The sequence below is a fragment of the Phyllobates terribilis genome, unplaced genomic scaffold, assembly GCF_046119375.1.
Source record: "Phyllobates terribilis strain yellow unplaced genomic scaffold, ASM4611937v1 Scaffold_392__1_contigs__length_1777392, whole genome shotgun sequence".
Taxonomy (NCBI): Eukaryota; Metazoa; Chordata; class Amphibia; order Anura; family Dendrobatidae; genus Phyllobates; species Phyllobates terribilis.
The window spans coordinates 753,600-825,688 of NW_027363152.1; positions in this window are offsets into that span (position 1 = coordinate 753,600).

Sequence of the window (72,089 nt, forward strand, 5' to 3'; positions counted from 1 at the left end):
AAAATAATAGTGTTTTCATGCACTGTCTCTTTAAGAAAGCCGGCCGGCAATTCAGCATCTGTACCCGACAATTTAGAATAGAAGGAATAGAGAATCACACATAGATTAGATAGATAGAAACATGTCAGTCACATATATATGAAGTACAGTGACAGTGTTGATTACTGTACTTGTCATTTAGTGTTAAAATAAAGGATTTATTTAAAAAAAAATTGGCGTGGGGTTCCCCTTAATTTTAGGCTCTAGCGGAGGTTAAGCAGACAGCTGGGGCAAATGTTTGAAGCCTGGGAAGGGGGTAATACCCACGGAGCTTCCCAGGCTACTAATATCAGCCCCCAGCTGAATACCTAGCCTTTACTAGCTATTAAAATGGGGGACCCCCCCAAAAAAATGACGTGGGGTCCCCCCTAATTTAATAGCTAGCACAGGCTAGGCAGACAGCTGGGGGCTGATATTAATAGCCCAGGAAGGGTGCCATGAATATTGGCCCCCTCCCAGGCTAGAAACACCAGCCGTCAGCCGCCCCAGAAATGGCGCATCCATAGGATGCGCCAATTCTGGCACTTAGCCTCGCTCTTCCACGCTGCCCTGGTGCGGTGGCAGGGGGTAATAGGGTTGGGATTGATGTCAGCTTATAATGCCAGCTGACATCAAGCCCAGGTTAGTAATGGAGAGGCGTCTATAAGACACCCCCATTACTAACCCCATAGTCAAAGTTAAAAGAAAACACAAACACCCAGAGTAAAGTCCTTTAATTGAAATAAAGACACAATTCTTTATTGTTCTAAATTAAACCATACTTACCATCACGCCCATTCCAGCTGAAGCCAACGATCTCCTGCAATAAAAGAAAAATAATAAAGCAACCTCATCCTTACCTTTCGATGGTTCCCAGGACAGCTCCAGCTCTGCTACATCGAGATGACAGGCTGGACCGCAGCAGAAAGCTGCCATCCAGCCTGTCATCCCGCAGACACTGAGAAGCGCAGGCATGCTTGCGCTCCTCAGTGTCTCTCTGTGACGTCATCCAGATGAGCCGAGTTCATGTCCAATGAACTCAGCTCACCTCATGCACGTCACTGACAGCGTGGGAAAATTCTCCTGCACTCAGCGCTTCAGCGTGAGAATTCTCCCACGCTGTCAGTGACATACATGAGGTGAGGTCATGTCCAATGAACTCAGCTCACCTCATGCACGTCACTGACAGCGTGGGAAAATTCTCACGCTGAAGTGCTGAGTGCAGGAGAATTTTCCCACGCTGTCAGTGACGTACATGAAGTGAGCGGAGTTCATTGGACATGACCTCGGCTCATCTGGATGCCGTCACAGCCAGACACTGAGGAGTGGAAGTATGCCTGCGCTTCTCAGTGTCTGCGGGATGACAGGATGGATGGCAGCGTTCTGCTGCGGTCCAGCCTGTCATCTCGATGTAGCAGAGCTGAAGCTGTCGTGGGAGCCATGGAAAGGTAAGGATGAGGTTGCTTTATTATTTTACTTTTATTGCAGGAGATCGTTGGCTTCAGCTGGAATGGGCGTGATGGTAAGTATGGTTTAATTTAGAACAATAAAGAATTGTGTGTTTATTTCAATTAAAGGACTTTTTTCTGGGTGTTGTGTTTTTTTAAATACTTTACTAGAAATTCATGGTGGTCATGTCTAATATTGGCGTGACCCCATGAATTTTGGGCTTAGGGCCAGCTGATAATGCCAAGCTGGCCTTAACCCCTTTATTACCCAGTGAGCCACCGCACCAGGGCCCTGGATGAGTTGGGTACAGCGCCAGAAGATGGCGCTTCTATGAACGCGCCATTTTCTGGGGCGGCTGCGGACTGCAATTTGCAGCGGGGGTGGCCCAGAAAGCTTGGGTCTCCCTGCGCTGCGGATTCCAGCCCCCAGCTGCCTAGTTGTATCTGGCTGGGCACAAAAATAGGGCGAAGCCCCACGCATTTTTTTTTTAAATTATTTCATGAAATTCATGGAATAATTAAGAAAAAAAGGGCTTCCCTATATTGTTGTGTCCAACCAGGTACAAATAGGCAGCTGGTGGTTGGGGGCAGCCCATTCCTGCCTGCTGTACCTGGCTGGACACAAATATAGTGCGAAGCCCCACGTCAATTTTTTTTTAATTATTTCATGAAATAATTTTTTTAAAAAAGGGCTTCCCTATATTGTTGTGTCCGGCCAGGTACAAATAGGCAGCTGGTGGTTGGGGGCAGCCTGTTCCTGCCTGCTGTACCTGGCTGGACACAAATATAGGGCGAAGCCCCACGTCAATTTTTTTTAAAATAAGTCCTTTATTTTAACACTAAATGACATTTGAGGAGTTAATAAAGATGCAGTCCCTAAATTATTATTTATTTTTTAATTAATTTTTCCCAAAACTTTTGACGTGGGCTTCGCCATATTTTTGTATGCCAGCCAGGTACAGCATCCAGCTTCTATGAACGCGCCATTTTCCGGGGTGGCTGCGCACTGCAATTTTCAGCGGGGGGAGGGGGGGGGGGCAGAAAGCTTGGGCCTCCCTGCGCTGCAGATTCCATCCCCCAGCTGCCTAGTTGTACCTGGCTGGACACAAAAATAGGGAGAAGCTTCACGTATTTTTTTTTTTTAATTATTTCATGAAATTCATGAAATAATTAAGAAAAAAAGGGCTTCCCTATATTGTTGTGTCCAACCAGGTACAAATAGGCAGCTGGTGGTTGGGGGCAGCCCGTTCCTGCCTGCTGTACCTGGCTGGACACAAATATAGTGCGAAGCCCCACGTCAATTTTTTTTAAATCATTTCAGGAAATTCATGAAATAATTTAAAAAAATTGATGTGGGGCTTCGCCCTATATTTGTGTCCAGTCAGGTACAGCAGGCAGGAACGGGCTGCCCCCAACCACCAGCAGCCTATTTGTACCTAGCCGGACACAACAATATAGGGAAGCCCTTTTTTTCTGAATTATTCCATGAATTTCATGAATTTAAAAAAAAAAAAACGTGGAGCTTCGCCCTATTTTTGTGTCCAGCCAGGTACAACTAGGCAGCTGGGGGCTGGAATCTGCAGCGCAGGGAGGCCCAAGCTTTCTGGGCCCCACCCGCTGCAAATTGCAGTCCGCAGCCGCCCCGGAAAATGGCGCGTTCATAGAAGCGCCATCTTCTGGCGCTGTACCCAACTCATCCAGGGCCCTGATGCGGTGGCTCACTGGGTAATAAAGGGGTTAAGGCCAGCTTGGCATTATCAGCTGGCCCTAAGCCCGAAATTCATGGGGTCACGCCAATATTAGACATGACCACCATGAATTTCTAGTAAAGTATTTAAAAAAAACACAAACACCCAGAAAAAAGTCCTTTAATTGAAATAAACACACAATTCTTTATTGTTCTAAATTAAACCATACTTACCATCACGCCCATTCCAGCTGAAGCCAACGATCTCCTGCAATAAAAGAAAAATAATAAAGCAACCTCATCCTTACCTTTCCATGGCTCCCACGACGGCTCCAGCTCTGCTACATCGAGATGACAGGCTGGACCGCAGCAGAACGCTGCCATCCAGCCTGTCATCCCGCAGACACTGAGAAGCGCAGGCATACTTCCACTCCTCAGTGTCTGGCTGTGACGGCATCCAGATGAGCCGACAATGAACTCGGCTCACCTCATGTACGTCACTGACAGCGTGGGAGAATTCTCCTGCACTCAGCGCTTCAGCGTGAGAATTTTCCCACGCTGTCAGTGACGTGCATGAGGTGAGGTCATGTCCCATGAACTCGGCGCACCTCATGCACGTCACTGACAGCGTGGGAGAATTCTCACGCTGAAGCGCTGAGTGCAGGAGAATTTTCCCACGCTGTCAGTGACGTGCATGAGGTGAGCTGAGTTCATTGGACATGACCTCGGCTCATCTGGATGACGTCACAGAAAGACACTGAGGAGCGCAAGCATGCCTGCGCTTCTCAGTGTCCGCGGGATGACAGGCTGGATGGCAGCGTTCTGCTGCGGTCCAGCCTGTCATCTCGATGTAGCAGAGCTGAAGCTGTCCTGGGAACCATGGAAAGGTAAGGATGAGGTTGCTTTATTATTTTACTTTTATTGCAGGAGATCGTTGGCTTCAGCTGGAATGGGTGTGGCGGTAAGTATGGTTTAATTTAGAACAATAAAGAATTGTGTCTTTATTTCAATTAAAGGACTTTTTTCTGGGTGTTTGTGTTTTTTTAAAATACTTTACTAGAAATTCATGGCGGTCATGTCTAATATTGGCGTGACCCCATGAATTTCGGGCTTAGGGCCAGCTGATAATGCCAAGCTGGCCTTAACCCCTTTATTACCCAGTGAGCCACTGCACCAGGGCCCTGGATGAGTTGGGTACAGCGCCAGAAGATGGCGCTTCTATGAACGCGCCATTTTCCGGGGCGGCTGCGGACTGCAATTTGCAGCGGGTGGGACCCAGAAAGCTTGGGTCTCCCTGCGCTGCAGATTCCAGCCCCCAGCTGCCTAGTTGTACCTGGCTGGACACAAAAATAGGGCGAAGCGCCACACATTTTTTTTTTTAATTATTTCATGAAATTCATGGAATAATTAAGAAAAAAAGGGCTTCCCTATATTGTTGTGTCCGGCTAGGTACAAATAGGCAGCTGGTGGTTGGGGGCAGCCCGTTCCTGCCTGCTGTACCTGGCTGGACACAATTATAGGGCGAAGCCCCACATAATTTTTTTTTAATTATTTCATGAATTTCCTGAAATAATTAAAAAAAAATTGACGTGGGGCTTCACACTATATTTGTGTCCAGCCAGGTACAGCAGGCAGGAACGGGCTGCCCCCAACCACCAGCTGCCTATTTGTACCTAGCCGGACACAACAATATAGGGAAGCCCTTTTTTTCTTAATTATTCCATGAATTTCATGAAATAATTAAAAAAAAAAAAACGTGGAGCTTCTCCCTATTTTTGTGTCCAGCCAGGTACAACTAGGCAGCTGGGGGATGGAATCTGCAGCGCAGGGAGGCCCAAGCTTTTTGCCCTCCCCCCCCCCCGCTGAAAATTGCAGTCCGCGGCCGCCCCGGAAAATGGCGCGTTCATAGAAGCTGGATGCTGTACCTGGCTGGCATACAAAAATATGGCGAAGCCCACGTCAAAAGTTTTGGGAAAAATTTATTAAAAAATAAATAATAATTTAGGGACTGCATCTTTATTAAGTCCTCAAATGTCATTTAGTGTTAAAATAAAGGATTTATTTAAAAAAAAAATGGCGTGGGATCCCCCATAATTTTAGTCTCTAGCGGAGGTTAAGCAGACGGCTGGGGCAGATGTTTGAAGCCTGGGAAGGGGGTAAAACCCACGGAGCTTCCCAGGCTACTAATATCAGCCCCCAGCTGAATACCTAGCCTTTACTAGCTATTAAAATGGGGGACCCCCCAAAAAAAAATGACGTGGGGTCCCCTCTATTTTAATAGTTAGCAAAGGCTAGGCAGACAGCTGGGGGCTGATATTAATAGCTCAGGAAGGGTGCCATGAATATTGGCCCCCTCCCAGGCTAGAAACACCAGCCGTCAGCCGCCCCAGAAATGGCGCATCCATAGGATGCGCCAATTCTGGCACTTAGCCTCGCTCTTCCACGCTGCCCTGGTGCGGTGGCAGGGGGTAATAGTGGTGGGGTTCATGTCAGCGCCAGCTGCCATGAAGCCCAGGTTAGTAATGATGGCCGTCTATATGACACCCCCATTACTAACCTACAAAGTGTTAAAAAGAAAAAACACACTACACCCAGAAAAAAATAATTTATTTGAAATAAAACACCATTTTATTTAATTCTTAGTTTACTAAAAAAAAAATAGTTACCTGTCCACGTTCCTGCGCTGATCTCCCATGCACAGCTGTCACATCTGGAGATGGTGACAGCTGTGCATGGCTGCTGTAAGCTCACGCTGCCGGGAACACGTCCGCTCCCGGCAGCGGGAGCCACTGACTGAGGTCACCGGAGTGCATTCAGGCAGCGCAGCTCCGGAGACCTCCTTTACGGCAGTGCTGTACCGTGGGAATTTCTCACGATACAGCAGTGCCGTAAAGGAGCTAACCGGAGCAGCGCTGCCTGAACTCCGGTGAACCCTTACGGCCCCGTCATTCTAGCGGCGGCAGCGGTTCATAGCGGTCACATTCTATGTGGCTGCTCTGAACTGGAGATCTTCGTGGGACACTCGTGGACTGCTACGGAGGGGTAAGGATAAGGTTGTGGTTTATTATTTTATATTTTATTACAGGAGATCGATGGCTTCGGGGAATTAGGTGTCTTGGTGAGTATAGGTGTAGTTTTTTATTTTTTACTTTATTTTAGGTGGCGATCGGCGGGGACAGGTAATGTATGAACTAATTTATTGTAGGTAACCACTGGCCACCAATGACATGTATTTAACATTTATTGGGGACACAGTAGGGCAATTTATATAGCAGGATCAGGCTGATGGGAACTACTGCTCCCATCGAGCTGATCCTGCTGGCAGGAGTGGACGGGGGACAGACATAGGCCGATGGGAGTAGTAGTGTCACATCGGCCTATGTCTGCCCGCACACACCCGCACACACACCGCACACACCCGCACACACACACCCCGCACACACACACCCCGCACACACACCCCGCACACACACACACCCCGCACACACACCCCGCACACACACACACCCCGCACACACTAATCATGACGGGTCCGGGAGGTGAGGCTGACCTGTGCGGCCGTGGGAAAGTTGATGTGAGTTCATGCAGTCAAGCATGAACTCACATGAACCCTCTGAGGGCACCGCGGCTACTTCAAATGAACAGCTGATCGGCATCACCTGATACCTCAGCTGTTCATTTGAAATAACCGGCGGGAAAGCGCAGCACAGAACGGGAAAGCCGGCGGTGAAGTCTTTTCACTGCCGGCTTCCCCGCCCGGGTCCTTCGCTCCTTGGTGCTGCGCTCCCCGCCCGGTCCTAATTTACGATCGGGATGGGAGGTGGCGAGGGGAGCGGAGGATCGGGGTGGGAGGCTGCGGGGAAGCAGTATGGGGCTGCGTGATTGTTTAAAAGCCGGCGGCTTTTTACCGCGCGCCGGCTTTTAAACAATCAGGAGAATTCTCCCACGCTGGGATGGCATTCTGATGACAAGCTGGATCGCAGCTGAGCGCTGCCACCCAGCTTGTCATCCTTCAGAGACACTGCAGAGCGCAGGCATTATGGGAACTTCCGATTCCGGTATTCGATATTATAAAAGTATCGGAATTAAGTATCGGAATTCCGATACAGTGAATATCGGCCGATACCCGATATTTCAGTATCGGAATGCTCAACACTACTCATCGCACATGTGTATACTACACCTGTTTGCAAAAGGGACTTCCGGGTGGTACGCAGTGGAACGCATGTGTGGAACGCACGCGGTCCACATGTAGCGCATCCCCGGAAGTCAATAGGTGATGTCACACGCGTGTGCGCACAGCTCCCATGGGCCGCACGCCACTATACAGGAACCGGACCCGTGGAGTAAAGCCTAGCTGTGCAGAGCAGTGGAACGCATGTGTGAAACGCATGCGGACCACATGGAGCGCAACCTCAAAATGGTCCATCCCCACTTCCTAAACCATGAACCTGTAGGACATGGCATACATATCAAGGAATGACAAGGGAAAATGGGAGGGGAATGGGGAAGGAAGGAGGGAAGAAGAAAAGAAAAGAATAAACCAAATGTAAAGACAGAAAATAGATGCTGTAGGAGCATCGATTACCATAAAGTGAAATGTGAAGGGGGATGGGGGGGGGGTTGAAAAAGAAAGTAAAAGTGTAAATTAAAAAAGAAAAATCATGTATGAATGAAAATATGTATTTGTTGAATGTAAAGTGTATAAATAACGAAAATAATGTATGTATAGTGAAAAAGCAAAGAATAAGTGAAAATTAATAAAACAAATATATGTAAATAAGTGTTAATATGTCTATAGTCAAAGAGAGGCTAAGTGTAACAATTAGAAACATTTAATTGTGCTAGGATTTTATGCCACGCAATCACGGAGAATAAGGGGAGAAGCCTACCCTTCTATCAGTGTCAACCGTCATATACAAAAAACATGTTCTTCCCAATTGGGGACCCCCCAACTCACTCCTGAGATCATATATTGACATGTTGGATATATATCACTTGTTAAAAAGACAGCACCGTCCAATTTTATAGTCCATGTTCATCATTGATGGATAATTAAAATCCAAATATTTCTTACTTAATTTGTCCATTGCCATAAATTTCCGTGGACAATGCCACGAATTTCAAAAATATTCAATATGTTTCAGATTCACTTGTTAAAGGGACACAGCGCCATCTATAATTATAGTCCATGCATATCATTGGTAGATGGTTCCAAACTAATGTTTCTTGATTCTAATTGTCCATTATCATGGATCTCCACAGAAGGCTCTAGGAACACGATCCCCTTCGGAAGGAGGAGTCAACCAGGTCATCAGACTCCACCCCAAGTAGCCAAGGCAGCAGGTAAGTAGTGGATATAAGTAAGTCTTTGATCTGGGATAAAAAACACAAATCAATCAATTAGAAGTACATAATGGTTTGTAAAGAGGACTACTCATCCTTCACAGTACCCATGATACACAAAAATGAAAAATGAGAAGGGGGGGGGAGGGAAAAAAGGGAACAAGGGAAGGGAAATTGGACCTAAGATCTATTTAAAAGCTGATTACAGCATAATTCTCGGCTACCCTATAAACGGCCTCGCAGACGCCAGGAAAAATGGTCAGAATGAAAAAAAGGGAAAAGTTAACCCCTTAAGCCCCGCGGGTGGTTTGCACGTTAATGACCGGGCCAATTTTTACAATTCTGACCACTGTCACTTTATGAGGTAATTACTCTGGAACGCTTCAACGGATCCCCCTGATTCTGAGACTGTTTTTTCGTGACATATTGTACTTCATGATTGTGGAAAAATTACTTCGATATCACTTGCGTTTATTTGTGAAAAAAACGGAAATTTGGCGAAAATTTTGAAAATTTTGCAATTTTCAAAATTTGAATTTTTAAGCCCTGAAATCAGAGCGATATGTCACACAAAAGAGTTAATAAATAACATTTCCCACATGTCTACTTTACATCAGCACAATTTTGGAACCAAAATTTTTTTTTGTTAGGGAGCTATAAGGGTAAAAAGTTGACCAGCGATTTCTCATTTTTCCAACAAAATTTACAAAACCATTTTTTTAGGGACCACATCACATTTGAAGTCACTTGGAGAGGTCTTTATGACAGAAAATACCCAAAAGTGACACCATTCTAAAAACTGCACCCCTCAAGGTGCTCAAAGCCACATTCAAGAACTTTATTAACCCTTCAGGTGCTTCACAGGAATTTTTTGAATGTGGAAGAAAAAAATGAACATTTAACTTTTTTCACAAAAATGTTACTTTAGACCCAATTTTTTTTATTTTCACAGGGGTAGCAAGAAAAAATGGACGCCAAAATGTGTTGTGCAATTTCCCCTGGGCACGCAGATACCCAATATTTGGGGAAAAAACACTGTTTGGGCGCACGGCAGGGCTCGGAAGGGAAGGAGCGCCATTTGACTTTTTGATTGTAAAATTTGCTTGAATAATTAGCGGACGCCATGTTGTGTTTGGAGAGCCCCTGTGTGCCCAAACTTTGGAGCTCCCCCACAAGTGACCCCATTTTGGAAACTAGACCCCCCAAGGCACCTTTATAGATGCATAGTGAGCACTTGGAACCCCCAGGTGCTTCACAAATTGATTCGTATAAATGAAAAAGTGAAAAAAAAAACACTTTTTCATTTTTACGAATCAATTTGTGAAGCACCTAGGGGTTCCAAGTGCTCACTATGCATCTAGATAGGTGCCTTGGGGGGTCTAGTTTCCAAAATGGGGTCACTTGTGGGGGAGCTCCAATGTTTGGGCACACAGGGACTCTCTAAATGCAACATGGTATCCGCTAACAAATTGAATGCAAAATCGGCTCAAATTGTTAGCGGACACCACATTGCGTTTGGAGAGCCCCTCTGTGCCCAAACTTTGGTGCTCCCCCACAAGTGACCCCATTTTGGAAACTAGACCCCCCAAGGCACCTTTCTAGATGCATAGTGAGCACTTGGAACCCCCAGGTGCTTCACAAATTGATTCGTAAAAATGAAAAAGTGAAAAAAAAAACACTTTTTCAATTTTATGAATCAATTTGTGAAGCACCTGGGGTTCCAAGTGCTCACTATGCATCTAGATAGGTGCCTTGGGGGGTCTAGTTTCCAAAATGGGGTCACTTGTGGGGGAGCTCCAATGTTTGGGCACACAGGGACTCTCCAAATGCAACATGATATCCGCTAACAAATTGAATGGAAAATCGGCTCAAATTGTTAGCGGACACCACGGTGCGTTTGGAGAGCCCCTCTGTGCCCAAACTTTGGAGCTCCCCCACAAGTGACCCCATTTTGGAAATTATACCCCCCAAGGCACCTTTCTAGATGCATAGTGAGCACTTGGAACCCCCAGGTGCTTCACAAATTGATTTGTAAAAATGAAAAAGTGAAAAAAAAAACCACTTTTTCATTTTTATGAATCAATTTGAGAAGCACCTGGGGTTCCAAGTGCTCACTATGAATCTAGATAGGTGCCTTGGGGGGTGTAGTTTCCAAAATGGGGTCACTTGTGGGGGAGCTCCAATGTTTGGGCACACAGGGACTCTCCAAATGCAACATGATATCCGCTAACAAATTGAGCCGACAATTTGTTAGCGGATATCATGTTGCATTTGGAGAGTCCCTGTGTGCCCAAACATTGGAGCTCCCCCACAAGTGACCCCATTTTGGAAACTAGACCCCCCAAGGCACCTATCTAGATTCATAGTGAGCACTTGGAACCCCAGGTGTTTCCCAAATTGATTCATAAAAATGAAAAAGTGTTTTTTTTTCACTTTTTCATTTTTACGAATCAATTTGTGAAGCACCTGGGGGTTCCAAGTGCTCACTATGCATCTAGATAGGTGCCTTGGGGGGTCTAGTTTCCAAAATGGGGTCAATTGTGGGGGAGCTCCAAAGTTTGGGCACACAGGGGCTTTCCAAACGCAACATGGTGTCCGCTAACAATTTGAGCCCACAATCTGTTAGCGGATATCATGTTGCATTTGGAGAGTCCTTGTGTGCCCAAACATTGGAGCTCCCCCACAAGTGACCCCATTTTGGAAACTAGACCCCCCAAGGCACCTACCTAGATTCATAGTGAGCACTTGGAACCCCAGGTGCTTCACAAATTGATTCATAAAAATGAAAAAGTGTTTTTTTTTTCACTTTTTCATTTTTACGAATCAATTTGTGAAGCACCTGGAGGTTCCAAGTGCTCACTATGCACCTAGATAGGTGCCTTGGGGGGTCTAGTTTCCAAAATGGGGTCACTTGTGGGGGAGCTCCAATGTTTGGGCACACAGGGGCTCTCCAAACGCAACATGGCGTCCGCTAACAATTTGAGCCGATTTTCCATTCAATTTGTTAGCGGACACCATGTCGCGTTTGGAGAGCCCGTGATGTGCCTAAACAGTGGAGCTCCCCCACAAGTGCCCCATTTTGGAAACTATACCCCTCAAGGATTTTATTAAGGTGTATAGTGAACATTTTGAACCTAGAGGTATGGCACAAAATTTGTTTACATTAGGTCATCATATTGAATAAGTTGTCATTATTCTTGAGCGCAAGTGCTCGCTACTTGAGTTTGCATCGGGTACTCAGGTATGCAACATGTGCAGCGTGTGCTCGAGTGACATGCTCGAGTCCCTGCTCCGCATGTTTCACGGTTATTAGACACCCCAAAAAAAACATGCGGGGATCGCTCGTGCATGGCAGGCAATCCCCGTAAAGTTTTTTGGCCGCGAAGCATATGGGGCAGAGACTCGAGCATGTCACTCAAATACCCACGATACTCAATGCATACCAGAGCACCCGATGCAAACTCAAATAGCGAGCACTTGCTCTCAACACTAGTCGCCATATCGTCATCTTTTTTTCTTACTTTTGAAAAAAATCCCAACCCCAGCCCTAACCCTAGCACAACCCTAGCCCTAGCACAACCCTAGCCCCAGCACAACCCTAGCCCCAGCACAACCCTAGCCCCAGCACAACCCTAGCCCCAGCACAACCCTAGCCCCAGCACAACCCTAGCCCCAGCACAGCCCTAGCCCCAAACCTAACCCTAGCCCAATCCTAACCCAAGAGTTTATTTTTGACGCTGTTCCTTGTGCGGTATAAGTGATTAGACGACTTTATTCTTCGGGTCGGTGTGATTACAGCAATGCCAGAATCATATGGGGTTTTTACGACTGACAGCTGTCACACACTAAAAGACGCATTTTTTGTAAAATCTAGTTTTTGCATCGCCATATTTTGAGAGCTATCATTTTTCCAGATTTTGGCAGACAGTCATGTGACGGCTCGTTTTTTGCGGGATGACTTGACGTTGTTATTGGTGCCATTTTCAGGCACGTGACATTTTTTGATCGCTTTCTATTCCGATTTTTGGGAGGCAGAATAAACAAAAACCAACAATTCAGGGATTTTTTTTTTTTTTTTAAATTCTGTTCCGCGTGTGGTAAAATTGATGAGGTAGCTTTATTCTTCGGGTCAGTACGTTTACAGCGGTACCACATTTGTATCATTTTCTATGTTTTGGCGCTTATACACAATAAAAGCTATTTTATAGAAAAAAATATTTTTTAGCATCTCTTTATTCTGAGAGCTATAACTTTTTTATTTTTCGGCTGATGGAGCTGTATGGCGGCTTGTTTTTTGCGGGACGAGATGACGTTTTCAGCGGTATCATTTTTATTTATATGCGTCTTTTTGATCGCGTGTTATTCCACTTTTTGTTTGGCGGTATGGTGATAAAGCATTGTTTTTTGCTTCGTTTTTTTTTTTTTACCGTGTTCACTGAAGGGGTTAACTAGTGTGACAGTTTTATAGGTCAGGTTGTTCCGGACGCGGCGATACCAAATATGTGTACTTTTATTGTTTTTGTTTTTGTTTTTTATAATAATATTTATTGATGGGTACATTATATTTTTATTTTTGGTGGATTATTTTTTTTTATTTTTTTTTTATATTTTTGCAATTTTTTTTTTTTCCACTTTCACACAGTTTATACACTTTATTACTTTGTCCCACTCTGGGACTTTCACTTTTTTTTCTCTGATCGCCTGCATGGCACAGGAATGCAGCACCATCCCTATGCCATGCAAGCTGTCAGAAATGCACAGTGTGAAGATTGCTTGGAGATGCACTGCGCATGTCCAAGCAATCTTCCTGCTGTCTGGTGACCCGGATGTTGTCATGACGACATCGGGTCGTCATGGCAACACCCGGGAAGCCTTTGCAGACTGCGCTGGAAGCCGGAAGAGGAGGTGAGTATCGGCGATCACCTCCCCTTGCCCCCGCAATGCCGCGATCGACTTCGATCGACTTCGATCGCAGCATCGCGGGGGTTAATGTGCTGGGAGCGGTGCAGGACCGCTCCCTGCACATAGTACCGGGTGTCAGCTGTGACAATCAGCTGACACCCGGCGGCGATCGCGCCCGCACAGCCTGTGTGCGTGCGTAATCGCCATGACGTACTAATACGGGTCTGGCTCTTAAGTCCCAGGGCACAGACGCGTATTAGTACGGCAAATGTTGTTAAGGGGTTAAAAAGGTATTAAAATACCATAAGATAAAAACATAAAAAATAGCCACCCAGAAAAAACATGAAACCTACCAACTCGAAAAAATGGGGGAAGAAATAAGAATAAATTACAAGAAAAAACTAAAACCCGTAGCTTCATTTAAACCCTGTGGATTCAAGGTCCCCAATTGAAAAATCCAACGACTTTCTAACTAACCTAAGGCTTTTCCAAGATCTCCACCCCTTAGACCTAGGACTATCTGACCTATGGCAAATGCCTTAAGGCCTTTAGGGGACCAATTGTGGTACAGTTTAAAAGCGTTGAGCGAGATTAGTGGCTTGTTGTTCAACTGACCAATAGGGATTCCCCTAATGGTGGAGGGCAAATGAGACAATTCTGCATGTAGCAGTGAGTTAGTGGCCGTAGACTTGCGATATATATCCGTAATGACACGTCCTTCACTAGAAATGTGGATTTTGAGATCCAAGAAGTCTAGCTCTCTACCATAATGATATGTCAATTTAATGTTAAAATTATTATTATTATTGAGAGCTTTCATCAGAATATCCAAATCCCCCACTGACCCCTCCCACATAAACCATAAGTCATCGATATATCGCATCCACCCTTGCACCAAATCAATGCCAGGAATTGATTCCCCCTGGAATATGTCCCTCTCCCAAGCTCCTAAAAACAAATTGGCTTAGGATGGGGCACAAGAGACCCCCATCGCTGTGCCCTGTAGTTGTAAATAAAAATTTTTTATGAAAAATAAATACATTATGCTTGAGGACATATTCCAGGAGGATCAATATTAAGTCAACTAGCTCTGAATCCAAATTGGTAGATCTCAGATACCAAGATGCCGCTCTCAAGCCATCTTCATGTTTTATACAAGTATACAAGGCTTCCACATCTGCCGTTACCATGATGGCTTGGTCTGGAATATAAAGGTGGTTTAATCTTTGGAGAGCCACATTGGTGTCCTGGATGAATGATGGTAGGGTGGATACGATAGGTTTCAAAAAATAATCAATGACGTCGGAAATTACCTCACATAATCCCCCATTGCCTGAAACAATGGGTCTACCGGGGGGGGGGGGTCAGTGTGCTTTTTGTGGACCTTTGGAATGAGATACAATGTGGGAAGTTTTGGATGAAAGTTATTAATTGTATCTAACATTTTTTTGGTAATAATACCCTTCTCCAAAGCCTTCTCCATGATGAAAATTAATTCATTGTGGAAGGTAGGGGTCGGATTATATACCAGTTTTTTTATAGCAAGATGGTGGGCTTGTTTTTCGTATAAACAGGTGGGCCGCACCACCAGATTTCCCCCCTTATCTGCTGGTTTATATACCACGTAGGGGAGGGATTGTAATTCTTTTACCGCTGCTCTCTCCTGTTTATTAATGTTTGACTTACAGGGGGACAGCTTGGAAGAGATTGAATGTCATTAGTAACTAGTTTGGTGAAAACATCGACCGCTGGGCATGTACTTAGAGGGGGGAACTTTTTGTATTTGTGAAAAAGGTTCGAAGGAATGTTACCAACCTTTGTAAGTTTATTTTCATCATCCAATGATTCCAAAATCTGAAGTGCTTCCCTTTCTTCCACGGTGGAAAACATACTCTGATGGTCGGCCTTGTTATGCAATTTTTTAAAAACTAGCTTTATAGCAAGGAGATGTACATCTCTCACCACCGAGAATGTGTCTAAATACGAAGAGGAGAAAACGTCAAACCTCTTTCAAGAACTCTGAGTTGAATTTCAGATAGAACATGTGAAGACAAGTTAATTACCCGTAAGCGGTTCTCTCCCTTTTTGGTTCCAGCAGCCTTAGCAAACATATCCTGAAATCTTCGTTCCTGTCTTTTGCCCTTGTCCATATGAAAGCCCCTACTACTGGTGCTATCAATATCACTAGAGGATGAAAAATTCATCCGTCTGTGACTGATAAGGACTTTCATAAGACTGACCTTGATTGAAGACTTTAGTGACGTTTTTATGTTTTTTAATCTGCCAGCGAAATACTTTATTGTTCTCAAAATCAGTTAGATCTCGTTGGTATTTCTTACATTTTATCTGACTGATATCTCCTTCCCATTTATTTATATCAGTCATAAGTTTTTCAAAATTTTCCCCTGTAATCTCCTTGTGAATAGTTTTCTCCAATGCCTCCAACTCATCATCCAAGTCACCAAGGGTTTTAGTATTTGTTTCAATGATGATCTGGATGAAATCCAGCGAGCATAAAGTTGCGGCCTTAATCCATTTATTGCTCAAAGTCTCGTCTTTTAGATCAAAAGATGGGTACACTTGTATACGTAAGCCACGTGGGATGATTCTTTTGGTATAATAATTCTCTAAGGATGTTTTATTCCACCATACACTGGATGTTCCCTGTTTGAATAGATCTGAAGCCTTAGTTTGCCAGGCATTCATTCTGGCTTTTAAATCCATTTTAAGTATTTTGAATGGACCAATCTGTTTGAAAACAGCAAACATAATTATTCACATAGTCCAAGAAATTCTAAGCAACACTAGACACTGGGAAAATATTACTATACACTTAATCCTATGTGGTTATTTGTTTCAAACCCACCAGGATAACACAGACTCTAATTTCAATTAAAAATCAATATTTTTTATTCATTATCCATATTAAAAAAACAGAAAAACAAAACACTTTTTTAAAAATGACAGGGGACATCCAGAAAAGAGAGATGCAATATATAGCTTGGTCATGTCACATTCATCATGATTGTATAGCAGAAAACTAAACCACCTTATTCACTTGATGTATATTTGAACCGGTATTATAGACAGATGTAAACAGATTTGACAAAGTGCAAATTATGCAATACCCTAATTAAATTAAATGGTAGGGAGGCAGACATTTACATCTATGATCATAAAGTGCTAAGTGCTTATATTTAGAAAAAATTGTCTGCATTATCTCATTCCATTAGTTGGAGAGTAAACAACTGCTTACAACTATGCAAAGTGCCATGGAGTAGTCAATATACCTATTAAAAATTGCTACAAACTGACCATATTGACAGCATTTACCTCTCAGAACCCCTACGCCGTTTCGCTGTTAAGCTTCTTCCAGGGGTGTGTCTATCCACTGAGCGGCTTGAGTATATATAGAGCCATGTAGCCAATTGCATTGACTGATGTATGAAAAAGAAAGTAAGAAAAGATAAAAGATATCTAATGATAGGCCAGGCGTCCGGGGGGCCGTCCATAGGAAGTTATCCCATCAATCATGTGCAAGTTGTAAGGTGCCTTGATGGCGCATCGTGCACGTGTATACTACACCAGTTTGCAAAAGGGACTTCCGGGTGGTGCGCAGTGGAACGCATGTGTGGAACTCACGCGGTCCACATGTAGCGCATCCCTGGAAGTCAGTAGGTGATGTCACATGCGCGTGTTCACAGCTCCCATGGGCCGCACGCCACTATATAGGAACCGGACCCGTGGAGTAAAGCCTAGCTGTGCAGAGCAGTGGAACGCATGTGGACCACATGGAGCGCAACCTCATAAAGGTCCATCCCCACTTCCTAAACCATGAACCTGTAGGACATGGCATACATATCAAGGAATGACAAGGGAAAATGGGAGGGGAATGGGGAAGGAAGGAGGGAAGAAGAAAAGAATAAACCAAATGTAAAGACAGAAAATAGATGCTGTAGGAGCATCGATTACCATCCATTACCATAGACATCTTAACACTTATTTACATATATTTGTATGCATGGACTATAATTGTAGATGGCGCTGTGTCCCTTTAACAAGTGAACCTGAAACATATTGAATATTTTTGAAATTCGTGGCATTGTCCACGGAAATTTATGGCAATGGACAAATTAAGTAAGAAATATTTGGATTGGAATTATCCATCAATGATGAATATGGACTATAAAATTGGACGGTGCTGTCTTTTTAACAAGTGATATATATCTAACATGTCATTATTTGATCTCAGGAGTGAGTTGCGGGGTCCCCATTTGGGAAGAACATGTTTTTTGTATATGATGGTTGACACTGATAGAAGGGTAGGCTTCTCCCCTTATTCTCCGTGATTGCGTGGCATAAAATACTAGCACAATTAAATGTTTCTAATTGTTACACTTAGCCTCTCTTTGACTATAGACATATTAACACTTATCTATATATATAATCGTCTTATCCCGTCTGTCTGTCTGTCTGTGTGTCTGTCTGTCCAGGAAATCCCGCTTCTCTCATTGGTCCGCCAGCGGCCAATCAGCGCCGCGGGATTTCTGAAAAAAGATGGCGGCCGTTAGCGGCTCATTTGCGGGACGGAGCTCAGCGGCGATGCAGCCGGGAGATGACCGGCGTGAGGCGCTCATCTCCCGGCCGGTACTAGCAGAACGAACCCGACCGCCGGACCCATCTGCGGGACGGAGATGCAGCCGGGAGATGAGCGGCGCGAGGCGCTCATCTCCCGGCCGGTAGCAGCGGAAGGACCGCTGGCGCCTCTGACCTCCATGCGGAAGGGAGGACCGACGAGCGGCGCTGCAGGTCGGGATACTTCTGCTGCCAGCGCCCACTATGTCCCGGGTTCTCGCAGCGTAAGTAGCCGCACAGGCAGCGGCGCTCCCCGGTCCTCACCAAGACGATTCGATGATTGGTCGCAGTCTTCGGACCCGACCAATCACTGATCTTAGCGCAAAACTTAAACACCGCTGTGCTGATTGGTCGCCGGCCCTGCCCGCGACCAATCACCGATTTGGGCGCCAAATTTAAATATCGGCCGCGACCAATCAGCGCAGCGGTGTTTAAATGTGGAGCCACGATCGGTGATTGGTCGGGGCCGATATTTAAATTTGCCGCCCAAATCGGTGATTGGTCGCTGTCAGCGTCCGCGACCAATCAGCACAATAGTGTTTAACTTTGGCGACAAAATCAGTGATTGGTCGCGGGCCAAGACAGCGACCAATCACCGATTTGTGCGGCAGATTTAAATAGCGGCCGCGACCAATTGGATGTCAGCGGCGCTGCCTGTGCGGGTACTTCCGCTCCGAGAACCCGGGACATGAGCGGGCGCTCGCAGCAGAAATATCCGGACCCGCAGCGCCGCTCCCCTGTCCTCCCTTCACACCCTAGCCGCTGATCTCCCCACAGTATCCGAATGGTGTTACAAAGGTCCGGACATTTGTGTTAAAAATCGCTGTTTATATGTGGAGCCAAGATCGGTGATTGGTCGCGGCCGATATTTAAATTTGGCGCCCAAATCGGTGATTGGTCGTGGGCGACCAATCACCGATTTTTAATACAAATGTCCGGACATTTGTAACACCATGCGGATACTGTGGGAACATCAGCGGCTAGGGTGTGAAGGGAGGACCGGGGAGCGGCGCTGCGGGTCGGGATACTTCTGCTCCGAGCGCCCGCTCATGTCCCGGGTTCTCGCAGCGGAAGTATCCGCACAGGCAGCGCCGCTGACATCCATGCGGCTAGGGTGTGAAGGGAGGATCGGGGAGCGGCGCTGACATCCAATTGGTCGCTGCCGCTATTTAAAAGTGCCGCACAAATCGGTGATTGGTCGCGGTCTTGGCCCACGACCAATCACGGATCTTGCCGCAAAAGTTAAACACTACGGTGCTGATTGGTCGCGGACGCTGCCCGCGACCAATCACCGATTTGGGCGCCACATTCAAATATCGGCCGCGACCAATCACCGATCTTGGCTCCACATTTAAACACCGCTGTGCTGATTGGTCGCGGACGCTATTTAAATGTGGCGCCAAAATCGGTGATTGGTCGCGCCCTACGTCGGCGACCAATCAGCACAGCGGTGTTTAAATGTGGAGCCAAGATCGGTGATTGGTCGCGGCCGATGTTTAAATTTGGCGCCCAAATCGGTGATTGGTCGCGGGCAGCGCCAGCGACCAATCAGCGATTTTTTACACAAATGTCCGGACCTTTGTAACACCATGCAGATACTGTGGGGACATCAGCGGCTAGGGTGTGAAGGGAGGACCAGGGAGCGGCGCTGCGGGTCGGGATACTTCTGCTCCGAGCGCCCGTTCATGTCCCGGGTTCTCCTAGCGGATGTACCCGCACAGGCAGCGGCGCTCCCCGGTCCTCACTAATACAATTCCGCTCCCCGCTCCTCACCAATACGATTCGCTGATTGGTCGCGTGCGGAGAGCGCGACCAATCAGTGATCTTGGCGCTAAAGTTAAACACCGCTCTGCTGATTGGTCGCGGCCGTCAGCCGCGACTAATCAGCGATTTTGTCGCCAAATTTAAACATCGCTCTGCTGATTGGTCGCGGATGCCGGACGCGTCCAATCAGCAAGATTGGCGCTAAATTTAAACAACGCTCTGCTGATTGGTCGCGGTCGCTGGCCGAGATCAATCAGCAGTATTGGCGCAAAATTTAAACACCGCTCTGCTGATTGGTCGCGGTTGTCGGCCTTGACCAGTCAGCAGTATTGGCGCCAAATTTAAACCTCACTCTGCTGATTGGTCGCAACCACCGGCCGCGACCAATCAAAGAGATTGGCGACAAATTTAATCAACGCTCTGCTGGTTGATCGCGGTCGCTGGCCGAGATCAATCAGCAGTATTGGCGCAAAATTTAAACACCGCTCTGCTGATTGGTCGCGGTTGTCGGCCTTGACCAGTCAGCAGTATTGGCGCCAAATTTAAACCTCACTCTGCTGATTGGTCGCAACCACCGGCCGCGACCAATCTTCGTTTTTTGTGCAAAATTTAAACAACGCTCTGCTGATTGGTCGCGGCCAATTAGCAGTATTGGGGCCAAATTTAAACCCCGCTCTGCTGATTGGTCGCGGTCGCCGGCCGCGACCAATCAGCAGTATTGTCGCCAAATTTAAACACCTCTTTGCTGATTGGTCGCGGTCGCGACTAATCAGCGATTTTGGTGCCAAATTTAAACACGCTCTCCAGTCCTCACTAACACGGTTCGCCGATTGGTCGCGACCGCCGCCCGCGACCAATCAGCGATTTTGGCCCAAAATTTAAACACCGCTTTGCTGATTGGTTGCGGCCGCCAGCCACGACCAATCAGCGAGATTGGTGCCAAATTTAAACACCGCTCTGCTGATTGGTCGCGGCCGCCATCCACGACCAATCAGCGATTTTGGCGCCAACTTTAAACAACGCTCTGCATCGCTCTGCTGATTGGTCGCAGTCGGCGGCCGCGACCAATCAGCAGTATTGGAGCCAAATTTAAAAACCGCTCTGCTGATTGGTCGCGAGTAATCAGCGATTTTCGTGCCAAATTTAAACACGCTCTCCAGTTCTCACTAACACGGTTCGCCGATTGGTCGCGGCCGCCGCCCGCGACCAATCTCCGATATTGCCGCCAAATTTAAACACCGCTTTGCTGATTGGTCGCGGTTGCCAAACGCGACCAATCAGCGATTTTGGCGCCAAATTTAAACACCGCTCTGCTAATTGCGCCCGGTCGGCCGCATACATATTCTAGAATATCCGATGCGTTAGAATCGGGCCACCATCTAGTTTACATATATTTGTTTTATTAATTTTCACTTATTCTTTGCTTTTTCACTATACATACATTATTTTCGTTATTTATACACTTCACATTCAACAAATACATATTTTCATTCATATATGATTTTTCTTTTTTAGTTTACACTTTTACTTTCGTTTTCACCCCCCCCACCCCCCCCACACACACACACACACACACATACACACACTTTCACATTTCACTTTATGGTAATCGATGCTCCTACAGCATCTATTTTCTGTCTTTACATTTGGTTTATTCTTTTCTTTTCTTCTTCCCTCCTTCCTTCCCCATTCCCCTCCCATTCTCCCTTGTCATTCCTTGATATGTATGCCATGTCCTCCAGGTTCATGGTTTAGGAAGTGGGGATGGACCTTTTTGAGGTTGCGCTCCATATGGTCTGCATGCGTTCCACACATGCGTTCCATTGCGCACCACCCGGAAGTCCCTTTTGCAAACAGGTGTAGTATACACGCGCGAAATGCGCCATCAAAGCACCTTACAGCTGGCACATGATTGATGAGATAACTTCCTATGGATGGCCCCCCGTACGCATGGCCTATCTTTAGATATCTTTCATCTTTTCTTACTTTCTTTTTCATACATCAGCTATAAATTTTCCTTTAGCCTTCTTTTCCTCAATAAAACAGATCCTATCCCAATACATTTGGAAGTATAAAAAACCTAGACTTCCTCATAAAATCCTAACCCTACCTAATCATAAAGGGGGTATTGGCATTCCTAGTGTCCTAAACTATTATTAAGCAATCCACTTAAATAGATGGCTCAAATTAGCCAGTGCATCCAAGAGAGTGGAAGCCTCAGACATTGATCTTCTACTCCTGGGTAATAATCCACACAAATACATATGGGCAAATATTGTCCGCACTTCCGAGGCCATAAGTGATATTACTATTACCACTTCCCTTAAGATTAAACGCGACTTAGATAAAGATCTAAAAAAGAGCATACTTCCCTCAGCTCAGGCCCCTATTTCTACCATTCCGTACTTTCTAGACCCAAATTATTCAGATCCCTATAATCTTTGGTTGGATTTGCCGAACTGTTCAATCAAAGAGTTCCTGACCAATAAAATCCCATTGCTGGATTCATGGCCGGTTAATTCCTCCACGCGCCCCATTAATTTCTTACAGCATAAACATGTCACCCACATTCTTTCGATGTTTAAATCTAAATTCCCTGGTGCGGGAGGAGGTTCATGGGTGGACATGCTATGTAAACTCTCGTTCCCTTTTCCTAAAGGAATATCGAAGATATATAACCATATGATCCTGCCTCAGTCCTTCCAAAAACCTTCCTTTATATACTCTTGGGAAAAGGAACTTAACATCTCTTTGGCGGATGAAGAAGTCGAATCCATTCTTACTAATTCTCACGGATTCTCCAGGTGCATTTCTTTGCAAGAGAATTCATACAAAATATTAATACGGTGGTATAGAACGCCAGAACTATTATGCCATTATGGATCGTCTGACTCTAACCTTTGCTGGAGATGTAAAGCAGGGGTGGGAAACATGTCCCATATATTTTGGTACTGCCCTAATATTAGACCTTTTTGGGTTAAAATAGAGGAGACGTTGAAAGACCTAGGTATGATAAGGGGTCCCTTGTCTCCGAAAGAAGTCTTACTATCCTTCCCGTCTCAAAATTTTAAACCTACAAGACATGATCTGCTCCCTCTACTGTTCGGGGCGGCGAAATACCTGATCCCTCTGCACTGATTGCAGGTTACACCCCCCATTTACGTTGAGTGGTTGAATAAGGTTGACATGATTAGGCGGTTGGAGGAGCTCACTAGTTGGGAGACTTCCCAGCATTCCTATTTTCGTGAGGTTTGCTTTCCCTGGAAACCTACCTGGCCGGTTTAGCGGTTTTGTGGGTTAAAAATAACAACTACTTATTCTGTCATATCTTGAGCACCTCCTTCTCCTTCCCATTACTGTTTATCTCCTACCTCATTCAGGTTGTTTATTAATCTTGCCAACGCGCCGCAACACACATAACTTTGTTTTGGTATGTGATGTCTCTCATACATTATGCTCCCTTGTATTAATTCTTTTCTGATACTTTATTCAGATATTATTCATTTTCCTAGCTTAGGTCTCTTGTTGTCTAGGTATACTAGCTTTAGTTTTGTATTTGTCTTGTTATATATTGTTTCACGTGCCTTGATTTGTTCCATTGAGATACTATTGTCTTTTTATTGATATTGTTATGATATCTCAATTTCCTAGTCTATAATTCCATATGTTGCACTGATGTCATTTGTTTCTGTTCTATTTACTTAAATATAGAATGTTTAAAAAAAATGTTTTAAATGGAACCTTTATGGCGTCACTTAAAATTCTCTCATGGAACATTAGTGGATTAGGGAATGCCAAGAAAGGGAATATTGTATTCTCCCAGATACGTAAATCTCAAGCGCAAATAATATGCCTTCAGGAAACCCATTTAACCCCGGACACTGTGTCCAGAATAAACAAACCCTGGATAAAGTGGGACAAACACGCTACACATACTTCTTATTCTAGAGGTGTAGTTACCATTGTGCATAAGTCAGTGGGATAGTCAGTTCAAACTGTCAAAAGAGACTCAACATATACAACCCACCACCAGCCAAAATGGATGTACTCCAACAGGCAGTGATTTTTGTATCACAGTACCCAGATGCTAAAATGTTATGTATGGGAGACTTCAATATGATTCTTAATACACACTTGGATAAAATGAGCCCTGCCAACACTAGGTCTGATAGTCAAGACACCGCTACTTTACATACTTTCATAACGGAGGTGGGTTGGATTGATTTGTAGAGGCAGCAGCACCCACTCAAGAGAGAATTTTCCTGCTACACACCTGCTGTTCGATGTTTATCTAGAATGGATCATATATTTGGAAACAGTACTGCATTTTCGGATTTAAGTAAAATTGAATATTCCCCTAGAACGGTGTCGGACCATGCTCCACTGATAGCATCTTTTCATTTGGGGGGTCCTAACAGACCCAAGAGGTTTCGCATACATCCGTTTTGGTTGTCTCTTATTTGAGAACATGATAGGATACCAGATCAAGGGGAAGTATTTATAGCAGGTCATGGGGACTTCCCTGACAGATTGATAGTATGGGACACACTTAAAGCATATATTAGGGGATGCGTTAAATCAACGATTTCATACATTAAAGGGGAATCTTCTATTGGGGAGCAGAGGCTTGGCGAAGAGTGCAAATTATTAGAAGCTAAATATATTAACCCCTTAATAACATCTGACGTACTAATACGCGTCTGTGCCCTGGGACTTAAGAGCCAGACCCGTATTAGTACGTCATCGCGATCGCGCGCACACACAGGCTGTGCGGGCGCGATCGCCGCCTGGTGTCAGCTGATTGTCACAGCTGACACCCGGTACTATGTGCAGGGAGCGGTCCTGCACCGCTCCCAGCACATTAACCCCCGCGATGCTGCGATCGAAGTCGATCGCGGCATTGCGGGGGCAAGGGGAGGTGATCGGCGATACTCACCTCCTCTTCCGGCTTCCAGCGCAGTCTGCAGCGGCTTCCCGGGTGTTGCCATGACGACCCGATGTCGTCATGACAACATCCGGGTCACCAGAGAGCAGGAAGATTGCTTGGACATGCGCAGTGCATCTCCAAGCAATCTTCACACTGTGCACTTCTGACAGCCTTCATGGCATAGGGATGGTGCTCCATTCCTGTGCCATGCAGGCGATCAGAAAAAAAAAAGTGAAAGTCCCAGAGTGGGACAAAGTAATAAAGTGTATAAACTGTGTGAAAGTGGAAAAAAAATAAAATAAAAATGTGCAAAAATATTATAAAAAAATAAAAAAAATAATACACCAAAAATAAAAATATAATGTACCCATCAATAAATATTATTATAAAAAAAAACAATAAAAGTACACATATTTGGTATCGCCGCGTCCGGAACAACCTGACCTATAAAACTGTTCCACTAGTTAACCCCTTCAGTGAACACGGTAAAAAAAAAAAAGAAAAAACGAAGCAAAAAACAATGCTTTATCACCATACCGCCAAACAAAAAATGGAATAACACGCGATCAAAAAGACGCATATAAATAAAAATGATACCGCAGAAAACGTCATCTCGTCCCGCAAAAAACAAGCCACCATACATCTCCATCAGCCGAAAAATAAAAAAGTTATAGCTCTCAGAATAAAGCGATACTAAAAAATATTTTTTTCTATAAAATAGCTTTTATTGTGTATAAGCGCCAAAACATAGAAAAATGATACAAATGTGGTACCGCTGTAAACGTACTGACCCGAAGAATAAAGCTACCTCATCAATTTTACCACACGCGGAACAGAATAAAAAAAAAAAAAAAAACAATTCCTGAATTGTTGGTTTTTGTTTATTCTGCCTCCCAAAAATCGGAATAGAAAGCGATCAAAAAATGTCACGTGCCTGAAAATGGCACCAATAACAACGTCAAGTCATCCCGCAAAAAACGAGCCGTCACATGACTGTCTGCCAAAATCTGGAAAAATTATAGCTCTCAAAATATGGCGATGCAAAAACTAGATTTTACAAAAAATGCATCTTTTAGTGTGTGACAGCTGTCAGTCATAAAAACCCCATATGATTCTGGCATTGCTGTAATCACACCGACCCGAAGAATAAAGTCGCCTAATCACTTATACCGCACAAGGAACGGCGTCAAAAATAAACTCTTGGGTTAGGATTGGGCTAGGGTTAGGGCTGGGTTTGGGGCTAGGGTTGTGCTGGGGCTAGGGTTGTGCTGGGGCTAGGGTTGTGCTGGGGCTAGGGTTGTGCTAGGGTTAGGGCTGGGGTTGGGATTTTTTTCAAAAGTAAGAAAAAAAGATGACGATATGGCGACTAGTGTTGAGAGCAAGTGCTCGCTACTTGAGTTTGCATCGGGTGCTCTGGTATGCATTGAGTATCGTGGGTATTTGAGTGACATGCTCGAGTCTCTGCCCCATATGCTTCGCGGCCAAAAAGCTTTACGGGGATTGCCTGCCATGCACGAGCGATCCCCGCATGTTTTTTTTTTGGGTGTCTAATAACCGTGAAACATGCGGAGCAGGGACTCGAGCATGTCACTCGAGCACACGCTGTACATGGTGCATACCTGAGTACCCGATGCAAACTCAAGTAGCGAGCACTTGCGCTCAAGAATAATGACAACTTATTCAATATGATGACCTAATGTAAACAAATTCTGTGCCGTACCTCTGGGTTCAAAATGTTCACTATACACCTTAATAAAATCCTTGAGGGGTATAGTTTCCAAAATGGGGACACTTGTGGGGGAGCTCTACTGTTTAGGCACATCACGGGCTCTCCAAACGCGACATGGTGTCCACTAACAAATTGAATGGAAAATCGGCTCAAATTGTTAGCGGACGCCATGTTGCGTTTGGAGAGCCCCTGTGTGCCCAAACATTGGAGCTCCCCCACAAATGACCCCATTTTGGAAACTAGACCCCCCAAGGCACCTATCTAGATGCATAGTGAGCACTTGAAACCCCCAGGTGCTTCACAAATTGATTCGTAAAAATGAAAAAGTGAAAAAAAAAAACACTTTTTCATTTTTATGAATCAATTTGTGAAGCACCTGGGGTTCCAAGTGCTCACTATGAATCTAGATAGGTGCCTTGAGGGGTCTAGTTTCCAAAATGGGGTCACTTGTGGGGGAGCTCCAATGTTTGGGCACGCAGGGACTCTCTAAATGTAACATGGTATCCGCTAACAAATTGAATGGAAAATCGGCTCAAATTGTTAGCGGACACCACATTGCGTTTGGAGAGCCCCTCTGTGCCCAAACTTTGGAGCTCCCCCACAAGTGACCCCATTTTGGAAACTAGACCCCCCAAGGCACCTTTCTAGATGCATAGTGAGCACTTGGAACCCCCAGGTGCTTCACAAATTGATTCGTAATAATGAAAAAGTGAAAAAAAAAACACTTTTTCATTTTTATGAATCAATTTGTGAAGCACCTGGGGTTCCAAGTGCTCACTATGAATCTAGATAGGTGCCTTGGGGGGTCTAGTTTCCAAAATGGGGTCACTTGTGGGGGAACTCCAAAGTTTGGGCACAGAGGGGCTCTCCAAACGCAATGTGGTGTCCGCTAACAATTTGAGCCGATTTTCCATTCAATTTGTTAGCGGATACCATGTTGCATTTAGAGAGTCCCTGTGTGCCCAAACATTGGAGCTCCCCCACAAGTGACCCCATTTTGGAAACTAGACCCCCCAAGGCACCTATCTAGATGCATAGTGAGCACTTGGAACCCCTAGGTGCTTCACAAATTGATTCATAAAAATGAAAAAGTGGTTTTTTTTTCACTTTTTCATTTTTACGAATCAATTTGTGAAGCACCTGGGGGTTTCAAGTGCTCACTATGCATCTAGATAGGTGCCTTGGGGGGTCTAGTTTCCAAAATGGGGTCATTTGTGGGGGAGCTCCAATGTCTGCAAATATTGAAATACTACTCTGTATACCCCTACAAGGTCATTAATAAATATGTTAAAAAGAAGCGGGCCCAATACTGACCCCTGTTGTACCCCAGTGTTAACTGTGACCCAGTCTGAGTGTGTTCCATCAATAACCACCCTTTGTTTCCTATCACTGAGCCAGTTCTGAACCCACTTACATATATTTTCCGCTATCTCCATTGTTCTCATTTTATGTATCAACCTTTTGTGTGGAACTGTATCAAAAGCTTTTGAAAAGTCCATATACACAACATCCACTGCATTTCCTTGGTCCAGTCCAGAACTTGCCTCCTCATAAAAGCTGATCAAATTAGCTTGACAGGAACGGTCCCTCGTAAACCCATGTTGATATTGGGTCATGAGGTTATTCTTCTTCAGATACTCTAGTATAGCATCTCTTAGAAAACTCTCCAGGATTTTACCCACAGTAGAGGTTAAGCTTACTGAGCTATAATTTCCAAGTTCGGTTTTTGTCCCCTTTTTGAATATTGGCACCACATTTGCTATACGCCAGTCCTGTGCTACAGACCCTGTTATTATGGAATCTTTAAATATTAAAAATAATGTTCATCTATGACTTTACTTAATTCCTGCAGTACTCACGGGTGTATCCCATCCAGGCCCGGGGATTTGTCAACTTTAGTGATTTTTAGATGCCGCCATACTTCCTGCTGGGTTAAACAAGTGACATTTAATGAAGAATTTTTGTTATCACTAATCATGTTTTCTGTCATGTGATTTTCTTGTGTAAATACTGTTGAAAAAAAATCGTTTAGCATATTGGCTTTTTCCTCATCCAACATTTCACCCATAGTATTTTTAAGGGGGCCAACACTATCATGTTTTAGTTTCTTACTATTTATGTAGTTAAAGAATATTTTGGGATTATTTTTACTTTCTCTGGCAATGAGTCTCTTTGTCTCAAACTTTAGTGCCTTGATTTGGTTTTTACAGAATTTATTTTATTTTCTGTATTTATTTAATGCCTCATCACTACCTACTTGCTTTAGTTCTCTAAATGCTTTCTTTTGTCACTTATTGTGCCCCTTACAGCTCTATTTAGCCATAGTGGTTTCCTCCTATTTCTTGCATGTTTATTCCCATAGGGTATATATTGTGCACAGGTCCTATTCAGGATGCTAATAAATGTCTCCTATTTGCTTTGTGTAGTTTTATGTCTCAGGATATCGTCCCAGTTTATTGCACTAAGAACCTCTCTCAACCTTTGGAAATTTGCCTTCCTGAAGTTTACTGTCCTTGTAACCCTTCTACTACACATTTTATTAAAGGATACATGAAAACTTATTATTTTGTTAACACTATTACCCAAGTGACCCCCAGCTCGTATATTTAATATGCGGTCTGGCCTGTTGGTTAATATTAGGTCTAGCAGTGCCCCCCTTCTTGTTGAGTCCTGAACCAGTTATGAAAGGTAATTGTCTCTCATAGTTGTCAGAAACCTATTACCTTTGCTTGAACTACAGGTTTGTGTTTCCCAATGTATTTCCGGGTAGTTAAAGTCCCCCATAATAATGACTTCTCCTTGAGTCGCTGCTTCATCTATTTGCTTTATGAGGATATTCTCTGTTGCTTCCATTATTTTTGGAGACTTATAACAAACCCCTATCAGTAATTTACTATTTTTCCCCCTCCCCTTATCTCCACCCACAGGGACTCTACATTTTCATTAGATTCATATATATTGTCACGCAAGATGGGTTTTAAGGATGATTTTACATATAAACACCCCCCCCCCCCCCTCGCTTGTTTGTACGGTCATTTCTGAACAGACTATAACCCTGTAAATTAACTGCCCAGTCATGGCTCTCATCCAGCCATGTCTCAGATATCCCCACCATGTCATAATTATTTTCCAACAAAATGTATTCTAATTCCTCCATTTTGTTGGTGAGGCTTCTTGCATTAGTGTACATGCATTTTATGTATCTCTCTATACCTCTATTCCTTCTTACTATATTGACTTTTCTAACCCCACCTCCAGTTTCTTTATTTCTGCCCAGGTCACTATCTGCACTATCTTCCCCACCTATAAAATGAATACCCCCCACCACCCCCAATCCCTAGTTTAAACACTCCTCCAACCTTCTAGCCATTTTCTCCCCCAGCACAGCTACACCCTCCCCATTAAGGTGCAGCCCATCCCTAGCGTGGAACCTGTAACCAACTGAGAAGTTGGCCCAGTTCTCTAGGAACCCAAACCCCTCCTTCCTACACCAATTCCTGAGCCACTTATTTATGTCCCTAATTTCCCATAGCCTCTCTGGCGTGGCACATGGTACAGGCAGTATTTCAGAGAATACCAGCTTGGAGATCCTTACTTGAAGCTTGCAGCCTAAATCCCTGAAATCATCTTTAAGGCCCTTCCACCTACCTCTAACTTTGTCATTTGTGCCAATGTGCACCATAACCGCTGGGTCCTCACCAGCCCCTCCCAGCAATCTGTCAACCCGATCAGCGATGTGCCGGACTCGAGCGCTAGGTAGTCAGCGCACTGTTCGACGATCCTTGTCTTTGTGACAGATTGCCATATCTTTTCCCCTAATAATTGAGTCCCCCACTACCAGCACCTGCCTGGCCTGCCATGCTCTCCTATTTCCCCCCTTACAGGAGCTGACACTCCTCCGACTTTCTGAGGACATGCCTTGCTGCTGCAGTGCTACCCCTGTACTGACACTCCCCTCATCTCCCAACTTTGCAAACTTATTGGAGTGTGCCAGATCAGGACTAGCCTCCCTTGCATTCTTCCCTCTACCCCCCCTTCTAACTGCCACCCAGCTAGCTGCCTCACTGTCCTGCAGCTACCTACTACCACCCTCCCCCACATCTACCCCAGTGAGCAGCTGCTCAGTGAGCAGCAGACTCCTTTCCATATTGTCAATGGAGTGTTGCCAGCTGCTCATTTAGATCTAGTACCTGGGCTTCCAAACGCACAGCATGCACACATCTCGCACAGCAGTATGCACCCATGACCGGCTGTTCAAGGATTGCATACATGTGGCAAGATGTACACTGGATACCATTGTCAATAATGGAGCTCATTTCCTAATGGGGATTGCACTAGACAGAAATGTTAAGTAAAAAGAAATGTAAAGAATTAATAAAATACAGACAGCAATTCAGTCTAAATTCCTCCCTTCCAAACTCCGTGAATCCAAAGTCACTGAATCAGAAGTCACACACTTACTTCCTTTCGAACTTGCGCTCCAGTCACACTCAGCTCGTTCACACTTGCTAAGGAAGAAGATTTAAAGAGTTTTTTTCCCCCTTTAGCAGCAATCCAACCTACAGCTCAATGCACTTCCAAAGGACTGGATGCCCCAACCAGCTGCCCTTTATAAACCAATAATTATGACCCCCTCACCCTTAATGAACCCCTTGTGAGTATAGCTACACCTCAGGATTTAAGTGCAATGTAGTTAACCCTTAAACACACATGTAGTAAAATAAGAAACTGTAGAACTGTAGAGAGCAAATAGGTTTTAAAAAGCCCAATAAAATTAAACGGTAGAAAATCACTCAGCAGTTCACAATTCAGCAACTCACAGCAATTCACAGTGATATTTTCTGCAGGATTCCCAAATACCTTTTCACTGAATCACAAGTCACACACTTTCTTCCGTTTGCACTTACGCTCCGGTCACACTCAGCCTGTTCACAGTCGCTAAGTAAGAAGATTTAAAAAGTTTTTTTTTTTTTTCCTCTTTTGTAGCAATCCAACCTTCAGCTCAATGCACTTTCAATATATTGCTCCATACTGAATAATGGACCCCATGTAATGCTCCATACAGGATTCTGGCCTCCATATAATGCTCCATGCAGGATGGGCCCCATATTTTTATTTATTTATTTTACTCACTTATATAGTGCCATTAATTCCACAGCGCTTTACATACATTATCGGCACTGTTACATAGTTACATAGTTTATAAGGCCGAAAAAAGACAAGCGTCCATCCAGTTCAGCCTATTTCTTGTGCACTGCAGCTATTCCGCAGCGTTGATCCAGGGGAACGCAAAAAAAAAAACAAAACAAAACAAAAAAAAAAAAAACATGCGGTATAGGCCAATTGACATCATTGAGGAAAAAATTCACTTCCCGACACCAATCTGGATTAATTAACTATCACTAAGCATAAGATGTAATTTTATTGTTCTCAAGAAAGGCGTCCAGGCCTCTCTTGAACTCATTAAGTGAGTTGGACATCACCACTTCCTCTCCCAGAGAGTTCCAGAGTCTCACGGCTCTGACCGTAAAGAATCCCCTTCTATGCTGGTGCAGGAACCTCCTTTCCTCCAGACGCATAGTGTGCCCCCTCGTCTTTGTCACCATCCTTGGTATAAACAGGTCATGGGAGAGATCTCTGTACTGCCCCCTGATGTATTTATACATGTTTATGAGGTCTCCCCTAAGCCTTCTCTTTTCCAACGTAAATAGGCCTAATTTTGACAACCTCTCTGGGTATTCTAGTCCCTCCATTCCCTTTATTACCTTAGTCGCCCTCCTTTGTACCCTCTCTAGCTCCAATATGTCTTTCCTGAGCACCGGAGCCCAGAACTGTGCACAATATTCTAAGTGCGGCCTTACCAGCGCTTTATACAGAGGAAGAACAATGTTCTCATCATAAGCCCCTATTCCTCTTCTGATGCATGCCATGACTCTATTTGCCTTCGCAGCTGCTGCCTGACACTGGGCACTCCAATTTAATTTGCTATTAACCAAGACGCCCAGGTCCTTCTCCATGTCAGATTTCCCCAACGGTTTCCCATTTAATATGTATGGGTGACTGCTGTTTTTCTTTCCCATGTGCATGACTTTACATTTATCGGCATTGAACCCCATTTGCCATTTTTTGGCCCAACTCCCCAATTTATCTAAATCCTCCTGTAGCTGTGCCCTATCCTCATCTGTGTTAACTACTTTACAAAGTTTAGTATCATCTGCAAATATTGCTATTTTACTATGCAACCCTTCCACTAGATCATTAATAAATATATTAAATAATATAGGGCCCAAGACAGACCCTTGAGGCACCCCACTAGTATCCCTGACACACCCTGAGCTTACTCCATTGATAACCACCCTCTGCTTTCTATCACTCAGCCAGCTATTTACCCACTTACACACATTATCCCCCAGACCAAGCATTCTCATTTTATATACCAACCTTTTGTGTGGCACGGTATCAAACGCTTTGGAGAAGTCAAGGTATACAACATCCACTGACTCTCCCCGGTCCAGCTGTGAGCTCACCTCCTCGTAGAAGGCAATCAGGTTTGTTTGGCAGGAGCAATCTCTCATGAATCCATGTTGATATGGAGTTAGACAGTTATTATCATTAAGATATTCTACAATAGCATCTCTAAGAAATCCTTCAAACAATTTACCCACAACAGACGTTAAGCTGACTGGTCTATAGTTCCCTGGGTCACTTTTAGACCCCTTTTTGAATATTGGTACCACATTTGCTTGGCGCCAGTCTAGTGGGGCAGTCCCTGTCCATAAAGAGTGCTTGAATATAAGATACAGCGGTCTGTCTATCACATTACTTAATTCTTTTAGTACCCGGGGGTGTATGCCATCTGGGCCTGGTGACTTGTCTATTTTGATATTATTTAGGCGTTTCTGAACTTCCTCCTGGGTTAGGTGGGTGATATTTAGCGGAGGGTTTACTTTATTACTTTGCATTTCCTCCGATAAATTGTTTTCTTTTGTGAAAACAGTGGAGAAGAAGCTATTGAGTAGGTTTGCTTTACCCTCATTGCCCTCTATGATTTTACCCAGGTTATTTTTCAATGGGCCAACTCCATCAGTTTTAATCCTTTTACTGTTTATATAGTTAAAGAACAGTTTGGGATTCGTTTTACTTTCTTTGGCAATTAGTCTCTCTGTCTCCTCTTTTGCTATTCTTATTTGTTTCTTACAGATTTTGTTTTTTTCCCTATAAGTTATTAGCGCTTCCTCGCTGCCTTCTTGTTTAAGTTTACCGAAAGCCCTTTTTTTGTTTTTCATTGCCCTCTTGACTTCCTTATTTAGCCACATTGGCTTCCTCCTATTCCTAGCCCTTTTATTCCCATAAGGTATGTACCTTCTACAGTGACTATGTAGGACTGTTTTGAAAATTTCCCATTTTCTATCCGTGCTCCTATTACTGAAGATACTATCCCAGTCTATAAGGTGAAGGGCATCTCTTAGCTGATCAAACTTTGCCCTCCTGAAGTTCAGTGTTTTTGTGACTCCCTTGCTGGGCACCCTACTGAAGCACATGTGGAATTGTATAATGTTGTGGTCACTATTTCCCAGGTGCCCCCCAACCTGCACCTCAGTTATTCTGTCTGGCCTGTTAGTTAATATTAAGTCTAAAAGGGCCGTCCCTCTAGTTGGTTCCTGCACAAGTTGTGACAAATAATTGTCTTTGATAATTGACAGAAACCTGTTTCCTTTCTGAGATCTACAGCTTTCGGTTTCCCAGTCTATCCCCATTGGGGCTCACAATCTATATTCCCTATCAGTATGTTTTTGGAGTGTGGGAAGAAATCAATGCAAACACGGGGAAAACATACAAACTCCTTGCAGATGTTGTCCTTGGTGGGATTTGAACACAGGACCCCAGTGCTGCAAAGCAACAGTGCTAATGCTCCATGCAGGCTTGTCCCCATACAATGCTCCATCCAGAATACTGGCCCCAATATAATGCTCCATCCAGAATACTGGCCCCAATATAATGCTCCATCCAGAATACTGCCCCCAATATAATGCTCCATGCAGAATACTGGCCCCAATATAATGCTCCATCCAGAATGCTGGCCCCATATAATGCTCCGTTCAGAATACTGGCCCCATATGATGCTCCATACAGGATTCTGGCCCCATATAACGCTCCATACAGAATACTGGCCCCCATATAGTGCTCCATGCAGGCTGGGCCCCAAATAATGCACCATGCAGGCTGAGCCCCATATAATGCTCCATGCAGGCTGGGCCCCAAATAATGCTCCATGCAGGCTGGGCCCCATATAATGCTCCATGCACCCTGGGTCCCATAGGATGCTCCTTGCAGGCTGGGTGCCATACAATGCCCCACATAATGCCCCACGCAGTCAGGGCCCCATATAATGCTCCTCGCAGGCTGGGCCCCATATAATGCTTCATCCTGTATGGGCTCCATATAATGTCCCATGTTGTATGGCCCCCATATAATGCCCCATCCTGTATGGGTTCCATATAATGCCCCACCTTGTATGGGCCCCATATAATGCTCCATGCCTCCATACATAAAAAAATAAAATAATCAAATACCTCTCCTCGCTGCGGCTACTCTGCTCTGCTCCGGACTCCTCAGCGTCGCCTTCTTCCTGCTCTCTGCGCTGTGACTGCACGCCGGGATACCCGACGGTGAGTGGGCCCCCCGTCTGCTCAGGGCCCCGGTGCTTGCCTGGGTGCTGACGCTGGGCCTGGTTATAAGGTATAGCAGTACAGGATCACTGCTATTCCTTATGACCTGTCAGTGCTGCAGACTGTACTGTGCATGATCAAGCTATCTTGATAGTGCCTGGTGACCCGAATGTCGACATGACAACACTGGCACTGAGTGCTGGCTGTCATTTGTCAGAATCAGCTGACACCCGGCAGCGATCACGCCCGCATAGCCTCTGTGCCCACGCGATTGCCAAGATGTAATAATGCGTCTCTGGTCCATAAAGCCCAGAGCACACGGACGTATTATTACGTATAATGTCAGAAAGGGGTTAAAATAATTTATGTCTTTTGTATTATCAACCAAACCTGCTCCTTTGGTGCGTTTTTTTTTGATAGAGCAAGGAGGAAACTTCTTTTTCTCTAACCTTTTTTAGGTGGGAACTTAGCGCGAGCAATTAACCTCGAATAACAGCTTTATTTGCTTCCCAAACCACTGGGGGAGGGGTGCCAGATCCTGAGTTTTCAAGGAAGTAGAAATCTAAAACCTTGGATATTTTGGTAAAAATTTCCTCATTACCCAGCATAGATTTGTTTAACCTCCATGTAAAGTGAAGATATGGCCAATTCCAAGAATACAGGTTCATGATGAGATAGCGTTATAAAACCAATTGAGGTAGATTTAATCAGGGACAAACACAAGCTTTGAAGAAAGATGTAGTCGAGTCTATGATATGTGGAGTGTGGATTAGAGAAAAAAGTATAATCTTTCATAGAGGTTGAGGAGGCTCCAGATGTCAATAAGTTGTAAGGAATTTAAAGATAAATGGATTCTTTTGAGGACTCTTTATGACGAAGTGGAGAGACCAGTGGAAAAGTCAAAGAGTGGATTTAAAGTGGTGTTAAGATCTATACCTAGTATGAGAATGCCCTCTTTGAAGGAATTCAGGGTCTCTAATGTTCTGATGAGCCATGCTGATTGGCCCTTGTTTGGTACTTCAAGGTTACAGAGTGTGACAGTGGTATTAGTAACATATCCCTTAACAAAAACTTATCTGCCTTCTGCATCAATTAAGTGATCTTTTGACGTGAAGGGCAAAATTTGGGGTATTGCAATGCTAACTCCCTTAGCTGTAGCTGAGCTACACCTATGGAACCATAGACTAAAATTACCGTATTTTTCGGACTATAAGACGCACCGGATCATAAAATGCACCTAGCTTTTAGAGGAGGAAAAGAGAAAAAAAATATAAGCAAAAAATGTGGTCATGATGCCCTGTTAAGGGGGAGGGGGTCTGCTTCTGACACTGTTATAGGTGTAATGTCCCCTAATTCTGTTAATATCCCCCATCCTGGTATATATGGCCTTCTCTCTCCTATTATACGTGGCCCTCATCCCCATCCTGATATGTATGGCACCCCAATCCCCCATCCTGGTATGCAAGGCTCCCACATCCCTCTTCCTGGTATGTACAGTATGGCACTCTTCATCCTGTTATGTATGGCCCCCCTCACACCCATCCTGGATTGTATGGCACCTTCATCCTCTTCCTGATCTGTATGGCACTCTTCATCCCTATATGTATGTCCCCCCTCATCCTGGTATGTATAGCCCCCCTCATCCTGGTTTGTATGGCTCCCTACATCCATGTATGTATGGCCCCTTCATCCCTGTATGTATGGCTCCCTTCATCCTTGTATGTATGGCCCCCCTCATGCCTCATCCCTGTATGTATGGCCCCTCTCATGCCTCATCCCTGTATGTATGGCTCCCCTCATCCCGCTATGTATGGCCCCCCTCATCCTTGTATGCATGGCCCCCTCATCCTGGTAGCCGCGCAGCAGCTAAAGTGTGTGCGCTATTAGGGAGAATGAATGGTCACTGCTCCCCATACACGCAGTCCCGGCATGGTGAGCAGTGACTATTCCATTACAGAGTGTGACACAGCGCTGGAGGAGAGAGGAAGTGAGTATGAGTGTTTATTTTTTTTTTCTGTGCAGCGTGACGGGTATTAGGGGGTGCCAAGCATACCTGAATGAGGGGGACATAAATACAGGGATGAAAGGGGCCATAGATACAGGGATGAGGGGGGCAATACATACAGGGTGCCATACTTACCAGGAGCCGGGCTGCAGGCACAGTGTGCCAGTTATTAAGGAAAATTAATATTCACTACTCCCCACGCCCATGGACGTGGGGAGCAGTAAATATTCATTTTCTTTAGTAGTGGGCACAGTGTAGGCTGCAGCAGGTGGCTGCTGCCTCCTATGCACCGCTATTCCGCCACTGTCGCTTCCCCCACCACCCACAGCCACAGTATTTATGTATATCGGACTATAAGACATACCCCCACTTGAGGAAAAAATTGCGTCTTATAGTCTGAAAAATACAGTAGATCCAGAAATATTTGGAGTGCGGCCTGATTTGCAGGCTATTGAAGCATACTATGGAACCTTGATTTCCAAATGAAAACCTTCTGAACTGTGTCAATGACTGCCTTCTGGACATCTGTCAAGTCAGCAGTCTTTCCCATGATTGTGGAGCCTACTGAAAAAGATTAATTGATCTTTTTAAACGCTTAGGAAGCCTTTGCAGGTGTTTTTTGTTAATTATTTTACTTTACTGAGAAAATTAGTTTTGTGTTTTCATTGGCTGTAAGCCATAATCATCAACATTAACAGAAATAAACACTTGAAGTAGATCACTCTGTTTTTAATGACTCTATATAATATATCAGTTTCACTTTTTGTATTGAAGAACTGAAATGAATTAACTTTTTGATGATATTCTAATTTAGTGAGATGCACTTGTACTTGTAACTTGAAGACATACTTGTAACTTGAAGGTGAGCATGTGGGTAAACATATTGTAGTACAGAGTCAAAGAAAAATATCTATGGTGTGATGTGTTCACTACGGACCCTCTCTATCATAATTATATTCTCACCACATTTTACTATCACTTTCATTTTACTATTACTTAAACAAAAACCAAGTTTTATGTCCTGCTACAGATAGATTATTGCAATGGTCTTCGGCCTTCCTGCAATTTATTGTAATTTCATCCCTCCAAGGAGCATTTCTTCTGCAGGTTTATTCAAACACGACATAAACCAGTGCAGAGATCAACATAAACGTGGCCTTTCTGGCAATATGAGAAAACAAAACATAACTTATAGCACTGTCCATATACCTGTTGGGATCTGTCCCCTCAGGGTACAATCAACAGTCCTGCACAGTTGCACATAACCTCTTCCCTGGAGGTCTCTGGCCTCTACACACACAGAGAGAGAAAAAAAACATCAGTGGCTGGGCATTAAATTTCCTGAACCAAACCCTTGGGGTGGAGATGTGGTGAGTAGACGCTGCTGCATGTAACAGAGCAGGGCTTGAACAGCACAGATGCCGGGGAAGCGGCCCTGCACAGATGCCGGGGAAGCAGCCCGGGCCCCGATAACGAGTGGGCCCCCCTGATGGCCCAGGGCCATGTGACATGCCTGAGGCCCTGCACTGCCACATGACTGAGGAGCTGGACGGGACACAGGCCAGGGGGCAGGTAAGCGAGCTTCCCCAATCCCCATATAAAAAATATTTTTAATGTGTGTGCGCATGTATGATGTGAATGTCTGTGTATGTCAGTGTGTATGACTGTGTATATATATTTATGTCTGTTTTATATGTGTCTTTAAGAATGTGTTCAAATATGTATGTGTGTGTATCTGTGCGTGTCTGTATATTGTGTGTGTATATCTGTGTACCATGTTCATGTGTGTATGTGTGTGCATGCCTGTGTACCGTGTGCATGCGCATGTCTGTGTACTGTGTGTGCATGTCTGCGTATTGTGTGCATGTCTGCGTATTGTGTGTGTGTGCGTGTCTGCTTTTTGTGTGTGTGCATGTCTGCGTACTGTGTGTGTGCGTGTCTGCGTATTGTGTGTGTGCGTGTCTGCGTATTGTGTGTGTGCGTGTCTGCGTATTGTGTGTGTGTGCGTCTCTGCGTATTGTGTGTGTGTGCGTGTCTGCGTATTGTGTGTGTGCGTGTCTGCGTATTGTGTGTGTGCGTGTCTGCGTATTGTGTGTGTGTGCATGTCTGCGTACTGTGTGTGTGCGTGTCTGTGTACTGTGTGTGTGCGTGTCTGCATACTGTGTGTGTGTGCGTGTCTGCGTACTGTGTGTGTTTGCGTACTGTGTGTGTGTGCGTGTCTGCGTACTGTGTGTGTGCATGTCTGCGTACTGTGTGTGTGTGCGTGTCTGCGTACTGTGTGTGTGTGCGTGTCTGCGTACTATGTGTGCATGTCTGCGTACTATGTGTGCGTGTCTGCATACTGTGTGTGTGCGTGTCTGCGTACTGTGTGTGGGCCTGCGTGTCTGCGTACTGTGTGTGGGCCTGCGTGTCTGCGTACTGTGTGTGTGTGCGTGTCTGCGTACTGTGTGTGCGTGCATGTCTGCGTACTGTGTGTGCGTGCATGTCTGCGTACTGTGTGTGCGTGCATGTCTGCGTACTGTGTGCGTGTCTACGTACTATGTGTGTGCGTAAGTGTCTGCGTACTATGTGTGCGTGTCTGCATACTGTGTGTGTGCGTGTCTGCATACTGTGTGTGTGAGTGCGTGTCTGTGTACTGTGTGTGTGCGTGTCTGCATACTGTGTGTGTGTGCGTGTCTGCGTACTGTGTGTGTTTGCGTACTGTGTGTGTGTGCGTGTCTGCGTACTGTGTGTGTGCATGTCTGCGTACTGTGTGTGTGTGCGTGTCTGCGTACTGTGTGTGTGTGCGTGTCTGCGTACTATGTGTGCGTGTCTGCGTACTATGTGTGCGTGTCTGCATACTGTGTGTGTGCGTGTCTGCGTACTGTGTGTGGGCCTGCGTGTCTGCGTACTGTGTGTGTGTGCGTGTCTGCGTACTGTGTGTGCGTGTCTGCGTACTGTGTGTGCGTGCATGTCTGCGTACTGTGTGTGCGTGCATGTCTGCGTACTGTGTGTCTGTGTGCGTGTCTACATACTGTGTGTGTGCCTGCATGTCTGCGTACTATGTGTGTGCGTGAGTGTCTGCGTACTATGTGTGCGTGTCTGCATACTGTGTGTGTGCGTGTCTGCGTACTGTGTGTGTGTGCGTGCATGTCTGCGTACTGTGTGTGTGCATGCATGTTTCCATTTGTTAAGGATGAGGGGGCAGCCTGGGACCTGTGTTGTGTACCTATATTTCTCCGCCGTATCTGTGCTTCATGAATCGTGGTATGTGCTAAAGGCGTCTACTGAGACTGTTTCGCCCGGGTCCCACAAAAACCTGGAGCCGGTCCTGGTAGGAGATCTGCTATGTTCCCAAATGATAATCCGCATGTGCTGTGCACATGCTGCGGAAATTTCCGCTGCGGTTATCATTGCGGAAAAGTCCGCAGCACTACCAATTATTTTGCGGAATCGCGGCGATTTCACCACCATTGACTTGCGTTGAATCGCTTAATATCCGCATGACTACATGTGCACATGTGGATATTAAACGATTCAATGTGCGGATGGCACCCAGGTCTGGCGAAGAGGAGACTCTCCTCCAGACTCGGGTACAATAGTACCTGTAAAAAAAAAAAAAGAATTTAAAATAAAAAAATACATTATACTTACCTTTTGATTTGTCCCCGGTCTCCATAGCGTCCTGGCTCCCCGGCAGCTCACGTTGGTCTAAAAGGACCTTCCATGACGTCATTTATTCATGTGACGGGTCACATAACCGCTGACGTCGGTGGTCGCGTGACCCGTCGCATAACTAAATTACGTCATGGAAGGTCCTTTTACACCACCACGAGACACCGTAGAGACCGGACCATCGGAAGGTGAGTATATGTTTTTTTGTTGTTTTTTTTTACCATTTTTATTCTTTATTTTAACAAACTTGGTCACTCTTTATAAAATCCATGCCGTTTGCTTGGATTTATATAGTGTGACAAAGTTGTCAAGCACTTTCCAAGTGATGCTAAAATCGCTTGGAAAGCTCTTGACAACCCGCATGCGAAATCGCATGATCAAAACCCTTCACAAACGCTTGTCCATGACTGAAAAAACGCATGTAAACCCGCATGTTTTTTTTTCTGCCAGGTAGATGCAGAAACGCTCAGGAAAAATCCGGAGCATTTCTGCATCATGGGCACATAGCCTAACAGCCACTCACAAAAAAGATCCATCCCTGTCATGGCCGATTAACCCCTCTGAGCAAATAACATGCTGGAGTCAAATGGTTTTCACATTACGGGAGATAGCAATCTGCGTGATGCATATCTCCCCCCTACTTACATTGCCAGTGATCCTTTCAAACCGTCCTGGCAGGTTTTGACAACTGGATGTGGTGTTCAGCTTTTACACCATTTATGGTTTCTGGTCTCGGTCAGAATACCGACTCTGGATCAACCTTATGGAACGGAAAACAATTTTTCTGACTTTCAGTTTTTCCTCATGCTGAGGAACCTTTAGCTTTGAGAACAGATGGACATCTCGACAGCGATGGCCTACTTTGAACCATTAGCAGAGCACATAGTGTGGTTGCTGACTTTGCCAGGCTAGTTAAACCTTGTGTCTGTTCACTTGGCTTGTTGCATTCCGTGACATGCTGTAACATTCCCAGAGTCCCCTATTCAAAAGAAAGAGACTAAAAAAGGCTTCTTTCAGGCTCATTATGGAGGAGAAAGTTTCTGCATACCATTTGTTTATTGTAAAGGAAGCGCAGTGGGATGTGCCTTCCTACACAGAATGCCACAGCAAAGGAGGGTTTACTATGTAATATAGGTTTTCCTTAGTCAGCTTCTATAGCGGATAGATGCCTTGACACTCATCCTGACCGTGGCCAATGTCAGACATATACCTCTTGAGGGCATGCACCTACCAGTGAACACAAATGCTGTGTATACCTAGCTTCACAGTTGATCACATTAGTTTGAACTTCTTTAGTGCCAATGTCAAGTGTGACAGTGACATTTAACTGACTACTACATAGTGGTCCTCAGTTCTGTTGACCATCGGCCCTCCATGTAGTACAACCACAGGTTTCTGAAGGGTTATTGTAAAGTTTTTTGTTTTATTTTTAAGTAGTAAATGAAAAATCTATGTAAATTTGGAATCTCATAAGTAAACTGGCCTGTAGAGCAGAGTCAACATATCACCAACAGATTACCATTAAGTGAACGGCGTTAATCAGTGATGAGAGAACACTAAAATGCTCAGGTGCTCGTTGCTAAGGTCAGGCAAATCGTAATGCTCGGATGGTCAACACAAGCAGCCCAATGTTATTCAGTGGGAAACTCGAGCATTTTTCCGGCGGTTCCCCCGGAGTTCTGAAGGGGGCCGAAAAATTGGCCAAATCGGTGGAAACAGTGCTGAATTGTTATGGAAACAGCATGGGGAAGACCTCTGGAAGCATTGACTCCCTGGTCACTGCTGTTAACATTTTTACTCCACTTTTACTGACTGAGAATAAAACATACAAAAACTAAGCCAAAATGGACTTTCCTTGAAAAAATGGTAAGGAACATTCTTTCCAGGGTAATGACTTGTATGTAAAGCAAAAACACAAATGCTCCACCAAACGTTGGCCTATGTTCACACATAGCGTTTTTAATGCATTTTTGCACTTTTGCATTGCTTTCAACAATGAAAAATACATACATCAGTAAATGTGATTTTAACATTTTACTACCTTATCTGGCCATATGGTGTTTAAGACATGATAAGACAAATCCTGTTTCATTTATGAAGGAGGTACTCTGAAAGTCGCAAAGCCTATTTTTACAAGGCCTTCACTTTGCCCTTACTATTGTTAGACAGCCGTCAGCCGGCTATGCTTTGTTGTTCCCATTATTAAGGAGTGGGTCTCTTATTGTCACGGGTGTGTCAGAAGTGGCAGACAGTCGCCCTGCAGTTGGCTGCAGGAGATCTCTACTTTTGGCATTACAGACATCTTACAGACTGTCTGGCTATGTGCCCACGATGCAGAAATGAAGCAGAAAATTTCTGCAGCATTTCTGCATCTCCCTGGCAGAAAAAACGCATGCAGATTGTGCATGCGTTTTTCCTGCAGAATACATGCGGATCCACATGCGGATTCACATGCGTTTCCGCATGCAGATTGACAAGCGCTTTCCAGGCGATAGCATCACTTGGAAAGTGCTTGACAACTAGGTCACACTGTATAAATCCTTGCAACCAGCATGGATTTATACAGTGTGAACCGTAAAAATTAAAACAAATAAAGCTATACTCACCCCCGAGGCCCCGGCGTGGCTGCAGCGCTCGTTCATGTCTGGTTCCCGGCTGCCGGCATATCGCGAGACAGAGCGGTGAAGGGCCTGCGGTCACATGACTGTGACGTCACCGCAGGTCCTCAAGCGATGCCGGCATTCAGAGAGAAGACGCCGGACAGGTGAACATAACTTTATTTGTTATTTTATTCTTTTTTTTACAGGTAAAATGGTACCCAGGTCTGGAGGAGAGTCTTCTCTCCTCCAGAACTGGGTACCATCCGCACATAGAGACGCATAGAAGCCGCTTGTACAAATGTACAGTCGCGGTTTCTATGCATCTCAATGCAAGTCAATGGCGGGAGTTCCGCTGCGCTTCCGCAAAATTAAATGACATGCTGCGGATTTTTGTACGCAGCATAAACGCTGCGGAAAAATCCGCATCATGTGCATAGAACATGCGGAATCCCATTGGGGACCATGGGGTGCGGATTACCTAGCGTTTAACAAGCGTTTATGCTGCGGAAATTCCGCAGCATAAACGCTTGAAAAACGCTACGTGGGCACCCAGCCTCTCTAGGACCTAGCGGCTAACTTCCTCTTGTTAAATAACTCCCTGCTCTGGGTGTATAAATACCTGCTGTGTATCATAGGGAGGTACTGGCAATATTCATTTACTTCTTGTGAAGGCTTTTGCAAGAGCAGTACTGCTTCCTCTCTGGTGCCTGAGTACGTGTGCGCATTTGTCTGGAGTTGTCTAAAGCTAAACAATTTCCCCTGTTTGTCATCCCTTGTTGCCTTTAGTGTTCTGTGGGGATCGACTACTGCTCATCTCCTCCCTTCCCTAGCCTGAGTCTAACGCCAGGGAAGGACAGAGCGAGGTACGCGTGCGGCGATTGGTGAAGAGCCAATATAGGGTCGATAGGGGAGATGGGATGACATTAGACCAGACTAGGAGGTTTCCACTCCCCCCTTTCCCTAGAGTCTGGGCTCTCTTTTTCTCTTCCCTTTGTGTTGCACTAAGTCTTTCCACACTTTGCATGACATTATCGCTGGCCAAGCACATTTTGAAAAGGAAAAAAAAAACAAAAAAAAAAGACACTTTTTTTCTCTGTGTGTTTTTGGGCGTGGGCCTTTTTTTTTTCCTTTCTCCCCTGGTTTGGGTTCAGTTGCAGAGCTCGCAGAGCAGTTACGCTCTCTGTTTCTGGAGGTGAATGACCTCCGCTGTAATGTTAAACAGCAGCATAGGTGGCTTCAGGTTGCCAATGTTGGGTCTCTGCATGTAGGCCTGCCCAGCCTGAACCCAAGGTTGCCCTCCCGGACAGGTATTCTGGAGGTAGGGACAAGTTTTTTGTATTCAAGGAGGCATGCAAATTGTATTTTGAACTTCGTCCTTATTCCTCCTGAAATGAGGAGCAACGGATTGGAATTGTGATCTCTCTACTGCAGGGAGATCCTCAGTCGTGGGCGTTTTCTTTACCCCAGGACTTGGTTTGTCTCCAGTCTTTGGAGGTTTTTTTTGAGGCTCTGTCCCTCATCTATGATGACCCTGACCGAGTCGCCTTGGCTGAGTCGGTTAGTGTAAATGTACAATTCGGAATTCTGTATATGGGCAACGGATTCCAAATGGAATGACTCAGCCCTTAGAAGTCAATTTTGTGAGGGGCTTTCTGAAAGGTTGAAAGATACCTGAAACCCCTCAGTCCTTGGAGGCTGCCATGCCGTTGGCCATACGTCTTCAGAGATGCCTTTGGGATAGACGAGTGATACCACCTTCTCCGAGGCCTTCTGGTCGGGGTTGTGTACCTCTGCAGGGGGAGCAGTCTAGGGGTGTACCAGTACTGGGCTAGGTGGAGGAACCCATGCAGTTAGGGCGTATCTCTGCATCATACATCTCCCTGAAGATTTGCAAGAAAAAAGGCGTATTTTTTTTGTGGGAAAAAGGGACATTTTGTTGGGACCTGTCCTTCAATTCCTAAGCAAAAGGAGACTCGATTAACTCTTGGTAGTCTGAAGTTGGATAACCAAGAGCACATAGTGTGGTTGCTGACTTTGCCAGGCTAGTTAAACCTTGTGTCTGTTCACTTGGCAAACATGAAGGATTTCATTGCGGCAAGTCTGGAGAAGGGACATATCAGACCCCCATCTTCGTCCGTGGCGGCAGGGTTCTTCTTTGTGAAGAAAAAAGATGACTGTCTACATCCCTGTTTAGATTTACGGGCATTAAATCAAATTACTATCCGTGGTCCATACCCTCTTCCTCTGATTCCTGATTTGTTCATCCAGGTTGTGGGAGCTAAGGTAGTCTCCAAGTCGGATTCAAGGGGAGCCTCCAATCTGGTTAGAATCAGAGAGGGGGAAGTCCAGAGCTGTAAAGTCGAGGTCGGTGATCATTTTGGTGGAGTCGGAATTGTAGTCGGTATAAAATGCAGGGCTGTGGAGTCGGTAAACCAAACCTTCGACTCCAACTCCGACTCCTCAATTTCCATGACACCCACTCCAACTCCGACTCCACGATTCCATCGTATATTGCTTTGGAATTCCTAACTAAATAAACCATCATTTCTCTCCCTAGCTCAGCAGCACCTCTCCCTACTCTGCCTGTCTGAAGGGTAGGGTCTTTATGACCGACAAGTCTTGAATCTGGAATTTCTATGAACAATAAAATATTTCAGTCTATGTGAAGAAGCCAGTGCCAGGTCCTACTTGTGCACCGAAGTATACCCAGAAGTGTAGTGTTTGGTATCATAAGTATTTTTTCTCAGGAGTTGGAGCCAAAACCAGGAGTGGGTGATAAATGAAGAATTTGTGCTTTTGTTTCTATTATACCTTTTCTTTGATTGTTCTTCACCTGGTTTTGACACCCACTCCTGAAAAAATATACTGACCGAATACTGACCAAATACTGATAGTGGGGCCGTGGCCAAATACGGATAGTGGGGCTATGGCCTAAGGCCAAGGATTGAAACTCACAATTTAATCATTGAATTCGGGTTTTTTCTTTTTGTCCCATTGCCACAGGTATATAAAATCCAGCACCTAAATATGCAGCCTGCCCCTTCAAACATTTGTGAAAGATTGACTCATTTTAAAGAGCATCCTGAATTCAGCATGTTTCTGTAAGGCCTCATACCCATATGTGAGAAAAAAAAGGTCCGTATTCTAGACCGAAGAAACGGACGAGTGCCATGCGAGTGTCATGCGACTGCTATGCGATTTTTCACACCTAGCATCCGTATGGCATCTATATACAATGCGTTTTTTTTCTCTGCAGCTATTATTCTGCAATCACTTACAGGATCATTTACAGTGTTCTGTGCTACAGAATGGTAATGTATCCGTAAAAATCAGATGGCATACAGATGGTCCTCATGCCGTCCGTTTTTTTTTCTCGCACCTATTGACTTGCATTGGCGAGTCTCGTCCGAGATACGCGGCAATATGCAGCATGCTGCGATTTTTTTTCTCAGTTCGATTTCAGCTGAGAAAAAAAATCGCAAATTAGATGTAACCCATTGATTAACATTGGTCAGAGTGCAATCCGATTTTTTATCGGATTGCACTCTTCCGTTTTTCTCGCAAGTGAGCCCTAATAACATGTTGTCACAAGTCAGTTCATGAAAGTCCAAAACAGACATGGTTGGGTGAGTTTGGAGTGGAAGAACTTGACTGACCTCAACTCTATCAGATACATTTTGGTTGAACTAGAGATTACAAGCCAGGTCCTCTTGTCCAACATCAGTCGCTAACCTGATAAATTCTCTTCTGGATGAATAGATAAAAAATTGCACACACAAAAAAAAAGGTTTTTTTAAAATGCCTTCCAAATGCGTGGGAGCTGTAATATTTGCAAAACGAGATCAACTCCATATTAATGACCATGCATTTAGAATGGAATATCATAAAAGCTCCTTTGGGATTAATGTGTATGTGTCCCAATTGTTTTATCCCAGTAGTGTGTAATAGGTTCTGCATGTGTAAATCTTAAGGTGAATGAGAATTATAATCAGTTTTTGTATAAATTGTAGGAAACTATAAACAAAAAGAAAAAGCAAAAAAAACAGTCCATTGGAAGACGCCGGTAACAGATAATGAAGATGAGGAGGTGCAACCAAGGTAAGCAAGAAATATGGCTATCATTCCGGTATTGTTACATTGTAGTATAAGGCTCTGTTCACATGTCCAGTAGTTATTTCCATTTTTGGATCCATTTGATATGATAAAAATGGAAATATTCAATGCAAAATTATGTCATTTAAATAGGGACGAGAATGTCTTAAATTGTCTTCTTTTTTTACTGCAGTCCATTTTTTTAGCATGATAAATGTGAGGAGCTGCCCATTTTCTAAAGACTATGATACTTTTCCAGCAACGGACCACCATTTTTGTTAATATTATTATTGTGTTTTATTAGTGATTTACTTGTCATGTTTTATATAGTTCTGCTAACTTGTCGGTGTGTACACTAGATTCACTTGTAAAATGTCCAGCATTCCACTAATCTGTATCTCAGGACATCTTTATCACAGGAGTCCATTGTTTCAACAGCCAATGGTCTCATTAGTGGATTGAGACACAGTGGAGCCGTCATCACAGGGGGTCTTACATCTTTTCTCAAATGAAGGCTTCTAGAATATTCTTCATTGCTTTTGGCTTACAGTGAATGCTTGAGTGGGAGGGTGATCACTTCTGTGCTGGGAGGTGGCTGACCCCAGAGATGTAGAGAAAAAGACATGTTTTAGTGGGAGAGTTGATGGAAGGACACTGGAGAGATAGGACCTATGGCTGTGGCAGAAGAGATGATGGATGGATGGCTTGTGGAGTGTTGGAGCTCAGTTATCAACTGATCCCAGGTTGAGAACTTAAGGACTGAGAGAACTGTATTTTGGCCATTTACTTGGAATGCAAAATTATGTCATTTAAATGGGGACAATAATGTCTTAAATTGTCTTCTTTTTTTACTGCAGTCCATTTTTTTAGCATGATAAAAGTCAGTGGTACATGGATCTTAATGGATGTCATCTGCCGTGCCACCTGTTAACTAATTGTTTTTTAGAACTGTGAATGCCCAGAACACTGGAGGTGTTCAGAGACACTTGTAGTAAATTTGTAGCAAGCTGTAAATGTTTTGTGCTACATGTTTTCCCAGACATTCGTGCCTGAATACGCCTGGGAAGAAAAGGAGAAGAGGATGTATAATATATATGTATATATACAGTACAGACCAAAAGTTTGGACACACCTTCTCATTTAAAGATTTTTCTGTATTTTCTTGACTATGAAAATTGTACATTTACACTGAAGGCATCAAAACTATGAGTTAACACATGTGGAATTATATACTTAACAAAAAAGTGTGAAACAACTGAAAATATGTGAGATTTCTTGCTTTATAAATGGGGTTGGCACCATCAGTTGTGTTGTGCAGAAGTCTGGTGGATACACAGCTGATAGTCCTACTGAGTAGACTGTTAGCTGCTTTTTTCTTGCCATAATACAAATTCTAAGTAAAGAAAAACGAGTGGCCATCATTACTTTAAGAATTGAAAGTCAGTCAGTCCGAAAAATTGGGAAAACTTTGAAAGTGTCCCCAAGTGCAATTGCAAAAACCATCAAGCGGTACAAAGAAACTGGCTCACATGAGGACCGCCCCAGGAAAGGAAGACCAAGAGTCACCTCTGCTTCTGAGGATAAGTTTATCCGAGTCACCAGCCTCAGAAATCGCAGGTTAACAGCAGCTCAGATTAGAGACCAGGTCAATGCCACACAGAGTTCTACCAGCAGACACATCTCTTCAACAACTGTTAAGAGGAGACTTTGTGCAGCAGGCCTTCATGGTAAAATAGCTGCTAGGGAACCACTGCTAAGGACAGGCCACAAGCAGAAGAGACTTGTTTGGGCTAAAGAACACAAGGAATGGACATTAGACCAGTGGAAATCTGTGCTTTGGTCTGATGAGTCCAAATTTGAGATCTTTGGTTCCAACCACCATGTCTTTGTGTGACGCAGAAAAGATGAACAGATGGACTCTACATGCCTGGTTCCCACCGTGAAGCATGGAGGAGGAGGTGTGATGGTGTAGGGGTGCTTTGCTGGTGACAATGTTGGGGATTTATTCAAAATTGAAGGCATACTGAACCAGCATGGCTACCACAGCATCTTGCAGCGGCATGCCATTCCATCCGGTTTGCGTTTAGTTGGACCATCATTTATTTTTCAACAGGACAATGACCCCAAACACACCTCCAGGCTGTGTAAGGGCTATTTGACCAAGAAGGAGAGTGATGGGGTGCTACGCCAGATGACCTGGCCTCCACAGTCTCCAGACCTGAACCCAATCGAGATTGTTTGGGGTGAGCTGGACCGCAGAGTGAAGGCAAAAGGGCCAACAAGTGCTAAGCATCTCTGGGAACTCCTTCAAGATTGTTGGAAGACCATTTCCGGTGACTACCTCTTGAAGCTCATCAAGAGAATGCCAAGATTGTGCAAAGCAGTCATCAAAGCAAAAGGTGGCTACTTTGAAGAACCTAGAATATAAGACATATTTTCAGTAGTTTCACACTTTTTTGTTAAGTATATAATTCCACATGTGTTAATTCATAGTTTTGATGCCTTCAGTGTGAATGTACAATTTCCATAGTCAAGAAAATACAGAAAAATCTTTAAATGAGAAGGTGTGTCCAAATTTTTGGTCCATACTGCATATACAGGTGCATCTCACTAAATAAGAATATTATCAAAATATTAATTTATTTCAGTCTTTCAATACAAAAAGTGAAACTCCTATATTATATGGAGTCATTACGAACAGAGTGATCTATTTCAAGTGTTTATTTCTGTTAATGCTGATGATTATGGCTTACAGCCAATGAAAGCACAAAAGTCATTATCTCAGTAAATTAGAATACTTTATAACAACAGCTTGATAAATGTTTTTAAAATCTGAAATGTTTCCCTACTGAAATGTGTGTTCACTAAATGCACTCAATACTTGGTCGGGGCTCCTTTTGCATCAATTACTGCATCACTGTGGCGTGGCATGGAGGCGATCAGCCTGTGGCACTGCTGAGGTGTTATGGAAGCCCACTATGCTTTGATAGCAGCCTTCAGCTCGTCTGCATTGTTGGTTCTGGTGTCTCTCATCTTCCTCTTGACAAGGTCTGACGAGTTTACTGGCCAATCAAGCACAGTGATACTGTTGTTTTTAAACCAGGTATTGGTACTTTTGGCAGTGTGGACAGGTGCCAAGTCCTGCTGGAGAATGAAATTTCCTTCTACCAAATTTTGTTAGAAAAGTGAAGCATGAAGTGCTCTTAATTTCCTGGTAGATGGCTGTGCTGACTTCAGTCTGGATAAAACACAGTAGACCTACACCAGCAGATGACATGGCTCCCCAAACCATCACTGATTGTGGAAACTTCACACTAGACCTCAAGCAGCTTGGATTGTGTGCCTCTTCACTTTTCTTCCAGACTCTGGGACCTTGATTTCCAAATGAAAATTGGAACGCTGGGACCCTCTGCTGTGTGTCAATGACTGCCTTCTGCGTTCAAGTCAGCAGTCTTCCCTATGATTGTGGAGCCTACTTAAACAGACTAAAGGCCCCGTCACACTAAGCGATGCAGCAGCGATCCCGACAACGATACGACCTGTCAGGGATCGTTGCTGCATCGCTAATACATCGCTGGTGAGCTGTCAAACAGGCAGGCTCACCAGCGATGAGGGGAGCAGCGATATCGTGGAAAGAATCGTTCCACGATGTCCTGCTCCCGTTACCAGCCTGCTGCTTAAGCAGGAGCAGGCTGGTAACTATGGTAAATATCGGGTTACTAAGTGCGCGTGTGCCCCTAGTAACCCGCTGTTTACCATGGATACCACTGTGCTACGGTGCGCTGGAGCCTCCGCTCAACGTAGCAGAGTGGTATCTATGGTAAACAGCGGGTTACTGAGTGCGCGCGTGCCCCTAGTAACCCGATATTTACCATGGTTACCAGCCAGATCGTTGGTCCCGCTGGTCACACACAGCGATGTGTGCTGGCCAGCGGGAGGCCAACGACCAAAAAATGGTCCAGGACACTTTGCAACGATCAGCGACCTCACAGCAGGGGCCTGATCGTTGCAAAGTGTCACACATAGCGACATCGCTGGTGAGGTCGCTGGTGAGTCACCAAAACCGTGACACAGCAGCGATCTCGCTAGCGATATCGCTTAGTGTGACGGGGCCTTAAGGGACCTAAACGCTTAGGAAGCCTTTGCAGGTGTTTTTTGTTAATTCTTTTAATTTACTGAGATAATTACTTACGTGTTTTCATTGGCTTTAACCCATAATAATCAACATTAACAGAAATAAACACAAATAAGTCACTCTGTTTGTAATGACTCTACATAATATGAGTTTCACTTTTTGGATTGAAGAACTGAAATAAATTTACTTTTTGATATTCTAATTTAGTGAGATGCACATGTATGTGTATATATACACTGCTCAAAAAAATAAAGGGAACACTTAAACAACACAATGTAACTCCAAATCAATAAATCTTCTGTGAAATCTACCTGTCCAGTAATGAAGCAACACTGATCTGATTGTGAATCAATTTCTCCTGCTGTTGTGCAAATGGAACAGACAACTGGTAGAAATAGGCAATTAGCAAGATACTCCCTATAAAAGAGTGGTTCTGCAGGTGGTGACCACAGACCATTTCTCTGTTCTCATCCTTTTTGGCTGTTGTTTTGGTCACTTTTTCATTTTGCCATTGCTCTCATCCCTAGAGGTACCGTAGCATGAGGCGGTATCTACAGTACAACCCACAGAAGTTGCTCAGGTAGTGCAGTTCATCCAGGATGGCACATCAATGCGAGCTGTGGCAAGAAGGGTAGCTGTGTGTGTCAGCACAGTGTCCAGAGCATGGAGCAGATACCAGGAGATGTGGAGGGAGCCATAGGATTGCAACAACCCAGCAGCAGGACCGTTACCTCCTCCTTTGTGCAAGGAGGCACAGGAGGAGCTCTGCAAAATGACCTCCAGCAGTTCACAGATGTCCATGTGTCTGCACAAACGGTTAGAAACCGACTCCATGAGGGTGGTATGAGGGCCCGACGTCCACAGATGGGGGTTGTGCTCACAGCCCAACACCGTGCAGGACGCTTTGCATTTGCCAGAGAACACCAGGATTGGCAAAGTCGCCACTGGCGCTCTGTGCTCTTCACAGATGAAAGCAGGTTCACACTGAGCACATGTGACAGACGTGACAGATTCTGGAGACGCCATGGAGAGAGATCTGTTGCCTGCAACATCCTTCAGCATGACTGGTTTGGCTGTGGGTCAGTAATGATGTGGGGTGGCATTTCTTTTGAGGGCCGCACAGCCCTCCATGTGCTCGCCAGAAGTAGCCTGACTGCCATTAGGTACCAAGATGAGATCCTCAGACCCCTTGTGAGACCATATGCTAGTTCAGTTGGCCCTGGGTTCCATCTAATGCAGGACAATGCCAGACCTCATGTGGCTTGAGTGTGTCAGCAGTTCCTGCAAGATGAAGGCATTGAAGCTATGGACTGGCCCGCCCATTCCCCAGACCTGAATCTGATTGAGCACATCTGGAACATCATGTCTCGCTCCATCCACCAATGTCACGTTGCACCACAGACTGTCCAGGAGTTGGCAGATGCTGTAGTCCAGGTCTGGGAGGAGATCCCACAGGAGACCATCCGCAACCTCATCCGGACCATGCCTAGGCGTTGTAGGGAGGTCATACAGGCACGTGGAGGCCACACACAATACTGAGCCTCATTTTGACTTGTTTTAAGGACATTATATCAAAGATGATACAACGAGTAATCAGTTAGGAAAAGACACTGTAGTGCTGTCATACATGTATATGTTTTATAAAGCAAAAGAAAATAGTATATAAGAAGAGTTTAAGTGAAAAAATATACAACGTATACCTCAGATATATTGTGTTCAGGAAAGCTACTGTTTACTCGTTGTATCATGAAATGATGTGTTTATATGTTATAAAATATGACATTGTTTCTGTATAGATCCTCATCCCTGATGAAAATCATGTTATGATTGAAACCATCGTCGGATTTTTTCTTTTGGATCAAATGAATAAAAGGATCTTCTTTTTGCATATTATCTCCTTGTCTTCCAGGATAGTATATTATATATTGGACATCTTTTTCCTGAGCACCAGAATATTATCGGTTGAACACAGCCTTATCCTCTATTATTACCATCATTTTATAGACGGTCATCTTGGCTAGCTCATACATAAATATGACTTGTAACTATGTAGTATATGATTTGTTACACAGAGTCCCGTCAAGTCACTGCTTAGTTATTGTTTTGCTCCAAAAAATCAACATTTTAATTTTTATTCAAGGACAGAAATCCTTAAAGAAGTCGTCCTCTACTTTCACATTGATGCCCCATCCGTAGGGCATCAACAATTAAAAACACAAGAAATGCACTGTACAAGACCACAACATTATACTCTCATGGTCAATCCTCAATTCATATTATAATTAAAATATCACAGAATGCAAAAATACCCCACAGCAAACCCAAGACAGTATATCAATGCCAAAGTAGTGGACAACCCCTTTAACTGTATTGACTGAACAGTACCATTATATGCCACCATAACATTACTAAATATGTAACTGTAACGAATACTGCCATATAGCTAGTAAATTATAAAATAATACTTTTCTAACATGACTTTAGCACCACCATACTGTAACTGAAAAGCAACATCATATTGTGACTTGATTGCTTGGGGGCTCAGCAGTTGGATCCCCAGCAATCAGTATGTTGTCACTTAATTCTAATTCTCATATAGAAGTTGGCTAAACCTATAATTTGGTCTTGAATCGGTTGACTATCTAATGTCTGTGGGGGCAGGGCTGATTGTAGCTTTTTTGTTGCCAGACGTGAATATTCAAGTGTCACTGCTCCCAGCAGTTCAATATAAACCTGTAATGAATAGACACAATTCCATCATTGTTTTTTTTGGAGTTTTGCTTTTAAGATATTGATTGTGTGGTAAAAGTGACATGTGAACATGATTCTGCAGGTCATTGCAATTACAGCAGTACCAAACTATCATAGATTTTTACTTTTTGTAAAAAAAAAATGAAGATTTGGTTTGTGATGCCATTTTTGAAGACCTGTTATATTTTTATTCTTCTGTTCATAGAGCTATGTGAGGGCTGTTTCTTGCTTTGTAAGTTGAAATATTTATTGAAATCAATTCAGAGTGCAGAGAACATTTTGATGGCTTTTTGCTGCATTTTTAGGTGTGAAAAAGCAGTTCTATTACTTTTTTTCTCTGTACTGTATGGCTAGGTTGACACATGTTGGGTTTTTCAGTGTTTTTTGCTGCAGATTTTTATGCAAATTTTCAGCTGCATTTTGCAGTACCAGCAAAGTCTATAAGAAACCAGAATTCTCTATTCACACATCTTTTTTTTGCGTAATTTGGGCCTTGGTTGGGTTTTGGAAAATAGAGCATGTCACTTCTTTTAGCGTTTTTCCACCCATAGGAAGTAATGGGTGGGGAAAAAAATGCTGAAAAAACGCAGGCAACGTTTTTTCAGCGGTTTTGATGGCAAAATAGAATGGGGTTCTTTTTTCACAGAACTTTATGTACATGCATAAATAGAGTGTGGGGTTTTTACTCACTTGGGTGTGTCAGGAGGCAAACAGGAAGCATTTTCCTTTAAATGTTCGTGTCAGTTTATTACTTCATAAACCAGGCAAAAGCAAAGGAATACAAACATCCTTTAGTTCAGGCAAAAACAAAGTAAAGAGTCCTTAAGGCAAAGTTTCTGCTTAGCCAGTCGTGTGGGCACACAGGCTGGATAGCATCCCGTTCTCTGGCTCAGTCAGGAGACCACAATACACAAGAGGCCTACTCCCTCCAAACACACAGACCATGTGCCAAACAACGGTCTCCATTTTATAGCTTAACCACACCCAGAGGTGAGGTATGTGGCTAGCTAGACCCGCCCATCTCTCCAACTACCCGTAACCCGGGCCAAACAGTCTTATTAGTGCTTATGTGCACTAGAGCAACATTCTGGGTTATGTCACAGAGGACAGACATCTCTTTGATACATACCTCCCATCAACTATGTGTTCATTAGCTACCTTACATCCCCCCCCTCTGCCTATTTCAGTGGGGCTTGGCACCTTCTACTACTTGACAAGGGATTCTCGAGAGGGCATCGGCATTACCATGTACAGTTGTGCTCAAAAGTTTACATACCTCGGCAGAATTTTTGCTTTCTTGGCCTTGTTTCAGACAATATGAATGATAACAAAAAAACTTTTTCTCCACTCATGGTTATTGTTTGGGTGAAGCCATTTATTGTCAAACTACTGTGTTTTCTCTTTTTAAATCTTAATAACAACCAAAAACATCCAAATGACCCTGATCAAAAGTTCACATACCCTGGTGATTTTGGTCTTTTAACATGCACAGAATTTGTCACAAATGGGTTTGAATGGCTACTAAAGGTAACATCCTCACCTGTGACCTGTTTGCTTGTAATCAGTATGTGTGCATAAAAGCTGAGTGAGTTTCTGGGATCCAGACAGACTCTTGCATCTTTCATTCAGCCACTGACGTTTGTGGATTGTGAGTTATGGGGAAAGCAAAAGAATTGTCAATGCATCTATGGGAAACGGTAGTTAACTGTATAACACAGGAAAGGAACACAAAGAGATATCCAGGGAATTGATAATGCCAGTCAGCAGCATTCAAACTGTGATTAACAAATGGATAATCAGGGGCTTTGTAAAAACCAAGCCACGGTCAGGTAGACCAACAAAAATTTCGGCCACAACTGCTAGGAAAATTGTTCGGGATGCAAAGAAAAACCCACAAATAATAGCTGAAATTCAGCACTCTCTGAAAACTAGCGGTTTGGCTGTTTCAAGATGTACAATAAGGAGGCACTTGAAGAAAAGTGGACTGCCGGGTTGAGTCACCAGAAGAAATCCATTACTGCGCAAATGCCATAAAGTATCTCGCCTACAATACGCCAAACAGCAAAGAGACAAACCTCAAAACTTCTGGACCAAGGTAATTTGAAGTGATGAGACCAAAATTGAACTCTTTGACCACAACCATAAACGTTACATTTGGAGATAGGTCAACAAGGCCTATGATGAAAGGAACACCATTCCTACTGTAACGCATGGAGGTAGCTAGCTGATGTTTTGGGGATGTGAGAGCTACAAAGGCACAGGAAACTTGGTAAAAGTTGAAGGAAAGTTGAATGCAGCACCTTATCATAAAATACTAGAGGCAAATTTGCACTCATCAGCCCGGAAGCTGCGCATGGGAGGTACTTGGACGTTCCAACATGACAATGATCCAAAACACAAGGCCAAGTCGACCTGTCATTGGCTACTGCAGAACAAAGTGAAGATTCTGGAGTGGCCATCTCAGTCTCCTGACCTCAATATCATTAAGCCTCTCTGGGGAGATCTGAAACGCACAGTTCATGCTAGATAACCCAGGAATTTACAGGAACTGGAGGCTTTTTGCCAAGAAGAATGGGCAGCTTTACCATGTGAGAACATAAAGAATCTCATCCACAACTACCACAAAAGACTTCAAGCTGTCATTGATGGTAGGGGGGGGCAATACACGGTATTAAGAACTGGGTTATGTGAACTTTTGATCAGGGTCATTTGGATGTTTTTGGTTGTCATTAAGATTTAAAAAGAGAGCACAGTAGTTTGACAATAAGTGGCTTCACCCAACCAATAACCATGAGTGGAGAAAAAGTTTTTTTGTTATCATTCATATTCTCTGAAACAAGGCCAAGTAAGCAAAAATTTTGCCGGAGTATGTAAACTTTTGAGCACAACTATAGCTTCGCTGCTCTATGTTCTACCTGGAAGTTGAAATCCTGTAGGGCTAAAAACCAGCGGGTGACCCTAGCGTTTTTTCCTTTTTTTCCCCTTCATTCATCTGAGTGGGGCATGGTCGAATACAAATCTAAACTTTCGTGCGATAGTACCGTAACGTGTCCACCACCCACTTTATGGCCAAGCACTCTTTCTCTATGATAGAATAATTTTTCTCGCATGAGTACAGCTTCCCACTCAGGTAGAGAACAGGGTGCACCTCCCTGTGTATCTCCTGGGAAAGGACTGCTCCTAATGTGACATCTGATGTTTCTGTTTGGAGTATAAATTTTTTCTTGAAGTTGGGGGCAACCAGAACCGGTTGCCTACACAGAGCCACTTTCATTTCTTGAAAGGCCGTCTCCGCCTCTACAGTCCATTTGGCCATGGCTCATTTTGTTCCCTTAATGAGATCAGTCAGGGGTGCGGCCATCATGACGAAGTTTGGGATGAACCTCCTGTAGTATCGCACGATTCCCAGAAAGGTTCTAACTTGCTTCCTCGACAGTGGTTTCGGCCAAGCTTGGATTGGTTCCAATTTAGTGATTTGGGGTTTGATCTCGCCTCTGCTCACTACATATCCCAGGTATTTGACTACTACTTTCCCCATGGCACAATTTTTTCAGATTTATTGACAACCCCGCCTTCTTTCGAGCATCAAACACCACCTGGACCTTTTCCAGATGACTTTTCCAGTCCAGTTTGCAATATCATCCAGGTACAGTTAGGTGCATATATATTTGGACAGAGACAACATTTTTCTAATTTTGGTTCTAGACATTACCACAATGAATTTTAAACAAAACAATTCAGATGCAGTTGAAGTTCAGACTTTCAGCTTTCATTTGAGGGTATCCACATTAAAATTGGATGAAGGGTTTAGGAGTTTCATCTCCTTAACATGTGCCACCCTGTTTTTAATAGGACCAAAAGTAATTGGACAATTGACTCCAAGGCTATTTCATGGACAGGTGTGGGCAATCCCTTTCTTATGTCATTTTCAATTAAGCAGATAAAAGGCCTGGAGTTGATTTGAGGTGTGCAGCTTGCATTTGGAAGGTTTTGCTGTGAAGTAAACATGCGGTCAAAGGAGCTCTCCATGCAGGTGAAACAAGCCATCCTTAGGCTATGTGCCCACGATGCAGAAATGAAGCAGAAAATTTCTGCAGCATTTCTGCATCTCCCTGGCAGAAAAAACGCATGCAGATTGTGCATGCGTTTTTCCTGCCAGGGACATGCGGAAATGAAGCGTTGTTCATTTGCATTTCCGCATGTGGGTGTCAAGCGCTTTCCAAGTGATTTTAGCATCACTTGGAAAGTGCTTGACAACTAGGTCACACTATATAAATCCATGCAACCGGCATGGATTTATATAGTGTGACCGTAAAGAATGTTAAAAATAAAAAATAAATCTTTACTTACCTTCCGATGGCCCCTGGTGTCTTGCTGCGCTCATGTGCTGGCTGCCGGCACATCGCGGGACACTGTACTGAAGGATCTGCCGTGACATGACTGCCCTTCGCGATCTGCTCGCTAGCACAGGGAAGGAGTCCGGGGGCCGTCGGAAGGTGAATATAATCTTTATTTTTTATTTTATTCTTTTTTTTTACAAGTTTTATGGTACCTGGGTCCGGAGGAGAGTCTCCTCTTCTCCACACCCGGGTACCATCCGCACATTAGAACGCATGGAATGCGCATGTACAGATGCAGTGATGCGTTTTTCATGCTTTCTAATGCAAGTCAATGGCAGCGAAAACGCAGCGCTTCCGCAAAATTAATGGACATGCTGCGGATTTTTGAGCGCAGCATAAACGCTGCGGAAAAATCCACAGCATGGGCATTGAAAGTGCGGAATTGCATTGGTGACCATGAGGGAAGGTTTCCCAAGCGTTTACGCTGCGGAAATTGCGCAGTGTAAATGCTTGAAAAACGCATCGTGGGCACACAGCCTTAAGCTGCAAAAACAGAAAAAAAAAACATCCGAGAAATTGCTACAATATTAGGAGTGGCAAAATCTACAGTTTGGTACATCCTGAGAAAGAAAGAAAGCACTGGTGAACTCATCAATGCAAAAAGACCTGGGCGCCCACGGAAGACAACAGTGGTGGATGATCGCAGAATAATCTCCATGGTGAAGAGAAACCCCTTCACAACAGCCAACCAAGTGAACAACACTCTCTAGGAGGTAGGCGTATCAATATCCAAATCTACCATAAAGAGAAGACTGCATGAAAGTAAATACAGAGGGTTCACTGCACGGTGCAAGCCACTCATAAGCATCAAGAATAAAAAGGCTAGACTGGACTTTTCTAAAAAACATCTAGAAAAGCCAGCACAGTTGTGGAAGAACATTCTTTGGACAAATTAAACCAAGATCAATCTCTACCAGAATGATGGAAAGAGAAAAGTATGGCGAAGGCATGGTATAGCTCATGATCCAAAGCATACCACATAATCTGTAAAACACTGCGGAGGCAGTGTGATCGCTTGAGCATGCATGGCTGCCAGTGGCACTGGGTCACTAGTGTTTATTGATGATGTGACACAGGACAGAAGCAGCCGAATGAATTCTGAAGTATTCAGAGCCATACTGTGTGCTCAGATCCAACCAAATGCAGCCAAACTGATTGGTCGTCGTTTCAGACTACAGATGGACAATGACCCAAAACATAAAGCCAAAGCAACCCAGGAGTTTATTAAAGCAAAGAAGTGGAATATTCTTGAATGGCCAAGTCAGTCACCTGATCTCAACCCAATTGAGCATGCATTTCACTTGTTAAAGACTAAACTTCAGACAGAAAGGCCCACAAACAAACAGCAACTGAAAACCACCGCAGTGAAGGCCTGGCAGAGCATCAAAAAGGAGGAAACACAGCATCTGGTGATGTCCATGAGTTCAAGACTTCAGGCAGTCATTGCCAACAAAAGGTTTTCAACCAAGTACTAGAAATGAACATTTTATTTACAATTATTTCATCTGTCCAATTAATTTTGGTCCCTTTAAAAACAGGGTGGCACATGTTAAGGAGCTGAAACTCCTAAACCCTTCATCCAATTTTAATGTGGATACCCTCAAATGAAAGCTGAAAGTCTGTGAACTTCAACTGCATCTGAATTGTTTTGTTTAAAATTCATTGTGGTAATGTCTAGAACCAAAATTAGAAAAATGTTGTCTCTGTCCAAATATATATGGACCTAACTGTATATCATTAAGTATTTCTTATGGGGTGCAAGGATTCAATCCATGACTCTCTGGAAGGTGTCAGGTGTTCCCTGCAGTCCAAACTGCATCCGAACATATTGGAAGCATCTGTCCGGCATAGATAACTCAGTCTTCTCTTTAGGCTCCCTGTGAAATAGGGATCTGCCAATATTCCTTCATCAACTCCAAGGCGGTTATGTACCTTGCTGGCCCAAGTCTCTAAATCAGCTCATAGACACGCTGTATCGTATATTGGTCGAATTTAGAGACCTCATTCAACTACCGATAGTCATTGCAGATTCTCCATTCGCCATCTCGTTTTGAGACCAGTACAGTTGGGCTCGACCAACTGCTCTTGGATTCCTCAATGACCCTGAGTTTCAGCTTACGACTCACTTCTATGGAGAGCAACTCTCGTCAGGCCTCAGGAATCTGATAGGGCTTCAAGTTCACGCGCACATGAGGTTCCGTCAGAACCTCGTGCTTTATAACCTTTGTGCATCCCGGAAATTTCGAGAACAGATCCCTGTTCTTCTGTAGCAATTCCCGACACTGCTGTTTTTGGTCTTTCATTAGTGTCTCCGCTATTGCGACTCCTCCAACCTCGCCTTCTGGTTTGGCCAACAAGCTCGGAGCTTCAACAGCCTCTCTGTCTTGCCACGGTTTGATGAGATTCACGTGATAGATCTGGTATGGCTTACGTCATCCTGGTTGATGAATCTTATAATTCTCTTCACAAACCTTTTTCACCACCTCATAGTGCTATTGCCACTTGGCCAAGAACTTACTTTCAACAGTAGGAATTAACACAAGGACTCTGTCACCAGGAATGAACTGCCGCACTCTGGCTGATCGGTTGTAGACCCTGACCTGAGCCTCTTGTGCCCGGAGGTGATGTTATTTTATGATGGACATCACCTTCGCAATCCTCTCCTTTATCAGGGCTACATGCTCGATGATGCTCCTCTGGGGTGTGACCTTGGCTTTCCAGGTTTCCTTTGCTACATCCAGGAGACCCCGCAGATGTCTGCTATACAGGAGTTCAAATGGCGAGAACCCAGTAGAGGCCTGTGGAACCTCTCAGATAGAGAACAACGGATACGACAGGAGACAATCCCAGTCTCTGCCATCCTTTTCTATGACCTTCCTCAGCACAGTTTTGTTGAACCTCTCCACGAGGCCATCTGTCTGAGGATGGTATACTGATGTTTTCAGTTGGGAGATTTGCAAGACCTTACGCAATTCCTTCATCACCTTACTCAAAAAGGGTGTTCCCTGGTCGGTCAGGATCTCTGTTGGTAACCCTGTCCGGGAGAAAACATTGACCAACTCGCGAGTTATACTCTTAGCTGAGGAGTTTCTCAGAGGGATCGCTTCAGGATAGCGGGTGGCATAGTCCAAGATGACCAATATATATTGATGCCCACAAGTAGATTTATCGAGGGGACAGACCAAATCCATAGCAATTCTCTCGAACGGCACTTCAATGATGGGCAAAGGCACGAGGCGACTTCGAAAGTGAGAGGTGGGGGCGGATAATCTGGCATGTAGGGCAGGACCTGCAATACTTTACTATTTCCTGGTGAAATCCAGGCCAATAAGGCTTCTGCATGATTCGTTCCTGCATTTTTCCACTCCCAGATGTCCTCCCAAGACATGTCAATGGCCATGTCCAACACCCTTAGTCTGTAGGGCCCTGTACCAATAACTGTTCCACAAGCTCCTCCCTCACTTTCGTAACACGGTACAACTCCCCACTCAGCATTAAATAGAGAAGTCTTGTGTCAGCCCCCGGCTCCTGTGCAATCCCATTCATGACCGTGACATTATTAAAGGCTTCCCTCATAGTTAGGTCCCTATGTTGGGCATATCCAAAATTCTCACTGGTCACCCCTAACTCCGGAATGTCTGACTCAGGAGACACTATCGCCTCATCATCCACAAGAACACAAAAGAGAAATCCGTCTGACTCTGGGTGTGGTGATACCACTTATGCTATGTTCACACACGTTGTTTTTTTCTGCTGAAAATCTGCTGCTAACTTTTCTCTGGCAGGAAAACAGTTGCGTAAAAAACATGCGTATTTGCTGCGGATTTTGTTGCGTGTTTGCTGCGTATTTTTGACCAGCCATTACTTCCTATGGGTTAAAATACGCAGCAAAAACTCAGGTGCGTTTTCTGCGCAGAAACGCTGAAAGAAGTGGCATGTTCTATTTTCCAATTACGCAAGCAAGGCAGAAAATACGCAGCAAACAAAAAGCAACATGTGTGAACAGAGAATTCTGGTTTCTCATAGACTTTGCTGGTACTGCTAGACCCAGCTGAAAATTTTCATAAGAATCTGCTGCAAAATACGCAGCAAAACACAACGTGTGTGAACAAACTGGTTTCTTATCAAAGCAAGCGAGCCCAGAACCCTTCCCCAACAGATCCCAAAACAAACAAAAGTCCCGGCCTATAATGATGGGGTGCAACAAGTCTTGGACAACAGCGACCTCGTGGGACTCAATACCGTGGCCCGTTTCATTGTCCACTCTGGCCGTGGGGAAGTCTTTAGCATCACTATGAATGCTTCTTTCCTGGGATCAGTTGGAGAGGAAATGTGGCCTTCACAAGTGTCACCAGACTCCCGGAGTCCAGCAGTCCCGTTACCTGCCAACCATTTACCTTCATAGGACATGCTTGTGGCCCCTCGTTGGGTGACAGTTCACACTGCAGGCCAGACACTGCAGTCCATCTGCTCGAGGGTCAGGGGACAACGGGCAGCTATATGGCCTGGGCCGCTGCACTTCCAGTAAATAATTTCACTCGTAGGGACTTTGAGCATTTCCTTCCCCGCCCCTTTGGACCTGGGACGTCCCACCCCCTTTTGGGTCTCCGCTCCCTGTATTGAGTGGGCTGCCTTCCCAGGGAGCCCTCAACCCCTTGTTGTCTCTCGACCAGTCCATCTACATTCCGGGGATCACCTTGGGCAAAACAGGTCTTTACTGGCTTCGGCATGGAATGCACAAACCGATCCATCATCACTCGCTTTACCATCAGCGCAGGGGTAGAGGACTCCCGCTGCAGCCATTTTTGACCAGGTGCAAAAGGTCAAACATTTGGGAGCGAGGGGGTTTGTACCGGTAATACTCTCAGCGGTGGACCCACTGTGCCCTGACAGTCAACGTCACCCCCAGGTGAATTTCGGTTTTAAGTTTTCCATATTCCTTGGCGTCCTGCAGAGCTAAGTCATAGTAAGCCTTCTGGGACTCCCCCATCAAGTATGGCACCAGCACTTCTGCCCACTGCTCTGTCTGAAGTTTCTCCCTCTCGGTGACCCTTTCAAATACAGTCAGGAAGGCCTCTGTCATCCCCTGGGTCATTTTCTGTAGGGCTCTCCTTACTGCCTTCCAGATAGAAAAATCGTCCACTGACCTGGTCTTTGCGGTCGCCGTGCCACCGATCGTCTCTGCAAGTAACTTGAACTGCTGCTGCTGTTGATGATACTCATCCTGTTGCTGCTGCTTCTGGAGCTGGATCTGCTGCATCAGCAACTTAGTGGTCTCTTGTTGCACCATTTGTTGCTACTGCATTAATTGCTGGTGTTGCTGATGTTGTGCCTGCTGCGCCTGCACCAAATGTTTCAGCAGGTCCTCCATTTTGTCTGCTGTCACTTGCTGGCTTGTGGCAGACTTCACCCTGAACATGCAGTCTTCCTTTTAGCGGTCACACGTTTCTGCTGGGAATGCTGTCCAAACTACTAACACCAATTGTGGGGTTTCTACTCACTTGTGTTCATCGAGAAGCATTTTCCTTTAAATGTCCATGTCGGTTCATTACTTCATCAACCAGGCAAAAGGAATACAAACAGCCTTTAATTCATGCAAAAACTAAGTAAAAAGTCCTTAAGGCAAAGTCTCTGGTTAGCCAGTCGTGTGGGCACACAGGCTGTGGATAGCATCCCTTTCACTGGCTCAGTCATGAGACCACAACACACAGGAAGCGTTCTCCCTCCAAACACACAGACCATGTGCCAAACACCGGCCTCCTTTTTATATTTTAACCACTCCCAGAGGTGAGGTATGTGGCTAGCTAGACTCGCCCATCTCTTCCAACTACCCGTAACCCGGTCCCAGGTGCACCAAACAGTCCTCTTACTGCTTGCGTGCACTGGAGCAACATTCCGGGTTACATCAGAAGACAGACATCTCTGTGATACATACCTCCCATCAACTATGTGTCCCTTAGCCACCTTACAAGAGACAGTAGGACTGTTAAAAAAAACGCACAAAAAATACAGTAAAACCTGCATTTTTGACACAGCTGATTTCCTGCCAGAGACTAGGTTTTGCTGCAGATTTGTGACGCTGAAAAACCAGACATGTGTGAACAGAGCTTATGTGTTTTTATGCATATGGACATAACAAAATATTTTTAATTGTGTATTTTATTTTAATGAGGGAAGGCAGCACCAGAGCCATTATCTTTACATGAATATATCACAAGAACATTTCATCAGTGTATAAATACAGCACCAGCACCACCATCAGTACTTAAACACAGCTGATACATAAATTCATCACTAGAACCATAATCAGTAATTGAATATAGCACTGGAACCATCATCAATGCACAAGTACAGTATCAGAACCCTCATCATTACTTGAATACATCAGCAGAACCACCAACAGTACATGAATACTTGACTAGAACTACCATACAGAGATAACAATATCACCAGAACCACCATCAATACATTAATACATAATAAAAAAAAAACAGAATTTGTGCATGAGTACTTTTCCAGAATCATCATCAGTACATAGATACAGCACTAAGCTTAAAGGATTTGCCCTGTTAAACTCTGAAAATGTTGTACCTCTGCGCAGTTTGTTATTAAAAAATAAACCAGCTGTACTCATTGTCCCCAGGTCCACTGATACATTTCAGCTGCTGCACTAGTGCCTGGAATTGACTGCAGTCCTGATGTCACTTTGACAATGCGGCAGCTAATAAGTAAGCTCTGCCAGAATAGATAGAATGACTTGCTCAGAGCCGCTGAGCTAGGTTGTTGTCTGACACACTGTCGATGTGACATCAGTAATGCAGCCAATTCCAGACACCGATGCAGAAGACTTAGCACTGCACCTGGAGACAGTTTGTAATGCACGTATTTTATGTTTATACAGTATAACAAACTGCACTTGGGTAAAAAAAAATTCTGAATTGTGACACCTCCTTTAAAGGTGCTCTGTCAGCACAAAATTACTGCTCAAACAAAGTACAAGCTCTCGGTGCATCACCGCTGGGCCAATAATTTAAATTTCACTTTCTCATCTGCTTTGTTTCCATCTATCTCTGCCTTTCTCAGGCCTTATGAATTTAGAGCTGATAATCAGAGAAGAAAGGAGTATGAAGCAGATGTAAAGGTGAATTTAAATGATTGGCACAGCCGTGAAGAACCAAGCACATGTACTTAGCTTGAAGAGTCATCCTTTGCTGAGTCCCTTTAATACAGCAATCAATTGCAATGTCAAATCTTGCCCCAACATATACATTTTTATCTCCCAAATCTATAACTCCCAGTATGTCCATAACAATGGTAAGGAGATATTAAGCGTTGCTATCAGTCAACATCAGACTGCGGACTATACAGAAGCCACAGTACTGATGAGACAGGCAACATCACAAATAAACATTTATATCCCGGTACTTTATAAGCGACATCTTCTCTGATTGGTGTTGTTTTCTTTCTATTCTTCTCCATGTTGTCCAGATGCCATGATGACTTTTCACATCCACAGCTTGTGTCTACAGACTTCCATCTTCTCTAGTCTTCTGCAGCACATCCCAACACAGTACCTTTCAAAATAAGAGTATCATTATAATGTTCCTGATTGAAAATATCTGCTCTATGCTGCAGGGCTGTGGAGTCGGAGTCGTGGAGTCGGTGTCCATTTTGATGGAGTTGGAATCGGAGTTGGTATAAAATGGACCGACTCCAACTCCTAAAATATATAATAAATTGGGTACAGTAGTTCAATGAAGTTTGTGGGGAATATTTTTTTCATAATAATTTGGGAAATTTATGAAATGTCCTATAAATGTCTGTCCTATTCCTCATCTAAGGGTCTAGGACGTGCAAGAAAGAGTTTCCAGTTTGTCAGGGAGCGCTTCCAGGTGATTCATTACTTACTCCAAATCTTTCAGGAATAATCCAGTTTATTTTTATACAAACAACGCGTTTCGGCTATACATAACATTAGCCTTCATCAGGTAAAATCATACTTGTCTTTAAATGATACATTTATATAGAATAAAAAGAGGAGGAGGAACTAATCCAACCCCTCAATCAATTTTCAGCAATTTAAAACACATGTGCAATTTCTAAAAGGTATTAAGCAGTTAATAAAAAGTGAACTCTATGAATTTAGAAAGGGGAGAGGGGAAAAAATTAAAAAAAAATAAAAAAAAACACCACTATATATTGTTTTTTCCTATTCAATAAAATTTTTTCTATAAAATTGTTTGTCATATGACTCCATTTACTATCCTATTTTCTACTTCACTGATAAGGGAAAAGGGTCTAGACTTTTAGCTGAGATGAATCTGTGCTGCTACAGTAAATTTATCACTTAAACATGAACTATGTATGTCTGAGTCGGAGTTGAAGTCGGTGTCATGGAAATTGAGGAGACAGAGTCGGAGTCGGAGGTTTGGCTTACCGACTCCACATTCCTGCTATACTGTGCCCCTGAATAATTGCCCCTCACTGTGCTTCTTGTACAAAATTTGACACCCACTTTGTCCTTCTCAAGATATATGTCCTAAACTTCCCTGTACTAGAAAATATTTCCTCCACAATATCCCCCCTTATGATTTATAACCGCTACACTGCTCTCCTTGTCAACCACAGCCTCCATACAATTCTGTCTTAGGAGCGATGACCACCACAATTGTCCTTATGAATTATAACCACCAGACTGTTTGCTCATATTAGCTATAACCGCCAGACTGTTTTCCCTTTTGAACTATAATGTCTACATTCTCTGATTTTGTGAACTATAACTGCCACACTAACCACCCTTATGAACTTTAACCTCCACACTGTTCCCTTATGAGCTATGACATCCACACCATCCCCAGTTTATGCTGTCCCCTATCTACTAATTATGTTGATGCTGTAGCCATCTCCACACTGTCCCTTCTTTATCAAGTCTCCCACAAGCTGTCCCCTCTCCATTCATACTTCCCCCTCATGCTGACCCCTCTCCATTCTATCCCACACACGATGCCTTCTCTACAAACAGTTCACCACAAGCTGCCCCTTTTCAATACTGTGCATCCCACAAGCTATCCTCCTTACTGACAACATAATGTTCCTCCCATGCTGCTTTCTAGCACATTTCTCCCCCCTCTTGAACCATGTTCTCCCATACTGCCCTCTCATACTCAAGGCTGTGGATTCGGAGTCAGTGTTCATTTTGGTGAACTCGGTATAAAATGGACCGACTCCTAAAATATATAATAAATTGAGTACAGTAGTTCAATGCAGTTTGTAGGGAATATGTTTTCATAAGAATTTTGGAAAGTTATGAAATGCCCTACAAATGTCTGCCCTTTTATAGTCTAAGGGTGTAGACTTTTAGCTGAGATGAATCTGTGCTATCGTAAATTTATCACTTAAAGATGAGCCATGTATGAGGGATTCGGAGTCATGGAGTCGGAGTCGGTGTCATGGAAATTGAGGAGTCAGATTCGGAGGTTTAGCTTACCGTCTCCACAGCCCTGCTCATACTAATACAAAATTATAGTTTTCAGTGTCTTCAGCTAATACCGAGAACTTACCTTAAAGAAGTTGTCAACAACTTTTACAATGATGCCCTATACGTAGAATAGGGCATCATCGTCTGATTGGCTGGGGTCCAGCACCCTCGCCGATCAGCTGTTATCGGTGGTGGCGGCGGCTGCTGGAAATGCTTACTTGTAGAGCTTGGCCATCTAATTGTAGTGGCCACCACGGGGTACTGCATATCCGCCTCCTATTCAATTCATTGGGAGGCAGATATACAGTACCCACAGCGACCTCAACAACTAGATGGCCAAGCACCGCAAGTAAGCACTTTTGGCCAACGACAGCTGCTGCCGACACCGATAGCAGCTGATAGGTGTAACGAGTCTGGGAGGTGGAACCTCTGAGCAACTATACAAAGGGGCAGTCCTTGTAAGGAAGCGGGTGGCTCCCAGGGAAGGCGGGCAGGTAGTCACGGCAATTGACAGGGACAGTCTCTGGGTAGAAGGGGCAGGAGGTCACGGCTAGTGACGGGGACAGTCTCTAGACAGGCGGATGGTCACGGCAAGTGACAACAGGGTAAGAGTCTCTAGATGGGCAGGTGGTCACGGCAAGTGACAGCAGCGAAAGAGTCTGTAGACGGGCAGGTGGTCACGGCAAGTGACAGCAGGGAAGAGTCTCTAGATAGGCTAGCAGGCAGGTAGCAGGTGAGCGCTCCCAGGTGAGCGGGCAAGAGTCTCTGGACAGGCAGGTGGTCACGGCAAGTGACGGCAGAGCCTCCAGGTAGGCTAGCAGGCAGGTAGCAGGTGAGCGCTCCCAGGTGAGCTGGCAAGAGTCTCTGGACAGGCAGGTGGTCACAGCGAGTGACGGCTAAGCCTCCAGGTAGGCTAGTAGGCAGGTAGCAGGTGAGCACTCCCAGGTGAGCGGGCAAGAGTCTCTGGACAGGCAGGTGGTCACAGCGAGTGACGGCTAAGCCTCCAGGTAGGCTAGCAGGTAGGTAGCAGGTAAGCGCTCCCAGGTGAGCGATTAAGAGTTTCTGGACAGGCAGGTGGTCACAGCAAGTGACGGCTAAGCCTCAGGTAGGCTAGCAGGCAGGTAGCAGGTGAGCGCTCCCAGGTGAGCGAGTAAGAGTCTCTGGACAGGCAGGCAGGTATCAGGCAGGTATTTGGCAGGTACTTCCTGGTCCGCAGGCGGACTGATCCATAGACAGACTGGCAGGTGCTGGTAGGCAGACTGTCGGACCACAGGATAACAAGCAGGTAAGCAGATATCAGGCAGGTATCAAGCAGGAATCTGGCAGGTGACTGGCAGGTAACTGGTAACGGGACCTGAGGGCTGAAGCAGAGTTGAAAGGCTTTGCAACAACATTGCTCGGGCACCTCCATTTTGGAGGAGGTGCCTTATATATGGTGAGGTCCTCCGGCCATTGGCCGGGGACTCCTTAGGACGACGCGCGCGGCCCCTTTAAGAGAGGGGGAGCATGCTCGCGCGCCCTAAGCGCAGAGGCCGGGAAGCAGCGCGCGCTGCCAGCAGAGCGGGAGGAAGCCGCCGGGCACGGAGCGGAGAGGTGAGGGGAACGGCGTCCCTGTCTGGCAGGAGGCAGGGACGCCGACACTACAATAGGCCAGGGTCCGCCAGCCCTGCCAATCAGACATTGATAGAGCATCAATATAAATGTAGTGGACAACTTCTTTAATGCACCTCTAAAGCACAGTTGTGATGTCAGCCGTAAAATAAGTTCACTTCATTATGCCACTGCACATCGTGGAAGTGGAGGATGAGCGCTTATTCTCTGCCGTGCCAGTCATTTGTGCAATTGTGAACATGTGTATAAGTGTAACATACCTGGTGGCGGGCTTGCATGGTGCACCATCTCTCACTATGCAAACTTGATCTTCAGTCCAGTCTGCTAGCCTGGCTTCTATTCATGCTGTCTGTTTGTCTCTGTTCTGACTGCTTAGGGCGGCGGCCCGGTTACTTCCTGTTTCTTGTAGCTGCTGTGGGCACACCCCTAATGCATTCTCAGCCTATTGCAGTCTGTCACTGGATATTTAAACCAGCTCCACCTGAAAGCTGATGCCTGAGCAGCTCTATCATTTAGTGTGCTCCTTGACTCTGAATGTGCTAGGTCCTGTTCTGTGTTTTCTTGCCTGTCTTTCTGCCTTCCTGGAGGCTGTATTTCCAGGCCAGTCTGAACATGCTCCTAGCCTGTTCGTCCCGCTTTCTAGGGGCCGCATACCTAGATCTGTTACCTGTGTTTTCTTGCCTGTCTGTCCACCTTCCTGGAGGCTGTATTTCCAGGCCAGTCTGAACACGCTCCTAGCCTGTTCGTCCCGCCTTCTGGGGGCCACATACCCAGACCTGCTCCTGCTCCTGTATCTCGCTGCAGTGTCAGTTCCTGTCTGAACACTCAGTTCCTGTCTGAACACTCTCCTAGCCTGTTTCCTGTTTTTCTCTATGTCCGTTTTTCCCTCTATGTCCCTTTTTCTGCAGAGTCTGAACCTGCACCTAACTCCTACTTGTTGTCGCTGTACTTCCGTTTGTGAGTTTAGAGTCCACTCGCTACTTCATTGCAAGTATCTTGTGTGTATCTGGTTCTGCCTTTCCCTTCCAGTCTGTTCGGTGTGAACAGAGCCCTGTCCCCTCTGCTCTGACTTGCTCACCGCTCCGGCGGATTCTGCCCGCTCTGCCTTGCTCACCGCTCCGGCTGTTTATCTCTGCTCTGCCTTACTCACCGCTCCGGCGGTTTCTGCCCGCTCTGCCTTGCTCACCGCTTCGGCGGTTTCTGCCCGCTCTGCCTTGCTCACCGCTCCGGCGGTTTATCTCTGCTTTGCCTTACTCACCTCTCAGGCAGTTTCTGCCCGCTCTGCCTTGCTCACTGCTCTGGCGGTTTCTGCCCGCTCTGCCTTGCTCACCGCTCCGGTGGTTTCTCTCTGCTTTGCCTTGCTCACCGCTCCGGCGGTTCCTGCCTGCTCTGCCTTGCTCACCGCTCCGGCGGTTTCTGCCTGCTTTGCCTTGCTCACCGCTCCAGCGATTCCTGCCTGCTCTGCCTTGCTCACCGCTCCGGCGGTTCCTGCCTGCTCTGCCTTGCTCACCGCTCCGGCGGTTCCTGCCTGCTCTGCCTTGCTCACTGCTCCGGCGGTTCCTGCCTGCTCTGCCTTTCTCACCGCTCTGGCGGTTTCTCTCTGCTCTGCCTTGCTCACCTCTCCGGCGGTTTCTCTCTGCTCTGCCTTGCTCGCCGCTTCGGCGGTTCCTGCCTGCTCTGCCTTGCTACTTCATTGCAAGTATCTTGTGTGTATCTGGTTCTGCCTTTCCCTTCCAGTCTGTTCGGTGTGAACAGAGCCCTGTCCCCTCTGCTCTGCCTTGCTCACCGCTCCGACGGATTCTACCCGCTCTGCCTTGCTCACTGCTCCGGCGGTTTATCTCTGCTCTGCTTTACTCACCGCTCCGGCGGTTTCTGCCCGCTCTGCCTTGCTCACCGCTCCGGCGGTTTATCTCTGCTCTGTCTTACTCACCGCTCCGGCGGTTTCTGCCCACTCTGCCTTGCTCACCGCTCAGGCGGTTTCTGCCCGCTCTGCCTTGCTCACCGCTCCGGCGGTTTCTCTCTGCTCTGCCTTGCTCACCGCTCCGGCGGTTCCTGACTATGCTTACCCCTTTAATTTAACTGCACTAATACACTTCTACACCCTGACATTTTCTTTAAATATTGGAAGCAGCAACTTGATGACGTTGAAATCCCTACTAAGATCAGATTAGGCTGGAATATATTTAGAAAATACATTATAAACGAATCATGGAGAGAGACTCAGAATAAAATAATACA